This window comes from Lissotriton helveticus, chromosome 2_1 (assembly GCF_964261635.1).
Source record: "Lissotriton helveticus chromosome 2_1, aLisHel1.1, whole genome shotgun sequence".
NCBI lineage: Eukaryota > Metazoa > Chordata > Amphibia > Caudata > Salamandridae > Lissotriton > Lissotriton helveticus.
In genome coordinates, this window is record NC_136059.1 from 1,252,443,923 (window position 1) to 1,252,516,011 (window position 72,089).

Here is a 72,089-nt window from a genome sequence, read left to right on the forward strand (position 1 = left end):
CTTCAGGACAAAAGATAATAAGTTAAAGAATATATTACAATTTACATTGTCTTTCTCAGGGCTATCAGGGTCTTCAAAAATGATGCCACTGCTTTAATATCAAAAACAATCTCCAGGAGTTTCAACTTGCAGTAGGCGGCTGTACATTCCCTGATACCCCATTTAATAAATATTGGCTTTAAAAACTGTTTCCTTGGTGCCAAATAAAATCTGCAAAAAAGAATAGAGTGGATATTTGGTTGGTCTGAAGACCCGTTACAGGGACATTTTACCAGCTGTTTGGACCAATTGTTACAGTTAGGGAACGTTATCATATGAAAAAATATATCAGCCCGAAATCGAGTCAATAACAGTCTAGCAAAGGGACTACACTCAAAGATTAAGTATGGTTTTATGCCACTCTGCAGAAGAAGTGCCTCGTTTGTCCTATAAGTGAATTTCTCTTTTTCGACCATCCACCTTTTATTGTCCAAATATTCTAATATAGTCTTCTTAAGAGTGCGCTTTGAGATGGATTCCAGACATACGGGATTTTCTAAATATTCTTCGTGACCGATGTCAATGGCCATCTTTCTAACGTGACGTAGCCAATTAATGTTTTGTGCCCCATCTAGCTTCAGGCAATCTAAAATCATCTCCCTATTAAGTAATGTTTCCGGGGTTGTCCAAATCTTATGCCATAGACGAAGGGGGCTTGATTTAATCGTGTCCTCTATATAGGGGATCCCCAGTTCTCTGTGGCTGAAAAAGATAGACAGGGATTTGGGTGTGGCGAGGAGATAGCGTATGAAGTTGTTTTCAGTCAATTGTAGTTGGTCAGTTTTGATAAAACCCCAAATCCCTGCACCGTAGGTGCCGGTGGAGACGCATTTTGCCTTATATACTTGTATAAGTTCCTTTACGGGGCGGCCCCCTAATTTTCTTGAAAATTTTTTCACTGCTCCACTGGCTCTGGTGAATGCCAGATTTCTTGCATGGGCCGCCTTTACCCAGTTTCCCTTATTGTCAAAGTTTACTCCCAGATAACAGAAGTTATTTGTGTTTTCTATCTTTTTCTGATTCAGAAAAATTGCCTTACAGGATTTCCGGGTGGCACCACATCTGATGGAATATGTCTTTGAGACATTGATGGTAAGTCCACGTGTATTCATGTATTCTGAGAATTCCACCAGGGCCCTCTGCATGCCGATAGAAGTGCGAGATAATATTGCAGCATCATCTGCATACAGGAGGATTGGGGTGGCAGACCCCCCCACTGCTGGTTAATCATTTTGAAAATTACTCAGGTGCTCCGCCACACTATTTATATATATTATGAAAAGAAAGGGTGCAAGGATGCACCCTTGTCTAACTCCCCTATTAATACTGAACCTATCTGAACATACCCCATCGCTCCCATACCTTACTCTCGCCCCCGCATTTCGGTAGAGCTCCTTGATAAACTGTATAATCTGGTTATCTATTCCTATACTCTGCAGTGTATCCCATAGCATGATGTGATCGACACAATCGAAAGCAGAGCTCAGGTCTACGAATGTTACGTGTAGACTTTCATTCTTTGCCTGTGTGTACTTGGCAATTAAGAATGACAAGTTAAGGCTCTGCTCTATTGTGCCCTTCCCTGGACGGAAACCATACTGAAGAGGGGTTATAACATTGTTATCCTCTGCCCAGTCCTGAATCCTATTTAATATGATCCTGCCTGCTACCTTCATCAGGGTGTCTATAAGTGATATTGGGCGGTAGCAGGCAGGATCATTCCTATTTCCTTTTTTAGAAATTGGCACTACTATTGCCTCTGGCCATGTAGAAATAAAACCTACAACATTAATACTATTTAAAACATTGGTTAAAAGGGGTGACCACAAATTTATCGCACTTTTATAAATATCAATGGGAACAACCTCCGGTCCAGGTGCCTTCCCTGATGCACTATCATTGATGGCCCTTAGTACCTCTTTGTGATCAAAATAAATACCCAACCGAAACCGGTCGGAAGGCTCCTGAAGTGTGTTAGACTCAGTACCCTCCCCCACAGTATGTTTATTATAAAGATTTGAGAAATGTTCCACCCATGTGTCTCCTGGTACTGCTATATCTATTATATCGGTATCTCTGTCCTGAAAGAAAGGGGCATTGACTGCCTTCCAAAAGGCGATATTATCATTTTTCAGGCAGGCTACGTGTAGACTCTCCAAAGATCTCGCTTCAATTCTTGCCTCCTAGCTACTAGGGTGGTTCGGTAGAGCTTCCGCTCCTCTCTAACCCGATCCAAAGATCTTGGGGTATCGTGCAGGGCGGATATTAAGTTGGCATGTGTTCTAGAACATTCTTTATTAAACCGGTATCGGTTTTGTGCAGGGCGGATATTAAGTTGGCATGTGTTCTAGAACATTCTTTATTAAACCAGCCCTTTCCTTTACGAGAATATTTTTTTTATGGTCTTAATAATAAATTCTTATCTCCCTAGTGATTACAGTAAAGGAAGCTAAGATTTGTTGTGGATCATCAGGGTCAGACAGACAGATAAACAAGTCGTCTGAAACTCTAGAAACCAAATTATTTAAGAATCTTTCGGGCTCTACCCTCTCCCATTTGATGGTATATCCATTTCTACTCCCCATAGCTATTGGTGTTAGATACTCCTCTTTATTACTTAGGGACTTTCCTATTACTTGCAATTCAAAGGAGATGGGGTAATGGTCCCCAAAAGCGAGTTTTAGTGTTTCAAAAGACAGGGCTAGCCATCGGTATCTGAGAGATAGGAGAGTGAAATCTATTATCGAATTTACACCCCTTCCATTGAATGTTGGTTCAAAGGCCTTCCTTGCCAAACAGATTTCATTTAAAAAGCCCAGATCAAACTCGAAGATTATAGCATTTAATTGGTCTCCTATACCAGAGTGGGCAAAATGGCTTGATTCTTCTATGCAGTCTCCCTTTAAGGGACAAATGCCCGAATCAATTAAAATCCCATATCCAGTGGAGTGCCGAATCTCCTGTTCCAATTTTTTCTAGGTCCCCTAAGTGCTTCCTGAGACTGGAAAAAATACTCTCCCAGGATGTAAAATTGGCATTATTATAAAAATTAATTATAGCGAGCTTTTTTACTCCCGGCCAGCTAACCAATAATACTTGGAAAAATTCAGCTGCAATCGATCTAATGATTTTAATGCCAGACGTATTTGAGACGTAAATACATAGGCTGCCCTTGTTTCTGCCTCTAGTACTTGGCGTCACCGGGGTATTAAAAGTTTGGTAGCCTATTAAATGTATTTCGCAGGTCAACCATGTCTCCTGGAAACATAAAATACTATATTTGTCTATGATTTTTAACCATTCAGGGTCATTCACTTTACTCTTCAATCCTGCCAGGTTCCATGACAACACAAGTTGGCCCTTTTGGGGTTTCTTTCCATAATCATTATTCACCTCACCTCCTACCCCATGTGTTACTATCTGAGCTTCCTCATCCTTACTTAATCCCTCTTCTTGTATGGTCCTAGGGGTATCATAAACAATGTTCTGGTTAACCTCTCTGACATGTGGAAGTCAACCGACCCCCTCCATTCCCATAAGTGGGGTAAATCGATTCATGATTGTTAAGTTAAAAGCAGAGAACATCCCTGATCTACCCATTTGATTATCTCTCCTTGGCGGGTTTCCTACTAAGGCTCTCGGATAGAAATAGCTTAGTTCTCTAACAGTTATGCTTCCCTCATACCCTCCTGAGTACCAATCTTTTATAAAAGTCACTGCCCTATGGTCCCTAAAGTTTATGATGACTACATCTCCTGGGACCGTTTTAGGTCTTCTTCCCAGCCATCCCAACCGTCTAACATGCAGGATTTCTCCATTTAGGTTGGCGGGCAATGGTCTATTCTCTCTTAACCAATGGGCAATCTTATTCTTCAGTGTCTGATAGCTTTCAAACCTCCCTTCAGGTAGTTCTTAGACCCCTGTTAACACGATGACTTATGGTTCAGCCTCCGGTGGCAGATCTACTTGCCGATTACGACCCGTTGTCAATTTTGTATCAGGGCGGGAAGTACTGACCTTATTAGCGGGCTCTGGTTGGCCTTTCATAACTTTTTGTCCTGTTCTACTGTTAACAGAAATAGGCATTTCTATAGTTTTTCCTTGGGCTATTTCCCTGGGCTGTATGGCAATTGAATCTGTGCACCCTGTCATATACGTTTTGTCCCCCTCAGACAAATTAGTCATTGTTACTGGTTTTATAATTTTGGCTGCTGGGTTAGGAACAATGAGAGGATCTACCTTAGTCGCCAGCTCTTTGATTAGCTTAGAGTGAGAGCTCCCCATGCCTGTGAGAGTGCTCAGCTGTTCTCCTATACGCTTAAGTCTTTCAATTACTGGTAACATTAGGGATCTAACTATTTTCTCTATATCACTTAGTTGGATATGTTGTGATATTATTCTCAATTGGTGTTGGTCAACATTAGGCGTATTGGGGCTATCGGGTTTCGCCGGACTTGTGATAATCTTTTGTGTCTTGGCTCGATTTCCCTTTTGCTTGTTTGGTCCCCTTTTTCTTTTTGTAACAATGTTCCGCCCTGACGTGTTTGTATTAGTAGTCCTGTCGTTGGGCAGATTACCTGTTGTTATTCGCGGTGATTCTACTTGGGCTGGTTGTAGATCTACATCCCTAATGTTATCACGGCTAAAGTCAGTATGCTGGGAGCCCTCTTGGCTAATTAACCAGACTGGTAAGTCTTGTAGCTGTGGTGGTATACCAATTTCTTCAATGTGCCCTGTTGTCCTATCCACCTGTGTTGGAGTCGGAGACAACTGTATGGCCCCTAATGAAGAGCGTTTAGTCAACCATTCAGCGGATATACGCCGCTCCGTCAATTCGATTTCCTTTTCTATGGCAGAAGCTGCCCTGGTAATAAAGGCATCCAAAGGCCCTATCAGTGAGGGTCCAACCAATGATTTTCTTCCTGCACTGGAAGCGGAAGACATTCTCGACTTTTCTTAAGCTTTAGATAAAACAACAATGGTAATAGAGCAAAAGAAGGTCTGACGCTATAAGAGTCTTACTTCATAAGTCCTGATGGAGGCAACCAAGAGGGGTGGCCCAGCCCAGCCTTGGTCGGCCCTGGATGGCCGTAGACGGCCTGCCCTTTGCCCGGGCTTCGCCCGGCGTCCCACTCGCGTCCCGCGTTGCGAGGGTCCCGGCTGATTTTATAACGCCTCCGGGCGTGGGCAGGGGTCGGCGGCTTCCTGCCCTAGGGCTGCTGGGACCTGTAGTCCCCCACACAGCGGCTGCGCCAGATGTCAGGAGGCTTACGGCGGCGGGGGGAGACCGGCCCCAGTGCACGGAGCGAGGAAATTGGGCAAAGTGTCCCCGTGCACCTCCGATGTCAGGCAGGTAGGTTTCACAGCAAGACCGGCCTGGGAAGGTGCAAGCAGCAGCAAAAGGTCGCAGGTTCTGGCAGCAGTGTAAAGGAGACCTTGGTGTATTTCTTCATTTTTATCCATTGAAAGTGTTATAAGGTTTTGCAGCGTGAATCTTTCTGGATTGCAGTGCATTATTCCGCTGTCTAGTGGTTGGGTCTGGAATCGTATCCTTTTTTTCTCTCTTTTTTTTTTTTTTTTTTCGTGGTCCAGGTGGGGGCTGACGTCCCACCATTTGGTGTCCTCCTGTGACGTCGGCTCGCTTCTTCCCGAAGCTCCCACCTCTGGGCGCCATCTTCAGAATCTTTTTTCCGCCGTTGGGTCTGGATCGTCAACGAGGAGTTCCAGAGTTTTTGGAAAAGAGAATGTAGGAGAGTAGGCTCTGCTTACTATGGTTACCCCCACTTTTTACTGTGTTTCACTGATTTATCGACTTTAGTCTGGCTGGGGCTCTGCTAACCAGGACCCCAGCCTAGCTGCTTCCTCTGTAAACTGATTGCATGTACATTAGGTACACTCCAGATTGGTTACTGGGTTACCCTTGTGAGTCCATAGTATATGGTACCTTAGGTACCAAGGGCATAGGTACCCCAGAGGCCTACCAGGGGCTGAAGCATGTATTATACCACCCCTAGGAAGCCTTCCAAAATGGCTCCAAAGGTCTGCTCTTGCAGCCTGGGTAAGGTGGTGTAAGCTCCCCTTACTAAGATATAGTATACCTATATCTACCTATATATACAGACACATATAAACCTATAAGTCACTCCTATGGCAGACCTTGACAATCCTGAAGGCAGAGTGCTTGGTTTTGTGTGAGAGGGTGCCCAAGCATGAGCTGAGCCCCTCTGCAGCTTTCAGAATCCCTTCCTTATAGCTTTTATGTGATACAGTGCATTATAACCTTGCGGTAAATTCTAACTTTGGATTGGCTGCATCAAAACATGTCGTGTTTGGTGTCAAACACTTTGGAATCCCACCTCCCCCCCCCCCCCCACCAGTTCTGGCGGCGGAGTAGAATTCCACCCTTCTAGATGGAGAAGACATGTACACACTTACCTGACCGGTAATAGTTTAAAAGAGCCCCAGCATCACAAAATGGATGCTGCTGCCACAGACACGAGTCTGACCTCCTTCTTCTGGATGAAACTCTGGCATGGGAGGCCTGGACAATAGGTTTCATGTCCAGGGAGGTGTAACCACCTCCTCAGCCAGGCTTTAGTATATTGGGGCAGGGTGGATGCATTCAGTGAATGCTTTTCAGACACTGCCTGGGGCACACAATGTATCCCTGTGCATACCCCAGTTCAAACCGTTTGCTGGGGCACTCAGCACCAGCTCTGGCGCAAAACTGGACAAAGGGGGAGGGGTGTAACCACCTCCTCCCCAGGTCCTCCCATAGGTCGGACCTTAGAGTTAGTCCAGCCCCTAAACTTAGTATTAGTATAGGAACCCAGTCCCTAGGACTTTTGATTACACTGGACAAAACTCTGCAACATATATTCTGGAACTTTGACATTCTATTTCGACTAGAAGAAGGTAGAAATCTCCCTTGGGGTCAAGAAGTGACTCCCCTGTTGAAACCGGCACCAAAGAAGCATCTTGCTGTCTGCATTTCCAAGGCTCCCGCCATATCCCGAAGGATTTGCGACACAGGACATGGACTTCCAGACATCTCTGAGGCCGACACGAGATCACAGAAAAGCAGAGACCCGCTGCCGTCACTAGAGACGTAGGACCGGAACTCCTGGACACCGTGCATATTTGCAAGTGCACCTACTTCCTGAGCTTTCCTGAAGTTGTGCATTGGGCTAAGCCCTGAGCACCATCTGCACTGAAGATTGTGGGCCTACACTCTACGAGTGTTCCGTGGGCCCGCTTATAGCATTTCTGCTCGAGGCCCCTTTATGATCCCCGGTCCGTCGACTGATGGGTCCCCACAAAGGTAACTCTTTTGTTTCTTGGGCCTCCCTAGTTGCTCCATAGATGTGCCCTGACTCCCCTCCAAAGGGTGAGTCCCTCAGACCTTCCTGGTCTGCTCCAAAGCCAATCTTTTCATTCTGCGTGGTTTGCTGTTGCCAAGGCTTGTTGGGTCCAATCCGGATACTGACTCTGCAGCACTCGACATCCGATGTGGGACAGCTCAAATGCAGCTCCTGGTTGTTGTCGACACCTCCTGGTCCTCGTCGCTGAAGAGTCAAGCTTCAGCAGAATTCACCCGACATCGGCTGGTACCTTCCTGTTGCCTCCCTGGTCACTGTCAAGTGACGCAGACTCTGTCCCCTCTGCTTTCAGGTTCTTCAGAATTCTGTTCCACCCTTGGATCCATCCGGACACTTTTCATCTGGTCGCCTGCAGCACTTCTTTGCAGCTCTCCATAGGAAATGACGACGAAACCAGACACGAAAAGACACCTATGCACCTGGCTTCCCTGGGGGATGTAACACGAGTACTTTGGTGCTCCCATGGGTCTTGACTCTCGAACTAACCAGTACTGAAGGGGTTTATCTTTAAAAATCTAACTGCAACTTTCTCCGAGGAAGTCCATGGTTATTCGTGGCTGTGTTCAGACACTGCATGGGTCCCTCGTGGGTCTCCTGCGTCCCTACCTTGGGTGGTTCCTGTTTTCCCCAGCGGTTCTACAGGCCCTAGGCCTTGTCTCTATGATTGTAGTGGTACTTATACCACTTTTTTAGTATATGGTTTGTGAAGCTCCTAGGGCAAAAGTATACTGTGCTAATTTACTGTGTGCTAATTAAATACTCTGTAAGTACTTTTGCCTCTAGCCTCATAAAGAGACTAGAGGGGTGTGTTTAGAATACATACATATATGTTATATATATACCTGGTGTGGTTCTCCTTTCATTTGGTCATTCATGAGATTATAGACTGGTAAAAGAAGCTACTTAACATTCCTTCAAGATTTAGCCTGAAGGCTGCTCTCGACAGCCCCCACTAGGATAGCTTTCTATATAGGTTGTCGTTGAACCTACCATTAATATGGGTCGGTTGGACTGGTGCAAGGTGCCCACTAGAATAGTCACCATCATATGCCAGGCCAACTTCTCACAAAATCGTGCTAAAACACCAAAGGTTGGAGTTATCAGCACACCGATAAAAAACACAGAGCCGGGACGAGAAAGATGGTGAGGAAGATTAGGAACTTCGATGTCCAACGGAGAATGCGCATACAGGGGGCCCCCTGAGCGCAGGAATGGACTAAACCCCTTTCAAATTTTTCCGTATCTGCCACCACAAGTACACGCAGAAGGACCAGCACCCGTTCTGCAACCTTTGCTTGCCTCTCTACCATCAAAGCAAGGATTACATCGCCTGCTCGGCATTCGCACCCAAGACACTCAGAGTGAGGGAGAGACAGAGGATTGCAAGCCACAACATTCAGGGGCAAGGGCAACCTCCGTCGCTCCGGGACTTGGGCCTCTCCAGCGGAGAAGAGGACAACATCGCCGAGGGACCAGAGGATTACACGGTCGCAGAGACCGATAAGAAGTCGACAAAGGAGGTAAGAGACGTCCACCCCAAAAGCCCCGACGGACTCTTGAAAAAGTCAAAGTCCTCGAAAGGAGCACTGGCGTCAAAACCTTTGACGATCACAGCTGCGTCCACGGACAAACAGTCCAGCGGATCCTTCGAAAAGGACTCCCAGATGGCAAAAGCTCTAGAAAAACCAAGGTTGTTGAAGCCCAGCCACGAAAAGGCACGCTCGACGCCGAAGAAAAAGGAGCTAAAGGCGACTTTGACATCGAAGAGAAAAGAAGCGCCAAAACTCTTGATGCCGAACAAGCGGCCTAAATGGAGAGAAAGAGAAGGCTTAAGGCTGAAATGAACAGCATCCTCCTGAGGAAAAAAGATTTTGAGGAACGGATGAGCAGATAGACCATCCCTTCGAAGCCCGCAACTGTAGCCGAAACAGAAGTCGAAGAGGAGTTCGTCGCCAGAGAGCAGCTGAAAACTCCTGAACCGGCAGAGCAACAGGACGAAGAAGGCCTGTACTATGACGAAGGGGAAGGCGAGGACGATCAGTGGACATACTTGGGCTCGACATCCTCGGAGGCGCAGGACCTGGAATGGCAAGACTTCGACGCCGAAAGCCCGGAGGAGGGCGTAGAGTCATATCAGTCGAGGTCTTCACCGCCGGATGACATTGGCATCTACAATATGGTTATTAAAAACACTGCAGTAACATATGGGGTAAAGTTAGAGGAAGAGAAACCAAAAGCCTGCTTTCTCTTGGAGACTCTGCTTCCCGCTCAAACTAGGAGCCAGTTCCTACCCTTGTCTCAAGTGTGGTGGAGCAGGGCAGCCTTCATGAAACCAGCAGCCTGCAGATCTGTCGCCCCAAGAACAGTGGGAAAAAACAAGCATTCCTCGAAGGATCCAGCATATATCCAGGGATCCGTACCAGCTGACTCAATTATAATGTCAACACCCAGGAAGAGGGCCAACATCCTTTCAAATTCAGGTCCACCTCCAGACAAGGAAAGTAAGAGGATAGACCTCAAGGGGAGGAAAGGAGAGAGGAATGCGGCGATTCACTGTCGCATTGCAAACTCCAGTGCCCTAATAAACAGGCATGCCTATCAGCACTGGGAGGCAATTGGGCAGCTGCTCAAGCATCTCCCTTAACAATACCAACAAAGGGCTACACACCTGGTGGAGGAAGGAAAAAACATGGCCAACACCTGCCTAAAGTCGGCCCTGGATGCAGCAGACACATGCAGCAGGCTTATGATGATTGGAGTGACGGAGAGACGGCACGCCTGGCTCAGGATCTCCGGTTTCAAACCAGAGGTACAGAACAATATTCTCAACACGCCCTTCAACGGGGAACAATTGTTTGGGATCCCAGTTGACGAGAAACTGTCACAACTCAAAAAGGATAATGAAACTGCAAGATCCATGGGAGGACTGCAGTTCAGAGGGATGAGGAGGGGCACACCCTCAAAGAGACCGGGCGGCAGAGGAGGAAGCCAACCCGGGAACATCGCACCAAGCCTTCTAGCGGACATATCAAGGAAGCAATCAGGTGCAACAGCAGGGTCAGCAGCAGCAAACCTGGCAGTACCAACCATGAGGCGAGTCCTTTCAGGGGCATCTGAACAGACAGGGACAGACAAGCAGGGGGGGCAGCAACCCACCTCAAAGTGACCCCACTGTACCAAATATAGCCCCCCCAAACAACATCTGTAAAGGGGGGGCACAGCAAAAAACTAAAAAAAACAATTTAACAAAGAAAGGATCCTCGACCATGTAACACCAGTAGAAGGCAGACTAAAGCATTTCTTCCAGGAATGCAAGAAGATGACAACGGACAAATGGATACTCAACATCATACAGTTTGGGTACTGTATAGAGCTGGAAAAAACACCACCAAACAGGAGGCCAACCAACAAAACACCCACACAAAGAGCTTGTGCTCCTTCTCCACAAGGAGGCTATAGAAAGTGCCATACAAAGAAAGAAACAAGGGAGTGTACTCCAATTACTTCCTAGTACCAAAAGTGGACGAAACGTTAAGACCCATCTTAGATCTACGGGTCTCAAACCAATACCTAAAAATTCAAAATGACGTCCCTACAGGAGGTTATCCCACAAATAAGAGACAGGGATTTCATGTCCACAATAGACCTCGAAGATGCCTACCTACACATTCCCATGAACCGAAAGCCCAAACATCTACTGAGATTTGCCATCAACAAAGTGCTTTACCAGTTCACAGCCCTAGCCTTTGGACTAAAATCTGCACCAAGGGTCTTCACAAAATGCCTAGCAGCAGTAGCAGCACACGTACGAAGGCAAGGAATACATGTATATCCCTTCCTAGACGACTGGCTGGTACAGGCGTATTTCTACACCCAATGCAAACTACATGCTCAGCGGGTCATGCACACGCAATCAGAGCTAGGGTTTTCAGTACATTGGGGAAAGTCCTCCATAGAACCAGAACAGGTAAAGATCTTTCTGGGCGCACAGATCAATACCATCCAAGGCAAAGTGTTCACCAGCGAGAAGAGAACCTCCGCCATACTGAAGGAGACACGTCAATACTGGAAGGGGCAAGCTCTGACAGTGAGGACAGTGAGCAAGTTCAATGGTATGATGGCATCCTGAGAACACCTGGTCCCCAATATTCGACTCCACATAAGACCATTCCAGGAATGGCTCAAAAAGCAATGGTCACAGGCAACTGGGAGTTGGGAGGATCTAGTGGTTTTTACACACGCAGTGCAAGAGGAGATGACATGGTGGACCAAGGAGAACATAACAAAGGGGAGGCAATTTACACCACCAACTCCAACAGTGACCATCACAACAGACGCATCCCAGATGGGGTGGGGAGCTCAAATGAACCAGCTGAAGGTGAGGGGTTTGTGGACACAAACAGATGCAGTCCAACACATCAACAACCTGGAACTGAAGACTGTATTCCTAGCCTTAAAAGCCTTCCAGAAGCAGCTGAACAGGCACAGGGTGTTGATACAAACAGACAACACCACAACGATGTTCTACACCACTCAAGCAGGGAGGAACCCAATCAGTGGCGCTATCAGAACTAGCGCAGGAGATATGGAGATGGGCCATCCCACTACAAGTAGACCTGGCAATACATCTCCCAGGAAAGGACAACGTGAAAGCGGACAGACTCAGCATACAGACATCAGCATCCCACGAGTGGGAACTCCATCCACAGGAAATGTAAAAGCTGTTCAAGAAGTGGGGGAGCCCACAAACAGACCTGTTTGCAACACACCAGAATGCAAAATGCCAATACTTTGCATCCAGACAACCAGGTCACCAATCCCAAGGGAATGCCCTGTGGATCAACTGGTCGAAGACATTTGCCTACGCTTTCCCCCCAATACCACTGATGCACAGGGTGCTCAGCAAGGGCAAAACCAACAACATGACGCTAATACTGGTAGCACCACAGTGGGCCAGGCAGTCCTGGTTCTCATAATAGTGGATATGGCACAGGGGCCACCACGCAAGTTCCCAAAAAGAAGAGAACTACACTCTATGAAAAACGGAAGGGTGCTCCATCCAGAACCAAGAGAGCCTCAGCCTCGCAGCCTGGCTCCTGAAGACTTGGAGGTTGCGCACTTAAAACTCCCAGAAAGCACACTGGTGGTGCTGCGGGAAACAAGAAGGCCCACCACATGTAAGTGTTATGTGGCGAAATGGAAAAGATTCACACAATGGTGCATCAGAGAAAAGCTCCAAAAGAAAACCACCAGGGAATCAACAGTGCTAAAATACTTAACACACTTGCTACAGAGTAACATCAGCTACTCTTCGCTAAGAGTACATCTGGCAGCAATAGTAGCCTATACTAGAGGAGAAAAAGGGAAAACTTTCATTACATCCCAGGTGGTGAATAGATTTCTGGAAGGGGCCAAATGTATCACCCCTCCAAAAAGGATGCCACCGCCGCCATGGATCCTCAATGTAGTTTACACACAACTCATGAAGGCTTCGTTCGAACCCATTCACAAGGCTTCTCTACATATGCTTACCATAAAGACGGCTTTCCTGGTGGCAATCACCTCACTACGAGTGAGCGAGTTGCAAGCGCTAACATACAAGAAGCCTACATTCAAATTCACAACGACAGGGTGGTCCTGAGAACAGACCCACAATTCATGCCAAAGGTGGTGTCAAAGTTCCACATCAGCCAAGCAATACAGATACCAAGTTTCTTCCAAAGACCATCCACAAGCGCAAAAAGAGCACTGCACACAACGCTGGAAGAGCAGTGATGCATTACATTGAAAGGACCAAAGATTACAGGAAAACAAAACAATTCTTTGTGTCTTTCGCCAGCAGTTTCATGGTAAGACCAGTAACTAAAAAAACCATTGTGCTATGGTTCGCACAAACAATCCAATTCTGCCACAAGCAGGCAGGTCAAGAACTAAAAGGAGCAGCACAAGCTTACTCTACACTCTACAAGACAGAAGGGAGCAACGATAGCGTTGCATGGCAGCAACATGGGCTTCAGTGCACATGTTCCCTAAACACTACTGCATGGATATACAGATGAACAGGGAGGCACAAGTAGGACAAAAAGTGCTTCAACATATATTCAACAACCAACGCTCATCTTCCACCCAGCCTCCGCAAAAATAGCAAACCGCTACAAAGTCTATGCACAGCATAGTTAATCCAGAAAGATTCACGCTGCAAATGAATAGTTTCTTACCTGTCGGTGTAGTTTTTCAGCTTGAAGACTTTCTGGATTCACTTGCGAAACCAACCACCTCTGACAGAAAGATGAGGCAGGAGGAAAGGATAAATGGAAAAAGGATGAATAATAATACAATCCAAACAAACAGAAAGAGAAAAAAAAGAATCCAAAGATGGCGCCCAGACGTGGGAGCTTCCGGAGGAAGCGAGCCGACGTCACAGGAGGACACCAAATGGTAGAACGTCGACGCCCAGCTGGACCACTAAAAAAGAGAAAAAAAAGACTACAATTCTGGACCCAACCCCTAGACTGTGAAGTAATGCACAGCATAGTGAATCCAGAAAGTCTTTAAGCTGCAAAACTACACCGACAGGTAAGAAACTATTCAATACTTTCCAATAGCAAAGTCCTGTGTGTGGATTGACGGGAAATCAAAGGTGTTGCTGTAGTATTTTGAGTCATTGGGGTGCAGGTGGTAAATGGAACTATGATGACACTGACTGAAGGATATGCTCATGACAGAAATCAGTTGACTGGACTGTTCTCACCTGTTAATATATTTTTAATATAACCACTTTTATATTTATTCTACAGAATTATTTTGGGCTCTTTGCAAGCAGCACCACTGGAAAGTCCCAAATAGTGACCAACGGATCTTTAACAAGTGCACTAATGCAAGACAGATATTTTCAGGCAGGTCAAGAACTAAAAGGAGCAGCACAAGCTTACTCTACACTCTACAAGACAGAAGGGAGCAACAATAGCGTTGCATGGCAGCAACATGGGCTTCAGTGCACATGTTCCCTAAACACTACTGCATGGATATACAGATGAACAGGGAGGCACAAGTAGGACAAAAAGTGCTTCAACATATATTCAACAACCAACGCTCATCTTCCACCCAGCCTCCGCAAAAATAGCAAACCGCTACAAAGTCTATGCACAGCATAGTTAATCCAGAAAGATTCACGCTGCAAATGAATAGTTTCTTACCTGTCGGTGTAGTTTTTCAGCTTGAAGACTTTCTGGATTCACTTGCGAAACCAACCACCTCTGACAGAAAGATGAGGCAAGAGGAAAGGATAAATGGAAAAAGGATGAATAATAATACAATCCAAACAAACAGAAAGAGAAAAAAAAGAATCCAAAGATGGCGCCCAGACGTGGGAGCTTCCGGAGGAAGCGAGCCGACGTCACAGGAGGACACCAAATGGTAGAACGTCAACGCCCAGCTGGACCACGAAAAAAGAGAAAAAAAAGACTACAATTCTGGACCCAACCCCTAGACTGTGAAGTAATGCACAGCATAGTGAATCCAGAAAGTCTTTAAGCTGCAAAACTACACCAACAGGTAAGAAACTATTCAATACTTTCCAATAGCAAAGTCCTGTGTGTGGATTGACGGGAAATCAAAGGTGTTGCTGTAGTATTTTGAGTCATTGGGGTGCAGGTGGTAAATGGAACTATGATGACACTGACTGAAGGATATGCTCATGACAGAAATCAGTTGACTGGACTGTTCTCACCTGTTAATATATTTTTAATATAACCACTTTTATATTTATTCTACAGAATTATTTTGGGCTCTTTGCAAGCAGCACCACTGGAAAGTCCCAAATAGTGACCAACGGATCTTTAACAAGTGCACTAATGCAAGACAGAAATTTTCACCACATCAAACTTTAGAAGCTTTGTTGATTTTGATAGCAATTGCAGATTCAGATGCATTAGATGGACTGGTAATATTTGTCACTTTTTTCTAAATCAATTCTAATTATTTGATAGACAATTACTCTACTCAAATGTGTGATGCAGGCACTTTTACTACTAATGTGCTTATAAGCTTTGATTTAGATAGCAGTATATCTAAAAGTGCAGATGCCAAGAGATGGACTGGTTATATTTGTCATATTTTTTCAAATCTGTTCTGATAATTTGATAGACTGTATTCAAACATCTGATGTAGACATTTTTACTAATAATGTGGTTTACAATTGTTACATAAGTTCAACCAATCGGCAAGTTTCTTCGATCAATAAAATGTCATCTCACAGTCCACCTGCATCTCGTTAAGAACATTTTACAAGTTAATGCCATAAAAGCCTTGTACAATGTGTTTAGCAAATTGTTTTTCTAAATTCTAACATTCATAGTCTGGTGGAAAATCAACACAGGAGGAAAGCTTTTATCTGGTGACTAATTCAATTTTGCACAATTGTTCCTTCTGGGTAATCTGAAAACAAACACATGTTCCAGGTACACATCATAAAATGTTTGCTGAATGCATCACTAATGAGTTTGTAACAGACAGATTATAATCATTTACTCATAAGCATGTAAAAAATAAAATTTTGTCTGAAAGGTCCATAAGGCAACATTAAGAGAAGCCCTGTGCAAGCAATCAAACCAATCACTATAAATTAATCTGAGTGAATGTGACTAGTGTTCAATTAACATTCACTTTAAATTCTGCTAGTCTTACTTGAGCCTTCACAATCATTGCCGTTACTATTCAGATATTGCTCACAAAAAATACCACTAGTCTTCAAACAGTCGTCACAGTCAATGAGGCATGCCTTAATTTTTTTCTTGAAATGGACAAGAGCTGCAAATAAACCCTAGAAGAATACCACTAAGCTTCAAATACTATTCTTGTGGAATACGACTAGTCTTCTTTTAGCAATCAATTGAAGTGTTCATTATGTATTTGAAGGGTAGTTGAATAGAACTAGTATTCTCTCATTTGCATATTTCGGCTTGTGGGCATATTACAGTCTTCATGCATACTAAATAAATAATATATTTTAATAGTAAATGAATACCGCTATCAACACTGGAATCACATTAAGTGAAGATCTTCTATACTTGCCAAATATTCCACCTTATGATACACACTTTGCAGTTTTCCACAAATAAATGTTTTGCTAGTTTAGAAGGATCAAAAATCACACATGGTGCTGCGCCATGGCAAACGCTAATTACTCACCTGATTGTTTCACCCAAGTGTTATATTGGTACTAGAGAGGCAGAGCGGCTTGCGAGAACAGCATTAATGTTTGATGAAACAGCAAAATAGTATTGTCACAGAATGCACTACATTTACTACATCACTTTCACTGTGTTCCATAATTTGGCCTTCCAAATGTGTCTCTGAATCAATCAATCAATCAATCATTTGTAAAGCGTACTACGTACCCGCAAAGGTCTCAAGGCGCTGGGGTGGGCACGCTACTGATCAAACAGCGAGGTCTTGAGTATCCTCCTGAGGGTCAGCAGGTCCTGGATCTGTTGTAGGCTCAGTGGGAGAGTATTCCATGTCTTGGCGGTGAGGTGGGAGAAGGATCTGCCACTGGTGGTTGTTCTTCGGATGCGCGGGATGGTGGCGAGTGAGAGGTCGGCGGAGCATAGCTGGCAGTTGGGGATGTAGAAGGAGAGCGTCTGTTGAGATAGGCTGGGCCAGTCTTGTGGAGTGGTTTGTGTGCGTGGGTGAGGAGCTTGAAGAATATCCTCGTGTTGACTGGGAGCCAGTGCAGGTTTCTCAGGTGGGGGGTGATATGGTTGTGGCATGGTACGTAGAGGATCAGTTGTGCCGAGGAGTTTTGGTTGCGTTGTAGTCGTTTGATGAGCTTGGTCGGGGCTCCGGTGTAGAGGTCATTTCCGTAGTCGAGTCTACTGCTGACTAGGGCCTGGGTGACTGTCTTTCTTGTATACGTCGAGATCCATCTGTATATCTTGCGGAGCATGCGGAGGGTGTTGAAGCAGGATGATGAGACATTGTTGACTTGCTTGGTCATTGAGAGCGTTGAGTTGAGGATGATTCCCAGGTTGCGTGCGTGGTCGGTGGGTGTCGGGGCTGCCCCCTGTGCCGTTGGTCACCAGGAGTCATCCCAGGCTGAAGGGTTGGAGCCGAGGATGAGGACCTCCGTCTTGTCCGAGTTCAGCTTCAGATGGCTGGTCTTCATCCAATCAGCGACGGCCTTCATTCTTTCGTGGAGGTTGGCTTTGGCGGTGATGGGGTCCTTGGTGAGGGAGATGATCAGCTGAGTGTCGTCGGCGTAGGAGATTATGTTGAGGTCGTGCTGTCGGGCTACGTGTGTGAGCGGGACCATGTAAATGTTGAACAGCGTCGGGCTGAGGGAGGATCCCTGGAGTACGCCGCAGATAATCTCGTAGGCTATGGAACGGACTGGGGGGAGGAGGACGCTCTGGGTTCTGCTGGAGAGGAAGGAGTTGGTCCAATCCAGAGGCTTGTCTCGTAACCCTGCGGCGTGGAGGCATGCACGTAGTGTGCAGTGGTAGACAGTGTCGAAGGCGGCAGAGAGGTCTAGGAGGATGAGTGCTGCGGTCTCATCATTGTCCAGCAGGGTCCTGATGTCGTCGGTGGTGGCGATGAAGGCAGGCTCAGTGCTGTGGTTGCTGAATATCAATATTGTGACGCACTAATATCATTGACAAAAAATGAAGAGACAAAATATCAAAAGGTATGTGTATAGATTTTCTGTACCTAATTCCACATCTGTGTACCAAAAAAACATACACATATATCTTCATTTATGTGGAGTTAAGAATGGCAAATATATACGTCCCTCTGTGCATTTACCATTCGATATTTTGTCCACTGTTTTACAGTGCCACAATGTTCTTGTCCTAGATATTCAAGAATACTATCGGCTCTTCATAGTTTCAGAATTCCAGAGCCACTTCTGATAGAAGACCGTTGATTCATGTTTTAAATTACATTACAGTTGGATGTGTAGAAAAAGAATGAAATACATAGGTTTTCAAGAGTCATGGGGAAAAATTACATATACGACATGGAGAGACTGAGGCTCACATCCCATTGGTGCTGGAGGAGGTGCGATTCTGGGGTAGGGTCATTCAAAGCAGTCCTCATCAAAGAAACACTCTTATGTTTTATGTTTTATGTTGATTACGATAGGGTGCAAAACCTTTTAAAAGAGTTACTCCAGCATTGGAGCTTTCATAGATTCACATGCCTGAGTCACCCATCATCGAGACGGAAGTCTCCGGTACATAATAAAGAAATGCTTAGTAGTATAGCAAACTAAAAAGAGGCTTAGGCCTATTTCCCTGTTGCAACCCATAACCTTTGTTAAGTAAAAGAGACCAAACTTTTCCCTGAACCAAACAGAGCTCCTCACCCTCTAGAACCCTCCTGAGAGAAACTTTTGCCCCTTAGATTTTCTACCACATGTTGTGCTATGTGGTCTCCTTTGAGCTCTTCTCACATTCTACTGTCTCTACTCAATCTGGATTGGATTTGAGAGTTTTCTTCTTCTCAATTAATAATTTGGGTCACTACCTACTAATTCTACATCTTCTGAGAATGGCTGACAAGGAAAAAAGGGATTTATTTAGAGCCTGTGCCACCTGTTGGATGAAAAAGCTATTTACAGATGACGAGTTTAATATCAGGAGGGGGGGAGAAGGAAAAGTAAGTGATCCTTTCAGCTTCCTTAGTTGCAATGTACAAAAAATAAATGGGGGAAAGATCACTTGTCCTGAGTAACCATGTTTTTTTTTCTCTCATTCGGTTCTGGGCCTGAATAAAAAGCCCTAATTCACATACAAAGGCTCGGCAGTCGGTATATCTTGGTTCTCCGACTTGTTGTTAGCAACGTGACAGCATCATCATAGGGTTTGATTGTATGCTTCCTCCACCTGGAGGTGAACCACTGGATAGTACAGTAGTGAATCAGTAATCAAAAAAAGAAAAATGAAGGGTGCATAATTAAAAAGGCTTCAAAACCAGTGTTGGTAGTTTAATTGATATTGGTAGAGAATGCCTAATTAAAATAGTTAATATAAACATAAAGCAAAACCCAGGATCCTATTTTTTAATAAAGCAATCACACTATGTACTATTTGTGATTGGGGTTATTTATTTACCCGCTCTTTTTTTCCGTTATTTTAGATACTTATTTAAGGAAATTCTCTCCTTTCTAGAAAAACACAAAACTTATAATACATTCAACATTAATAACAGTGACATGTTTAGACGACGTTTAACAAAAACTTTTTTTTAAACAAACATCATATAGTACACAATATGTCAAATACTCCACAACATTTAAACCAATATATATCACGTATATCTCTGGATTTAAACAAACACCATATATTACTTAGGCATATATGTGAATATGTCAGGCTAATTTTGCGCTCTTAATTAAATCAATTCACTTTGCCAAATCCACTATTAAATATCATAGAATGATTATGCCGACGTATTTCTAGCCTCGTTGTTTTATTTACGGGCTTTCATCAGGGCTCCTTATTGTGAGCATATTGGACGTTTCTAAAAAACAAGAAGTGAACAATCAACGATCACTTATGCTACCTCCACCTTCCAAAACAACCTGTGGAATATCCACCTCTATGGTAACTCATACCTCGTGTTTATATCATGTGAATCAAATCTGTAGGCCTCCCAAGTATCCAAACATAGGCAGCAAGATGGTCTGTATATGCCCTATAGAAACAAACCAATTCATTGGCTATTCATATTTCCTTCCGGTCAATCTACGGAAAAACCAAACACCATTAATTGACGCTATCTATTACCTTATACCATCAGCATTTCACTCAATGAGTTCCTCGCCATGTGTCTCACCTATGTTCTCTCTGCCTTCGCCTCCACTTGATCTCTTGATGTACTTGTGGCCAAAACGGGGATAATATCTTTCAACCTCGCGGCCCCGAAGCGCCAGTCTGTAGACTTATTTTTTGCACGCATAAGGTAATAGATAGCGGCAATTAATGGGGTTTGGTCTTTCTGTAGATTGACCGGAAGGAAATATGAATAGCCGTAGTTGAAAGCAGTAACATCTCAGAACCACCGAAGAGTAACACAGGTACGGGGGGACATAAAATAGGGGTCACATAAGAGTCTGTTGAAACATCTATTGTGGGAAGCTTTCAAAACGCACATGCTCCCCCATACAGATTCGAATTTGACAGAGATCACCCGCGCCAGGGACACGAAAAACCATCCCCTCCCATACCGCATACATAAGAGGTATGTGAGAATGCGTAATGTTGCATAGATGCGTAACGTTCGAGCTACAAAATATGTATGGTAAAACCAATGAATTGGTTTGTTTCTATAGGGCATATACAGACCATCTTGCTGCCTATGTTTGGATACTTGGGAGGCCTACAGATTTGATTCATATGATATAAACACGTGGTATGAGTTACCATAGAGGTGGATATTTCACAGGTTGTTTTGGAAGGTGTAGGTAGCATAAGTGATCGTTGATTGTTCACTTCTTGTTTTTTAGTTATGTCCAATATGTTCACAATAAGGAGCCCTGATGAAAGCCCGTAAAGAAAACAACGAGGTTAGAAACGTGTCGGCGTAATCATTCTATGATAATTAATAGTGGATTTGGCGAAGTGAATTGATTTAATTAAGAGCGCAAAATTAGCCTGATATATTCACATATATGCCTAAGTAATATATGGTGTTTGTTTAAATCCAGAGATATACGTGATGTATATTGGTTTAAATGTTGTGGATTCTTTGACATATTGTGTACTATATGATGTTTGTTTTAAAAAAATGTTTTTGTTAAACGTCGTCTAAACATGTCACTGTTATTATGTTGAATGTATTATAAGTTTTGTGTTTTTCTAGAAAGTAGAGAATTTCCTTAAAAAAGTATCTAAAATACCGGAAAAAAGAGCAGGTAAATAAATAACCCCAATCACAAAAAGTACATAGTGTGATTGCTTTATTAAAAAATAGGATCCTGGGTTTTGCTTTGTGTTTATATTGATAAATGGCCCTACCTGGGTCTTCTCTATTGGGCCTGACCGCCTTCTTGGTTTAATTAAAATAGTTGGCGTGCGTAGGAAGCTGGATTATGGGGCTTCCACACGGAGTTATGTACATAAAAAGGTCGACATGTTTCAGCCACAGGTTGCCCACATGGGTCAAGTTGGCCTTCTTCAGGACCTAATATCTCTATGAGAATAGAGAGGAAAGAAAAAGTGGTGTATTGACCTTGAGTGTCAGGTCGGATACATAGAATAATTATTCTAGAATAGAGAAAAGGCCTTAAAAGTACCTGTGGAAATGGAGAAAGAAGGGGGGGAGACAATACAAACACATGTAGATCGCGTTAGTGCGCAATTTTCTAGATGCTGGTGTGCTCTTGTACACGAAATAGGAAGTAAGAAACTTAAAAATGGCAAATCTTTGTTTTCACAAGGCAAACAATTCCCTTGTTCCTGTTGGAGGTAAAACTTTCTCTCATTGTTCAGATTGTGTGGTACAAGTATAAATAATATATTTACAATATATTAACAAGCTGGGGTCGAGTCGTGATATTCGTATGCTAAGGAACTAACGTTCTGAATATGTGCAGATATTCTAGTGAATATACGGTGAGTTTACGTGTAAAGAGTAGCAACATGATAATGAGCCCTGGCGGTTATGCTGAGAATCGCACCTTGCATTGTCCAAGTTATTAAAGCAAAGAGCTCGTAGTGGTGTGGTATGAACGCACCGTGGTATTATGAAAAACACGGAGTCTGTCATGACGATTGATTCAGTAGCTGTCCATACTGGGAGGATAACCGTGCGGCGTGTTCGATATTATTTGAATAAAGCCTCTCTCACCCGTTATGAGAGTGTCACGTTATATTTGGCGTGTGTGGTTGCCTATGAAAAACTACAGTGTATGTCGAAAAAGGTTTAACCAACATATGTCCCATGGTAATATTTATGCCTCTTCGTCCCGCTGAAGGTGTGCCACGTGTACGCGGCAACTGGTTGTGTGGAAATAAGCAGCGGGGTGCGTGTGCTTTCAAAAGTAGGTAGAGAGACTGTGAGACCACTCATACCTTTTTAGGGATCAGTGATCACCTCTTCGGGCTTGCTGAGAGTTGCTGTATCTGCTGTAAGAAAGAGACACATGTACATGCTGTATTATACACAGTTTCCCAGATATACGTTACGGTTTTAGTTGCTGAGAGATGTCCTTCTCGGCGTGCATGCTACCTCCTTGGCAGTTTCTTGTGCTGTCTCTGCCTCTCAGGCCCCGGAAACAGAGTGAGCCTTGTTTCCTGTCTAAAATGGATCCATACTTAATAGACATAGTGGACAGACTTCGTGCTGACTCTGAAAGTTACTCGAACTACGTGTGAAATTATTAACAAATTGGTGGGAGATTAATGGTAAATTTCACTAACAGAATTGGATGTTATCCTGGATATTTGTAATTTGATTTGATGTTTCCGATGGAGACTATCTTAATATTAGTGATTAATTGTATGTTTTGTAAGGCTCAGTCCTGCAGACCTCATGGGATAAAGGGTGGAGACCTGTTCTCTCAATCAACCACAATAAGTTACTCCTGGACTCAGTTGTACCGATGTTTTGGTGTCTGGAGTACGTACTCTAGGCTAATATGGGTCCAGGGATTCAGATTCTTGAATATTGGGAGTGTCTGTTGTGGATTCTGTCTATCCACTTTTGTCTAGGCAAATCAGCTGTTGAGGCTGAGCCATGGAATATTGTCATTGAGTCCTGTGACATTAGTTTTTAGACGGTGGACCCATCTTTGTTCCTTTTCAAAGAGGATCTTTTCTGCGTTGTGGTTCTTGATAGGTAGGGTTTCTAAGATAACCTACTTCAGATCCTTGACTGTGTGTTTTTTCTCAATGAAATGATTGCTCATTTTGGTTGTATTGCGTTGACATTTGACATTGCTTCGATGTTCTACAATCCTTTGTTTAGCCTTGCGAGAGGTCATGCCGATGTAATGCAACTGGCAGGGACAGGTAATCGTGTGGATTACATGCGTGGTGTTACAGTTAGTGTGATTCCTAATAGTCTATTTGAGATCCGGAAGAAGTTGTAGTGACTTGGTTGCTGTTGTTAACTCACAAATGGAAAATGCGCCACAAGGGTAGTGGCCCATCACTGGTGGAGTGTTCCATAACTGGGCGGTAGGTTTGTTTCTCCTGATTGGGGCCGGTCTCGTGTGGAGCAATATGTCTTTAAGGTTGCGCGTTCTTTTGTTGCCGAACCTGGGTTTGGGCCAGCTAATGGATCCTGATGTGATGATCCTCCAGTTTCTGTTGACAATTTTCTTTATCTTTTTTGATGCCGCATTATAATTAGTCACACAGGTTACCACATCACTCTCTGCAGTTCTTTGGGTAGTGTCAAGGAGGCATTCTCTTGGTTGGTTGATTGCTCCTGTTTTGCATTTTTTAATCACTCTCTCTGGGTGGTCTCTGACACTCAGTTTTGTGCAGAGGTCCTCATCTTGGGTCTTATAGTCTCTTGTGTTGCTACAGTTGCATCTTAAGTGCAAAAATTGGCTGTAAGGTAGATTTTCCCTCAGTGGACAGGGGTGAAAGCTTTTATATGAAAGCAAACTGTTCTTTGCAGTCGGTTTGAAATAGGTCCTTTTCTGTAGGGTGCCGTGGTGAGCATATATTGTAAGATCCAAAAAATCCAGGCTTTTGTTGTCAGCTGTGTAGGCGAATTTGAGCCATTTGTCTTTTGTATTCAACCAGTTATGGAATCCTGCTAGGTTCTCTTTACCATCCCATATTACGATGATATCGTCTATATAGCGTTTCCAAAAGAGGATCTGCTGTAAGTAGGGGTTGGTGTCTTCAAAATCGCTCACGTAGAGCCCTGCCACGCTTGGGGCAAATGTGCTGCCCATTGAAGTACCATGGCACTATTGGTACAAGGTGTTATTGTACTCGAAATAATTTTCTGTAAGTGCTAGTCTGCTGCACTCTTGGATGAAATGTCTTGGTGTCTTGTGGGTCCACTGCGTGTTAAAGAGTACTTTCTCCAGGGTTTCTAAGGTCTTCTCTTGGGAGAGGCTGGTGTAAAGGCTCTCTACGTCAAATCCGACTAGTAGCATTGTGTCTTCCGAATAAGTTTTGTCTGTGAGGAGGTTCAATAAATCCCTGGTGTCTTTAGGTATGTTGGGGTTTTCTGGACTAGCGATTTGAGATATTGGTTCGCAAACTGGGATAGAGGTTCCAGGACCGACCCAATCCCGGAGACAATTGGTCTCCCAGGAGGTGGTATACGGGTTTTGTGAGTCTTAGGGAGGGAATAGAAATATGGTGTCCTAGGTGTTGGAGTTTGGAGGAAATCCGCCTCATTTTTTGAGATCCAGTTATTAGTTTCGGCCTCATCTACCATGAGTGTGATGGTCCTTTGGAGGCGTTCTGTTGGATCTATTGTTATCTTTTTGTAGAATTTCTGGTCAGAGAGCAGTTCTCTGCATTGTAGGTCGTAACCTTCTTTTGTAAATAGGACAATCCCTCCCCCTTAGTCCGCGGGCTTGATGATGAGGTTGGCATCCTGTCGGAGTTCGTCTAGTGCCTGTCTCTCGGCATTAGTGATGTTCTGAAAAGGTTGTGTGGTGTGCGTCTTTAGGTTGTCTATTTCCTTCATCACCGCCTGTTGGAAAGTCAGTATTTCAATTGGAATCTGACTGTTAAGAGGGCAGAATTTGGATTTGCGTCGCAGGTTGGGGTCTCCATCCGTGATGTATTCCTCTTGGTGATTGAAGAAGGCTTTTAACTTAAATTTGCGGCAAAATTCTGCCATTTCACACTGAATTTTGAAAGTGTCTAGTGGTGGTGTCGGGACAAAGCCTAGTCCTTTGTTTAGAATTCTTGTTTGTTCCTCTGTCAGTAGCTGGTCTGTTAGGTGGACAATGAGGGTGTTGCGCATGTGCTGGGTTTGTTCCCCATCATGCTCCTCATATGGACTTGTCGTTCCTGGTCTGTCCACACACGCCAAATATTACGTGGCACACCCATAACGGGTGAGAGTGGCTTTATTTAAATAATATCGAACGCGCCGCACGGTTATCCTCCCAGTATGGACAGCTACTGAATCAATCGTCATGACAGACTCCGTGTTTTTCATAATACCACAGTGGGTTCATACCACACCGCTACAAGCTCTTTGCTTTAATAACTTGGACAATGCAAGGCGCGTTTCTCAGCATAACCGCCAGGGCTCATTATCATGTGGCTACTCTTTACATGTAAACTCACCGTATATTCATTAGAATATCTGCACATATTCAAGACTGTAGTTCCTTAGCATACCAATTATCACGACTCGACCCCAGCTTGTTAATATATTGTGAATATATTATTTATACTTGTACCACACAATCTGAACAATGAAAGGAAGTTTTGCCTCCAACAGGAACGAGGGAATTTTTTGCCTTGTGAAAACAAAGATTTGCCATTTTTAAGTTTCTTATTTCCTATGTCGTGTACAAGAGCACACCAGCATCCAGAATATTGCGCACTAACGCGATCTACATGTGTTTGTATTGTCTCCCCCCCTTCTTTCTCCATTTCCACAGGTACTTCTAAGGCCTTTTCTCTATTCTAGAATAAGTATTCTATGAATCCGACCTGACACTCAAGGTCAATACACCACTTTTTCTTTCCTCTCTATTCTCATAGAGATATTAGGTCCTGAAGAAAGCCAACTTGACCCATGTGGGCAACCTGTGGCTGAAACATGTCGACCTTTTTATGGACATATCTCAGTGCGGAAGCCCCATAATCCAGCTTTCTATGCACGCCAACTATTTTAATTAGGCATTCTCTACCAATATCAATTAAACTACCAACACTGGTTTTGAAGCCTTCTTAATTATGCGCCCTTCAATTTTCATTTTTTGATTACTCATTCACTACTGTACTAACCAGTGGTTCACCTCCGGGTGGAGGAAGCATACAATCAAAACCCATGATGATGCTGTCACGTTGCTAACAACAAGGCGGAGAACCGAGATATATCGCCTGTCGAGCCTTTGTAAGTGAATGAGGGTTTTTTATTCAGCACCAGAACCAAATAAGAGAATAAAATCCTGGTTACTCAGGACAAGTTATCTTTCCCTCATTGATTTTTTGTATATACAGATGACCCTCATAAGGATTGCATCTACTGCCTTTATCCAGACCATCAGGCAAAGAATTGTAAGGTATGTCGTACCTTTTCAAATAAAACTTTGAGGGATCGTGAAGGAAGGCTTTTACTATGGCTTTAAAAGCTAAAAGCCTGGAAAGTCATGTCTAGTGACAGTGATGAGAAATCTTCTACTTCTAGGAGATCTCAGAAAAGAAGCAGATCTCCTCAGGCTCATACCTCAAGGGAAAGACCTGAGAGGCCCTTAAAAAGACAACCAAAGGTTCTTTTGGGCACAGTCCCTCAAAATCTCCTCCAAGCAAGGCAAAGGAGAGAAAGGATCATGCATCAGGGGTTAAAAATGCTAAGAGGACAAGCTCAGAGCCCTCAAAATCATCCCCTAAAGTCAAGCATTCAGCCAAGAAGCCGGCTTCTACACCTCCTGAGGGAAGATTGGAAAAAACTAAATTGTCGACGAAAAGTGAGATAAAACTTGCTTCTAAGAAATTATCCCCGTCGACGGTGGCGCTGTCGGTGACAGTGTCGATGCCGAGATTAGTGACAACGACGATGACTATGGCGATCTCGGCGATGAGAGAAACCCCCCCAGAAAAATGAGCATTTGCCAGGAAAATGACAATTACCCCAGAACTTTCCTCTCCAAGTAAGGTGACACCTCTGGTACCATCTCACCTTTTGGAGGAAGAGGAGTCAGACGAGGAGGAGGAGGATGGTGGTCCTTTTGGCTACGCGGGTATCCTGTTGCAGTTGCACGTGAATGGCAGGGAGATGTCTCGGAGGACGAATATGAGGTCTATCATGAACGTCCCCAGCAACATTATCGCCAGATGGTGAGAGTTCCATCTTTATTACGAAAAGATCTGCAATTTATGCTGAAAGATTATAAGAAAAGACATCCTGTACCTCATACCTCTCAAGAGTTACAGGTGGATATGCCTGAACCACGACCTAGGCCAAGTATACCGGTGAGAAGGCGAGAGATTTTACTAGAGCCCTTGCCTAGATCTCCACTACCAAGGTCTCAACAAGAACCAGTGACCACGGATGATGATCAGGAGGAGGGACAGATAACGGACCCTAGCAGAGAGTGGGACGATTATCTCATTCCGTCACCTTTTTCTCCTTCACCGAAGCCTGTCGACTCACCACTGGAAGACATCAGTGGGTTTAAAAATGTAATGGAGAGAACAACAGATTTGCACTCACCATGTCATCTGACAAGGTAGAAGCTGCTTGTACGACTTCAGTAAGCCATATCGTAAAGCAGTTTGGTCTCTCCCGATTGTCAATCATCTATGGGAGGAAGGCCTGAAGGTCATGGAGACACCGGCATTTGTGACTCCAGGACACGCAAGACTGGACAAAAAATATAAAGCGCCTTCGGATGCTCCAGCTTGTCTTCTAAGACACCCCAAGCCGGATTCAGTTACAACCCAGGTGGCTCAGCAGAAATTACAAAATCCATCAGCTCCTATTATGACACCTCCTGATAGAGAGGGTAGGCGTTTGGACAATGCGGGGAAAAGGTTTTCCTCCATGTCTGCCCTCCTGGTTAGAGCGGCGAATGGCCTGGCCATTCTGGGCAGGTACGATAGGCAGATGTGGTGTGACCTCTTCCAGAAGCTGATAGACAGGAGGCCAAGAAGATTCTCCAAGAAGGGGAAAGGACTTTGGCTGGTCATTGATTGCATGATGGACATCGCGACAACGGCCTTCAGATCTTTGGGTGGAGCAGCAGTCCTATGTCGGCAAGGATGGCTAAGAGCAACAGCGTTTAGGCCTGAAGTCCAAAATAAATTCTTGGACCTTCCTTTCAATGGAGAAGATTTATTCAGAAAACAGATAGACGAGGCACTGCAAAGTATCAAAAAGGATACTGAAACCACAAAATCATTAGGAACACTGCAATATCGGAAAGTTCCTTTTCGAGGCTCTAAAGGTAGCGGCCAATCATCTTATAGAGGAGTGTCCTCGCAAGGAAGATACTCTTCTTACTCCACCTCGTCTCAGCCCTACCGTCAGCAGTATACGCAACGTCAGTCAGGAGGGTACACAAAATTTACTCCTAAAGGTAGAAGAGGTCGACAGGGGAAGGACAACACCCGACGACAAAGACAACCTACAGGATCCGGCTACACTTATCCCTCTTACGTCACATGTTCCCCTGGGTAGAAAAATTGCTTATTATCTCCAATATTGGCAGCAAATAACAACAAACCAATAGGTCCTCAACATAATATGATTCAGACACACTCTAGAACTTTTACAAACATCCCCCTGTACACCGCCAACGCATCAAGGGGTCAAGCAATTACATCAGACTCGTTAGAAAATTCGGACAATGCTCCGAAAGGGAGCAATAGAACCGGTACCGAATTCCCAGAAGGGAAGAGGATTTTATTCCTGGTTTTTCTAGTCAAGAAAAACTTTCTCCAATGGTGTCCTATTCTAGACCTCAGATCCCTAAACACCTATCTCAAAAACAATCTTTCAGGATGGTTTACCTTCAAAACATCCTTCTGCTTTTAAATCCAGAAGATCATATGACCACATTAGACCTACAGGATGCGTACTTTCACATCCCCATCCATCCTTCCCACAGGCAGTACCTTCGGTTCGTGGTAGCCGGAGAACATTGTGTATAACAGAAAGGAGAGTAAGGGAAGTTTGCACAGTATTATGTGTGGTGGGAACTCCTGGTCCCCTAAACTAGAATTCAACAAACAGTGGAGGAGTACCCCCTCTGGGTCAAAAAGATTTTATACTTTGAAGAGATTCCTTCAGTATCGGGAGCTTAAGGCTCTGGTTTTAGCAAAAGATTGCCCCAACCTTTTTTTTAAAGGGACAGTCATAGTCCTTATAGAAGACCCCTCACTCACCAACCTAGTTGGTGACATGCTTCATCATTGGGGTCCCACCCCATAGGCCGAGTGCCTATAGGGTGTGCTGATTACAGTGGAGCGGGTTTTTTTGATTTTTATATGTGCAAATGGTAATTGTGACAAGTGTGTTAAAAAGGGTTCAAGACTACTCACACCAAGAATTTATTCTGGAGTGCTTGGACCCTATTAAAATTATATGTTGCACCAGTGCCTAATTAGGTAGGGTTAGGTGCTACGAGACGTGTGAAAAAAAGAATAAAAATAGCGTAGTGTGCTATGTGAATTATTTACAAGTTAAAATAGGTCTACATGTTTCAACCATTGATAGTATTATGTGGTTTTCGTCAGGACCGTGTTGTTTGAATGGGGTGGTCTACACACGCTAAGGAGTGTCCAGTCCTCATCCAAAAACAGACCATAAATAGTGGTCTGATGTTAAAAAAGTGCTTTTTCCTGAATTCAGGAGAAAAACCTGTGGAAATAAAAACATATAAAAGGTTGGGTAAACGTACTGGGGATCACAATACAAGGGTACATCTTATCGTGGTTATTGTGCTAGGTGAGTACTCATGTGATAGTAAAACACCTCGCATTACACGTCGTACCCGTGGTCTGTCTGTGGTGGTTGACAGAAGTGCTCAGGCGGAGTTTACCGGAGCATATATGTGTTGACGATAAATCCAACAGCTAGTTGAATACTCTCGTCATAGGTACACGTGACTGGGGAAAGGGAGTGGGAGAGCAATCGCTATCTATAGTGCGGCGTCACAACACGCCCAAACAATTCTGACCGGTATCTAAGTTTTGCATCAATTCACAACATCACTCATTAAGGGGTTGTTTGGCTTACACTCGAAGCTGCAATTTGCGCTTCATGGGCATCGAGTTGGCCAAGACTGCAGGTATCCGTTACCTAAAGAATTGCGGCAAAACGGAAGGTTTGTATCCCATGATACTGTAGTAGCAAAAGGGCGTGTACTGATTCGAGACGCGGTATTCACGTCTCGATTCTGTGAGGCAGGGCACTTACTTGCGGCTTCTGCTCGTCAGGCTTCTCAACCTACTTGGTTCCGCACTCGGAAATGCCCCGTGGAGTAACCCGTAGCGGCAACGGTGTCTAGAAGTAGACTGGTCTTCTATAAGGACTATGACTGTCCCTTTAAAAAAAAGGTTGGGGCAATCTTTTGCTAAAACCAGAGCCTTAAGCTCCCGATACTGAAGGAATCTCTTCAAAGTATAAAATCTTTTTGACCCAGAGGGGGTACTCCTCCACTGTTTGTTGGAGCCGGAGAACATTACCAATTCAAGGTACTGCCATTCGGCCTGAAATCAGCCCCAAGAATATTTACAAAATGCCTAGCTCCAATTCTATTTACACAAGACTAAACCCTTTCGCAAGTCTTCTCGCTTTTTTGTCAACTTTAGCGCACAAAGGTAGGGTTTCCCTTTGTCAAAACGTAGAATTCGCAGATGGATTTCCAGTGCGATAGAATATTGTCAACAAGCAGCTGGAACCCCCTTGAGTGCACGAGTTTGTGCCCATTCGACAAGAGCAGTGTCCACCTCCACTGCTTTGTTTGTGGGAGTGCCAATCCAGGATATCTGCAGGGCAGCGACCTGAAGAAATACGCACACCTTCACCAGGCATTACTGCTTGGATACAGCCGTAGAGAGAGAGAGAGACGTGGAGGTGGGAGAAGAGGTGCTGAGAATTATTATCCAAAAACAGTGAGCCATATTTACCATCCCTCCGTCCTTTCTTATTAGTTACAAATGCACATTTTTTATTATTATGTTTGGTAAGAGTTGTTGCAATACTAATATGCAGAATTCTAAGTTCAATATGTAAAAAAGATGATGTCTTAAGTAACTATACTGGATCTGCATTTAAATTTTTTTTTTTTTAAATGTGCTTTATACTACTGACCGCTATTCTGATTCAGGCATGTGAATCTATGAAAGTTCCAATACTGGAGTAAGAAAACCAGTTACTTACCTGTAACAGTAGTTCTCCAGTATTGGAAGAATTCATAGATTCGCATGGGACCCACCCTCCTCCCCTGAAAGGCTCACCTCGGATTTAGCACAGAAGGTGTTTATGGCACAAGTGCGTGAAAATCTGAGGGGCAAAAGGTTCTCTCAGGAGGGTTCTATAGGGTTAGGAGCTCTGATTGGTTCAAGGAAAAGTTTGGTCTCTTTTACATAACGAAGGTTATGGGTTGAAAAAGGGAAATAGGCCTAAGCCTCTTTTTAGTTTGCTATACTACTAAGCATTGCTTTTTTATGTACCGGAGACTCCCGTCTTGACGACAGGGAATGATTCAGGCATGTGAATCTATGAAAGCTTCCAATACTGGAGAACTACAGTTACAGGTAAGTAACTTGTCTTCACTTTGTTTATATGAATTCATTATGTGCATCATGTGGGAATAGAGCCCCCAAGAGCTTGGCTGTCCTCTCACTATGGATGCTTTGGGATTGCCACAGAAGAGCAAAATAATTCTGCAAATCTAATTCATTTGCAATGGGGGCCCAATGGGTAAGTGACATTATGTGCCCCCTAGAGTGTAAGACTGGTGTTTATCAGTTCGCGGTCACATTGTTATAAATCTATATGATTACAAAACACCTACTGACTGAGACTTTGAAGAGTGCTAGAATTCTGTGGTGTAGCTCCTGTGTGTGAGAGGTTGTGACACTTTAGAAGACACAAGGCAGCTACTGGAGTACAATAGAGGCAGCTACTGGAGTACAATATTGTATGGCAGCACATTTTTATGAACTGCCTTACCTCTTGTTGTATTTAAAGAGGCACACTCTCTTCCCAGATAACTCCCCCTTTACCTTGGTTAAAGTTATTCAAATTCTTTGCAAGCCAACATTTTAAAACAAGGCAAAATATACTTTATGAGCTCATGGTGCCTCCACGTTGCTTGCTAGACTGTGAGGATGGGCAATTGCCTACTTGACCAATCTGACCTTGTACCTTTCAACTTTCAGGTTCTAGCCTAAATGCCATCTCTTTGGCTTTTGATTCTGACCACTGTGACTGATATCACTGACAACATTTATGGAGGATCCCTCACCATTTATTTTCTGAGAAACATTCAGTGCTGAAACGCCATATCCCACCAGATGACATGCAGAGAACCATTAGAAATCATTGAATAGTAGAGCTTCACCAGCCATAGAGAAACATGAAGATTCGACTTTTGTGATTTGGCGAAGATTGACAACAGCATCTCAGGAGTACGGCTTAGGATAACCTCCAATGACTCCAAGGAAGTACTGCTTTCTCTAGTATGGGGCTCCTACATCAAATCATTCCCCAATATCAGCCATGACATGTTGGTTCATCACAACTTGAGCAATATTAAGCAGTTGTTAAATAGTTATTGTACAGCTATGATGAATTTGAAATTGCTTACTATTTGTAAAGTAAATCTGACTCTTTAAAATATGTGTAATGTGAATGTTCTTACCCAGACTTTACTGAATGTAAACATTGTACATTTGTTGTTTGTTATGCATTTTAAGGGTCCTTGGCACTAAATAAAGTAAAAAGAAGAAAATAAATACTCTTGCCTTTAATGAGAGCTCTCATATATTCTTGGCCTCATGACTGGCATAATCCTTCAAGATAGAGTTTCAAAACTAAGTAGGTGTGGGGCATATCGCAACACAATGCATCACTCGTGAAAAATCACACTCAGCAAGATATTTTTATGCAGAATTTAAGATTTGAATGGAACATGTTTCTTAAATCACATTCACAAATTTGAAACACAGGAACACACTGGTCTTTGTCTATGAATTTGCTTGCCGCAGACATGTGCAAGAGAAGCAACATGAAGACAAGAATTCTGTTTATTAGCTGGGCAGTAAACTCTGCTGCACTTGCAGAGTTTTTCCCACTCTGCGCTTTACATACAGAGCACGGAGATCCGAAAAACTCTGCATAGTGGCATGGAAAGGAGGATTTCCTCTCTCCCGGCTCATCAAGGCTAGACTATCTCCCTGCGAGAATCCTCAACATGGGCTGTCACAGCAGTTCGTGACCGCTCACATTGAGAAACCGGCCACTTGCATTGAGGAAGCTGCTAATCAAGTTAAACATCTGCTCAATCGGCAGAAAGAAGCTTGCTCCTCCTGCGTTGCTTATGGTGCTGTTCACCCTGTTTTACTACTGGTGCTAAAAATCAGCAGTGTGACTTATCTCACTCTGCTGCTTGTGGACCTCTGCGGAGCGCTGTGGAGTTTTTTGTCACGCAGGCCTACTAATTTGTCCCTTGTTTACGGAACCGCTTATGCCAGCCATTAAAAAGCCATGAAGAATCTAGGAAACTACATTTACACAAATCACCATAAAAAACAAATCCATGCTGATCAAATTTATGAATCTTGTTCAACTATTCTTAACCGTCTTCGTTATTTGGGATGTTTCAATGGACAAAAAGAATCTCACTGTTTCAATTATATTGTAGTGTCCTTGAGCAGGGTAACAGGCACATACATTTTTCTTGAGGAAGTAAATAACAAAGTTTAAAAAAAGTGAGAGTATCTAAGCCCCTAACTCGCAGGAGAACTTTCGATTTTTACCCCAAATTATTTTTTCGACTCCTGACTCATTCCAAGAAGGAAGAGACGCAACTGAGGATCACATGGCTTCTCTGGCACAAGCCAGAGACAATGGCTGTGTGTCTCAAAAAGTACTTTGTTATAGAGAATTTTCTTGTTTTTTTTTTATAAAAGTGGGAGGGATGGGAACAGATGAGCAAGATGAGGGTTTGGTCATTTTTATGGCAGGCTTATTCATCACTCTCGGGAAATATTTCTATCCTAATGATGCACTTTATTACTTTGTCTTTACTTGATATATGACAAATCATGTTATAGAGTATAGTGCCTCACTAAAGGCCCAAACTTACTACCTCTTGTGGTACCAATTTTAAGGCCTAAGGAGATTTGATTGTGTGCAGTTTGTAGAACAATATGATAGTGCTACGTTTTTTTACAGAGGACTGTATACACAACCTATGGTCTGTTCACAAACAGTCTTAATGATCTGCTAAAGGCTGTTGCCCTGGGTCCCCATATGAACTCGCCGTAAAATGATGGTTGTAATGCCACCTTGCCCAGCATGAGATTGCTAAAAGACTGGACCTCGTAATAGATAACTAGGGTGTGGCTTAACGGCTTGGGCGGCTGACTTTTAAACTGGGAAACCATGTTCGAGTCTATTGGGAGGCTCAAACGTCCTGTGAATCTGGGCAAATCGCTTAATCCCCCTGTGCCCAAAAGCATATCATGGGGAATATTTACAAGCCCCTTTCGCCACAGGATGTAACCTTTTACGACGTTCCTGTGGCCATAGGGGCTTCCACTTATTTACAAGGCAGCGTCAAGCCACTTAGCGTGGCTTAACGCTGCCTTGTAAATAAGGCCCCATTTCACCCTATGCTTAGCGTGAAAGGGGAGGGCAATGGGTGTTGCTGTGGGAATTCCACTGCAACACCCATTGATTCTGAGGCTGGCCCCTATTTACAAGGGAGACGTAAATAGGAGGCAGCGCCAGAATGAAAGCCAAGGAAAACCTGGTCTTACCCTGCAGCAATGAGTTTAGTTTCTCCTCGATTTTGCTGTTTTCATGTGTGCTGCGTTGTACAGCACACATGAAAACAGCAAAAGGCCAATGATAGTTTATGGTCAGGAGGATCCTCCTTCCTGCACATTATCAATATTTTTTTTAAATACAGTTTTGCAACTTCTATGTGTGCTGCATTAAGCAGCACACATAGAAGTCACAAAATGACATTTCAAGATTGTTTATGTGCAGGAAGGGGGAGCTTCCTGCACTCAAATAATTTTCCCCTGCACGCAGACACCCGTTCACTATGGTGCAAGGGTGCCTCCATTGGCGCTAGGCTGCTAAGTTTAGTGCCAGCGCAGGGGAAAACGCAGGACTGCACCATATTTTGTAAATATGGTGCAGCCCTGCGTTTTTGGAGTGACAGAGTGATGTTAAGCCAGGAACTCGCTGTAATATGTTGGTTGTAATGCCACCTTGCCCAGCATAAAATCGCTAAAAGACTAACTAGGGTGTGGCTTAACGGCTAGGGCGGCCAACTTTGAAACTGGGAAACCATGTTCAGGTCTATTGGGAGGCTCAAACATCCTGTGAATTTGGGCAAGTCACTTTATCCCCCTGTGCCTATAAACAAATAATGGGGCTTATTTACAAGCCCCTTTTGCCACGGGAATGTCACTTTTTTACGATGTTCGTGTGGCGATAGGGGCTTGCCCTGATTCTCAAGGTAGCATTGAGCCACTTAACATGGCTTAACGCTGCTTTGTAATTAAGGCCCCATTTCACTCTATGCTTAGCTTGAAATGGGAAGGCAATGGGTGTTGCTGTGGGCATTCCACCGCAACACACATTGTTTCTGACCCTGCCCCCTATTTACAAGAGAAACATAAATAGGAGCCAGCACTAGAACCAAGGCAAGGGGAAACCTGGGCTTACCCTGACGCACCGAGGAGAAATGTTTAATTTCTCCTAATTTTTGCTATTTTGATGTGTGCTGCGTTGTGCAGCACACATGAAAACAGAAAAAGGCCAATGATTGTTTATGTACAGGAAGATCCCCTTTCCTGCACATAAACAATCGTTTTTTAAAATGCTGTTTTGCAACTCCTATGTGTGCTGCATTAAGCAGCACACATAGAAGCCACTAAATGACATTTCAAGATTGTTTATGTGCAGGAAGGGGGGAGCTGCACCATATTCTTGTAAATATGGTGTAGACCTGCGTTTTCGAAGTGGCAGAGTGTGGCATTAAGCCAGGAAGGCTTGCACCTCACTCCGCTATTTGTACATATGACCCTGTGGGTCCATCTGTACTGCAACTGGTACTCATGCAAAGCGCTTTGATACTTCGGGTCGAATTTGCACTATATAAAACTGCAAAGAAAGTGTTTCACTGAACAACACATTGCCAGGCACACTCACTAACCAATGAGTTTTCATGCCACTCGAAATAGGAAACCGTCATAACCAGGCGACAATACAATATAACCCTGCCTCTACTAAGGAGAGGAAGAAAGACGTTCCAGCAGGAAGGTAGAGGCCAGTCACGTGGGTCGTAGAAAGATGTGCAGGTGGTTTTACATAGCTTTGCAGATCTGTCAACAATGGTAGGCTTGCATTTCCACTAACACAGTATAACATTTTTATTTGAATTCTTTCAGCCCTAATTTATTGTGCCTGTGTAATGAATTGAGTAGACACAATTGTGGTAGGCTCATCATGGTCCCTCCCAACTACTTTGGTAGGTTTGCTCACAAAAGGGCTTTCTGTTCTCCCTTAACCTGCAGAAACACATACATATTCCTACAGCTCTGGAAGCTAGCAAAACCTAGCCAGGCGTACTTTTAGAAAGGAGTGGTATAAAACAGTGGTGCCCAATATTTTGCCAGTTCTCTGGTTACTCCAAATTTTGCATTTGAGTGACATAATGATATTGTTTGGGAGACCCATATGAACTTATAAATCTTCCATAGAATCAGAAAACAAGTCCCCTTATCCCGTAGGACTTGCTAAGTATAATAGAGACAAAAGAAACTATAGATAGGAACCAGTACCTTAATATTACTAAATTGTAGCTGATGAAGTAAGTATTCCACAGAAAATGTATTCTGTGGTTACAACCTACTTGGCAGGGAATAAAGTTCCTGCTGACAGAAGGAGAGGTCACATTCATTATAGGGACATGTTCATGTGTTAAATCTATTATCCATGGGTACCCGTAGCTGCAGCAGATGGAAACCAATGATGGAAAAAAAATCACTTGCTATTACACCTGCCCAAAATCACCCTTACTAATGCAAAGAGCTTCTCTTAACATATTCAGAGCACATGAAGTGATATCAGGGAGGGTTACCACACATCATGGAGCCAGGGTGGGTGAGTCCATTAATGTTACCAGTCAGTAATGGCTACCATTAGGGGAATACACCTCTCAGATAGCAAGAGACGAACAGTAATTAGCTGTCAGCAAAAATATTGTACAAGAGGTTCTAAAGGTTTGCTGACAACTGAGACAATAAGAATTACGCAAACTGAGAATGCAGCAGGCCTACTTCACTTGTTACTCCTACCCCAACTAATGCACCGACTATAACATTAACAGGGCACAATGAGATTTCTATTATGTGTGGGTGTACTTGTAAAGCGCACTGCGACTCCATGGAGTATCCTGGCGCTGAAGACCGCTGGGGAACCCGTCCTGGTTTTCCCTGTGAGATGGTCCCTTTCTGGGTATCTCCAAGGTGAAACCAGGCATCCCCAGCATCTGTGGGGGGCCGTTGTAGAGATGAGGCAAGCTTAATGCCCACAGTTGCCGAGTGTGTTCCCTGGTTAGAGTAGGCACCGAGGCGAGAATTATCGAGTCCGTTTTGACCCTGGTCCACGACCCTGCCGTGTCGGGAATTGAACCCTGGTCCCGGGCCGTTCTCTGCTTACGGGTCTGCCGCCTCTAACCAGTGAGCCACACCTCTCCACTATGTAGCCATGAAGACGTGGTATCCTTTTCAGGATGGCCGAGACTGTGCCTGCTGGGCCTAATTTATAGCAATGAGAGTCTTTTACGAATGACGTCCTGGGTCTAAGCTTAGAGATGTACCAAAAACTGAGCAGCTAGTACACTCTTTTAACACTTGGCCCTCAGGAGAGAGATGTTCAGCAGAACAAGGCTTTCTCAAGGAAATGGTCAATCAATCGATCGATCAATCAGGATTTATTAAGCGCCACTAATCACCCAACAGCGTCTTCAGGCACTTGCAGGTCCCAGAGGCTTATTCCAACAGCCAGGTCTTGAGGGCAATCGGAATTCTGAAAGTGAGGTCATGGTTCAGAGGTGTGTGTGTTTGGGGGGGTGAGGGGTCCAGGCCTCTGCAGCAATGCCACAGAAGGAGCGTCCTCTACTTCTGCTTTGGTAGATGTGGGAAGTATCTGCACGTAAAAGGGAGGCAGAAAATAGCCTTCTTGATGGTTGGTCAAAGTTAAGGTGGTGGTTAATTTAGGCAGGTCTTTGGTTGTGTAGAGCCTTGTGTGCATGGATCAGCAGCTTGAATTGGCATATCTTCTGTATTGGGAGTCAGTGGAGTTTCCTGAGGGGGGGTGCGATGTAGGTTAATGGGGGAAGGCCAAGGATGAGTCTTCATGTTGCATTCTATATGGTATAAAGTCTCTGTAGGTGGTGTGTGGCAATTACTACATAGAAGGTATTGGCGTAGTCCAGTCGGCTAGTGATGAGGGCTTGTATCATGGTGCTTTTCATGTGTAGCGGCAGCCACTTAAGGATCTTACGTAGTGTAGTGTAGTTCCTATATTCCCAATAGGCTCTGAGCATTGGAATAATATATTCAGCAGTGTAGACGTAGGACTGAGGTTATCTAGGTCTCTACTGACTATATTAGACTTAAGGTTTGCCAGCTAGCTCAGAGGTCACTAGAAACTTTCTAGAATAAACGAGGAGGAGTTTAACCTCCCTGGATAGACAAGAAGGGATTAGCTTCTGACAACCATAAAACATGACAACTTTGCTCTCCCTGAATAAGAGTGTATCTCTAGAGTCGTGTGAAAACAATAGACAGCTATTTCACTCAGTCAAATGTGCGTACTTAGTTTCACCAGAATGCAGAGAAAAGAGAGACGGGCGTTTTCAATAAAAGGTGTTATTTATTGAGCAGTCTTCTTCCTCATGCAAGAGAAATGAATTGCCACGATTGTAATACTCATGATAAAGTAAAGTGCGTACAGTAAAAGGAGGATTATAAAATAATACTGTAAAAGCATTGATATGGTTTCTTAGCCATATGATACTTTAAAATAGATAAAATATATACATACATATATACATTGACTAATCGTACTCAACTGGTGCTTCTAAATACGCCTACCCCGGTGTACCTGACCTAAGCCTAATACGTGGTAAGGAGTAAGTAAGTAGCAGTTTAAGTTAAGTTTGTTTTGCCAAGAATCTGACTCAAGAATTCTCTGTAAGGGTTTAGTCAGTTCCGTACCTGAGTAATAGAAAGCAGGAGGTCTTGTATCTCTTTCTCAGGATTCAAAATCCCAGTAACCCGCGAAGGTATCTGGAAACACCGGAGCTGGATTTCTCGGCAGGAGAAAAGACAGCGTCTCTCTCAGTGCGTCAAAGAGGAGGGGCAGCGTCCGTGGGCTCTCGCATCAGCTGGGCTCTCGGGCAAGTAGATAGCTGCTCTGCTCCAGAATCACGACCGTGTGTTTGCTTAAGGCAAGGTTGGTATATTTATACCTGAAAGGTGCCTGGGTTTGACGTAAGGTTGGACATAAGACGTCAATAAAGATGTCACTAAGAACTGGCCGTTCTTACAGTGCTTTACAGGAGTTCTAGGACGAAATCAAAACAAAAGCAAGGGGGATTTCCCAGGTTGCTGGAGGCTTGGTTTTGTTTAGAGAACTCGGTGTGCTTACTAGGGGGCCGGAGAAGTAGCCTTGCTTAATGTGACAGCATGTGCTACGACTGAATTATGGATATGATTATTATGCTGTTGTATGGACATTATTGATTATAACCGGACAAGGGCATAAAATAGGAATATCGATTCAGGTTCCTAGATAAAACACTACAGTAGCATGCGCAGAGTGAGGCTGCAGGCTGAGGAGATGGCACTGATCTTGGATTTCATGGTAAGCTTGTTGTCAATGATGATTCTGAGATTTCTGGTGTGGTTGGAGGGAGTGGGTGCGGGTCCTAGATCTGAAGGGCAACAGGAGTCGTTCCATGTTTTGCTGCTGTTGCCAAAATTCAGTACTTCTATCTTGTCTGTATTCAGCTGCAGGCAGTTGTTCTTCATCCAGACAGTGACGTGTGTCATGCATCTGTGGAAGTTGGTTCTGGTGGTGGTGAGGTTGTTGGTAAGTGAGAGGAAATGTTGAGACCGTGGGTTCTGACAATGTTAGCCAGTGGGGCATATATGCATTGTAGAGTATGGGGCTAAGGGATGAGCCCTGGGGGACACCGCAGGTGATCACCTTGGGTACAGAGGTGAAAGGTGGATTTTCTGGGTTAATTCCAGTGAGGAAGGAGGTTATCCATCTGAGCGTGTCACCTAGGATGCAGATATGGTGGAGTCTTTTGAACTGTGTGTGGTGGGATATGGTGTAGAAGGCTGGCGAGAGGTCGAGGAGGATCAACGCTGCTGTTTCTCCTCCCTCGAGGAGGTTTTGTATACCATCAGTGGCTACAATAAGGTCAGTTTTGGTGTTGTGATTGCTGCAGAAGCCCGATTGGGAGGCGTCAAGTAGCTGGTTCTAATCCAGATGTGTCACGAATTGATAAATGGTGATCCTTTCAAGAACCTTTGCTGGGAATGGGAGCAGGGAGATTGGCTGTAGGTTTTTGAGTTCAGTGGGATCGGTGAAGGGCTTTTTGAGTAGTGGTCTGACTTAGGCGTGTTTTCAGGTGTCGGAAAATGTTGCGGAGGTGATAGAGGTGTTGAGTTCCTGGCTGATACTTGGCTTTCCAAAGTTGAAGATGTGGTGCGGGTATTGGTCTGTGAGCTCCTCAGTGGATGGATTTCATGGTGTAGGTGGTGTCCTGGGTAAAGAGGATATTCCAGGTGGTCAATGTGTTGTTTATCAGTTACTGTGGTGTTGTATCTGTCGAGGAAGTCCATAGGTGTGGGTTGAGGTTCGAGGCTCCTGTATATGATTGCGATCTTGTCGATGAGGAAGTGGTAGGGTTGTCGCACAGCTCCTGAGAGGATGTGATGTTGTTTTTGCTGGCTGCCATGTTGGTGAATTCCTTTTTTTTTTAAAAACATATTTTATTAGTATTTTATCGGCATACCGATTGAAATATTTATCACATCATCCATATCCATCAAATATGTCTCCATGTTTAGCTCCCAACTCGCCCCTTGGACCCCCACGCCCCCATTCTCTCGTTGGTGTGGGCACATTTCAGAATCCCATATCACATCACAATACCAGCTGTACAGATAGTTATTCACAACACTATTCACTTATTGTCGATCACATGCACATTTATTATTCATTTTTAAAAAAAATTCTTTTTATTATTGAAAAATAAAACAAAACAAAAGATACAGTGGCAGACGCCTTACATCATGGAATGAGTAATTCTCAAACAAATAAATGGTAAGCAATGAACGGAGAGTCCAGACGGTGAAGCTAGAGCTCGGGCTAAAATGGCGTGCGATTTTACAATACACAATATTCATCAATTCAATTTATCGACATTATTGACTCTTCCATCACTCATTGAAAACAGGATATTAAATACAAGATAATCGAGTGAGTGTTGAAGGCAACACGATAAAAACAATAAGCGAAACTACGATCGTTATCCAATTGCAGCAATTAAGGAGAAAACATTGTGAAAAGTCTAAAGCAACACCAGCACTAGGACCCATCTGCCCACCGATCCAGATAACCCCCAGGAAGGCATCTACCACCAGGATTTGAAGAGGATTTTGAAACATAAAAACACACACAAATACAAACAACAGACACCCCCCCTCCCTGCACCCCTGCATATGGCTTCCGCCCGACCCCAACTAGCAGTGTGCCTGTCGCCCCATCTAACTAAGTACCAAACATGGAAAAATGGAGGAGGAATTTGTCATACATGCTCCCGGTCTCCCCTCCCTCCCGCCAAAAGTGAACGACCCCTACGATTAAAATTATTAAAAGAAATCGATTAGCAAAACTATATAGGGGAAGTTATAACAACCGCCCGACCTCCCGCATCGGCAAAGGTAGCAGAATCCCATGTCCATTAAAGTCTCAATATCGAACCCAGACAGTCAAGCTCATCCCTGGCCCTTGCGATCCTTCATGCGAGCTCCCACCATTAGAACCACCATGGAGACAGGAGAGTCAAGGTGTCCAAGGAAGTTCAAACGATTACAGCAGAAACAAGTTAAAGATATTAGGTCTTGAGATGAATCAATCACGCTGAAGTATTCCCCCACCGACAGAAAATCTCGATAGCACTTCCTCGATGAATGTAGTAAAGTCAAATGGGGGAAGAGGGATGTAAAGTCAATCCAGAAGGTAACAAAGGTGTCCTCCAGCCGTGAACGATCAAGTGGTTCCATCTCAAGCGGCAATATCGTTGGAAGCAAGAAATTTTCCGAGATCTCGAGCTCGCAAGCTGTTACTCGAGCGTTGATCAGGGGCATCGGATCCATTGTCAGCACGGGGCCCTCTTCCTCGGTCAAAATCAGCTCCGCAGGGAACTCAACTTGTGTCGATGCTGGTAAAGGGTCAGAATCCGGTCTCAAACAGATAGTCTCAACTACATCGGTCATTTTGTGGATGATGGTGTCAACTTGATAGTGAAGTGCCCCGATGGCGGCCATTATGGTACTGAGTGACAAAGCACACTCCGTCCGATCCATCTCCTCACGCTCGATATCAACCAAAATCGTTTATCCCAGAGGGGCCGGACTGCTCCGGGGAAACAGACAAGAGCGGGGCGGACGGTAACGGAGGGCGACCTATCGGTTAGGCGATTTTACTCCGCCGCGGCAAGCAGGGACCCCAGCCCGCCAAACCCGGGAGGTGGTGCGAGGTCTCCGGGGAGGGACCCCCGCTCACGGCCACAGATCTTTGGTGTCACCGGTCCTGTATCATCAAACATACCACTCAACCGTCATCCGAATTGGGCAAGGATGACCTCCACTTCGAAAGACCGGACCCTGCCCACGTCCTGCGGCCGATGTTATTCATCTGAAACCCGGCTGGGTCAGTACTCGAGGACCCGGCTCCCAGGCTGGGTTAGACCGAAAAATGAAGCACGGTGTAGCTCCATCATTCGAGCCAGCAAAAGTCTCGGAAATGCACCATTGGGATCCGCAACTCCTCAGCCACACGGAGGTCCGGCGCAAAATCAGGAAAATTAACAGGATTGTGAAGTCAGTGGCGGAGGTCGACGGAGCCGGGAGCTTACGCGGCCATCTTGGTTGCTGTCGTAGCTCCTCCCTCCACGTTTATTACTCATTAATCCCCCTCTCCCTTTTGTGATTCCAGCAAAGCCTGGACCAGTGCTTCCCAAGCTCTTGCCAACTCCAGAATCTTTTCATTATCTGCTCGTTTAGCTTGTTGAAATCTAATGATACTCTCACTACTAGCCCACTTACCGAACTATTTTCGCCATCGCTTGCTTGATGGTCCTTCCCTTGATTTCCAGTGCCAAGTTATTTCTCGCTTAGCCAACAATAGCCCTTGATCGATAAACTTGCTAGTTATTTTGGTTTTAGCCGTATTCTAGTTGTCTATCCGTTATAGCATTCAGGAGTTCCCCAACTTCTGCCCAATATCGCCCCATATTCGGGCAGTTCCATAGCATATGCTCCAGTTCCACATCTTGTTCCAAACATCTAGGGCACGCTGCATCTTGGACCTGGAAATATTTCCTAATCTTCCCTGGGGTCAGATAGGCTCGGTGTGGTTTAAAGAATTGTACCTGCTGGAACCGTGCATTTCTGCTTCCTTTCCATGTTCTCTTAAGAATGTGGCCCCATGTTGCATCTGGTATTCGTCGGCCTATACTCATCTCCCATTTTAATTTCAGGTCTTCTAACGGTCGCAGTCCTTCATGCAACTTCCTAGATTGAAGGCATGTGACTGCTTTAATAGTTCCTGCTGCCATTACGACATATTGGCAGGCTATTGTGGTCACTGGCTCCACCTGCCCACCTTTCCAGTGCCTCCGAATCGCCGCTGTTACCGCTGCATGAATCAGGAAGCCACCCTCAGGGAGACCATACATTTCCTGTATCGCCTGAAAGGGCCTCAACCCCCCATCAATGTATAAGTCCCCTACCATTTGGATTCCTAGCTGTTCCCATTCCAGTAGGGGGTTCCAGTCCCCTCCATGTGGCAGTGCTGTTAGCATTCCCAATGGGATCTCCGGTGCATATGGGTGGGCTACCCCCGCCCTACGTTGGCTCCTATTCCAGCATAGTCTCAGTGTCCTCTCTTCCATTGTTAGGTCCCGCAAGTCAAGTTTCTGTTGTAGGACTATATAGGAGAGGACATGTTGTTGTATCCCCTTTCCTCGCATATTTTCAGGGACCCGAAATTCCACCGCAATGCCTTGTGTTAGAACCTGCAGCTGCGCTGCTAAGTAGTAAAGCTCAAAATCAGGTACAGCCATTCCGCCCTCCGGTTTAGGTCTCGTCAATGTAGTCAACGCTACTCGCCTCCTCCCGTTACCCCACAGAAAGCCTATGGTCAAGGACCTTAGTTCTGTAAATATGCGCGGTGGTATCCAAATTGGCAAGGCAGGAAATAGTAAAGCAATCTAGGCAAAGCTACCATTTTGAGCAAGGCCACCCTTCCTACCACCGAGAGGGGGGGTGTTGAATGAATGAATGAAACGGTTCTTGTCACGCGCAAACTAAGCCCAATGGGCGTCAAGGCGCCTAAACCAAATATAGAGGCCAAGACCTCCTCTCTGCAGCATTCTCTCATTAGTAGGCACTCCTAAAAAAGTAAGTTTTAAGAGCCTTTTTAAATAGCTCTAGTGTAGGAAGAGTTTTTATATCAATACGAATAGAATTCCAGAGCTGAGGGGCACCCACGGAGAAAGCCTTGGCTCCCCATTTAGCAAGCTTAACACGGGGCACAACAAGTTGACAAAGTCCCGCGGAGCGAAGACCTCTTGTGGGAACATGTGTTGACCCGAACGCCATACACCCCTTCAGAGCTCTTATACAGCACCCCACATTCCCCTCCAGCAAATCTGTGTGTCATGATAGATTCGAACCCTCAGGTAGGTGAGGCACGTCGGTTCCCATGTGATCTCTTTAGCTAGCATCGGTGGATTCGTACATGGCCGGACCGGGAAGAGACACGTCTTAAGCCAATTTACCTTGAGGCCCGAGAGTTCTCCATACCGCGAGAGCAAAGATATTGCGCCTCGCAATGCTTCCTCTGTGTTCTCCAAGAAAAGGAGCAAGTCATCCACGTACAATGATATCTACTGTGGTATGCCATTGAACCTCAATCCCTGAAAAATTTGTCCCGATCGAGCTCGGACCGCGAGGGGCTCTATTGCTAGAGCAAATAGTAGCGGCGATAACGAACACCCCTGCCTTGTCCGACTCAGAACTGGATACTGGGTAGATATCACCTCCCCCAATCGCACTCTGACCTTCGCCGAGGAGTATAATACTCTCGTCCAAGTTTCAAATGATTCACCCAGCCCGAACCGTTCCAGCACCCTGTGGAGAAATGCCCACTACAGGCTGTCAAAAGCCTTCTCTATGTCTACGGAAAGGACCGCTGGCAATCGTAAATCATGGTGGCCTTCACCTATAACCCGTAATAACCTTCGTATGTTCGATGCTGTATTCCTAGTTGGGATGAACCCCGCTTGGTCTGCATGCACCAACTTCGTCATATGTGGCAGCAGTCGGGTCGCCAGTATCTGGCTCAAGATCTTACAGTCCGCGGTCAGCATGGACAATGGCCTATAAGAGGTCACATCTGCATCCTCTCGCCCCGGTTTTAGTAGGGGGAAAACTAGCGCTTCTCGCATCGACATAGGCAGTTGGCCTAGTTCCCCGGCCTCTGTGATGACCACCAACAAGCGGGGTGACAAAATGTCTATGTATTGGGCATAAAATTCTATGGGCAGACCATCCACTCCCGGCGTTTTGTTCCGGGCCATGTGTTTAATTGCACTCCGAATCTCAGCCAGTGTTATGCCCTGCCCCAATAGCTTTGCTTGTTCATCATCCAATTGCGGGAGCAGAACCTCTGCTAAATACTCCTCTATATCCGTTTCCTCTGCTTCCATAGTGCTCGTATACAGAGACTCATAATAGTTTAGAAATCGCGAAAGCACCTCTGCTTGTGAGTGAACCATGTCTCCTGCATCTGTTTCGATCCTCATGATCGGGCCTCCTCTCGGTACCGGGTTCGCTAGCCGCGCCAGCAGCGTTCCTACTTTGTCCCCTTCTGCATGAACCCTCGCTGTATAGCCCTTGTAATCAAAGCTTCGCAGGCGCTCAACTTCAACTGCTACCATTTCCTTTGCCTCTATTAGCTTCGCTTGTAGTGTCGGCTGTTCTGGTCTTTGCTTCTCTAGTTCCCTCAGTTTATCCTCTGCCTTTGCCTCATCATTGAGCACCACTTTCCTGGTTCTTGAATATTTACTGATTCATAGCCCCCTTATTACCACTTTAAAAGCGTCCCTTTCAACTGCTCTGGTAGAGGCTGTCCCCTGATTTTCCTCAAAATAACGTTCAATGCCCTCTTTTATTTCTGTACAAAAAACTTTGTCCTCCAGTGTTTCCGGGCGGAGCCGCCACGTAGGGATCGTTGACCGCGCCCGCAGCCAATTAATTGACATTAACTGTGGATTGTGATCAGATATAGTTCCTGCTAGGTACTCAGAGTGTGCTGCCGTGTGGGCTATCGAGTGAGAGCATAACATTGTATATATCCTGAAATGGAGCTCATGTATGGCCGAAAAGAAGGAATAATCCCTATCTCAAGGGTGTTGCCTGCGCCATATATCAACCAACCCCCATCTGTCCTGCCAGTCTGATCTACTCTTGGCTAGCCTACGAACTGGAGAGTCGACTAGCGGAGGGTGTGACCTGTCCAGATCTATGTCCGTTATTGAGTTGAAATCCCCTCCCACTATTGCTGGGCCGGCCAAATAATGCGCAAGTGCTCCCGAGATTCGATCCAGAAAGCGTACCTGATCCACATTTGGAGCATAAATACTACAGAGTACTATATCCCTACCGTATAGCCTTCCTTCCACCGCTACATATCTGCCCTCTGGGTCTAAAATGTGTCTCGTGGCCTGGAAAGGGGCAACCGCTCTCACCCAGACTAGCACTCCCCTGGCGAATGCCGAGTATGCTGTTCTGAAGACTTGTCCCCTCCGACTACGCTGCAGCGCCTGACCCTCCGCTCTAGTAAGATGGGTTTCTTGTAGTAGGGCTATTTGGATTCCCCTTCTCACAAGATACGCGTGTACCTTGTGGCGCCTTGTCATTGTATTCAGACCCCTTACGTTCCATGTGATGCATCTCAAATCAGGTAATGTTCCCATTGTGTCTATCTCTCAGCTTCCTGCTTCTCATGTTATGCTTGCCCACATCACTTTGCACCCCCATGCATCAACACCCCATTCAACACCCCCTTCCCTCCCCCCAGAACAGGACCTAATATCAAACTATCAGCCCCCATCCAAACCTTACAACAACTCACACAACTATATCCTGTAGTAGCCACTACAGGTTTGCCTTATGGGCAATTGAGGGGTTACTCGGTTCCGACAGGCGGCGACACTTGCCCCAGGCCCGGCTGCCCTTGATCCCATATTGTAACTTGTTGCGTTTGCCTCCTCCCCTGCCACCCTCAGGTGCTATGACATGCTCAACCCGTTAATATTAACGTGCTAATTGCTAGTGTCCACTTAGGCAGGTTATTCATCTAGCATGCCTTCCGCTGTTCTAGGCGTGACCACCGGACCCTTGCCGCTGTCCGTTTCCGATACTTCAGTATCCGACCTCGTCTTGTCTTCTTCTGATTCCGTTCCTACCACCGAATCAGTCCTCTGTGAGCCAGTTATCTCCGCCGTCGCTGCCAGCGCCCCTTGTCTATCCGCAGCTATTTAAGACATCTGTTGTTTCCGCAGGCTCCTGTTTCTTTTCCTTAGCCTTTGGGATTTACGCATCTGGGATGTTTTAGGCGGTTCGGATTGTCGATGGCCTTTACGATCTGTGCCCGCTCTATACGTTACAAGCCATGTCCACGCTTCTTCAGGTGCCAAAAAGAACTGCGTTGTACCATCTACAATAACTCTTAACTTTGCTGGGAAGATTAATGAATACTGGATCCCTTCCTCCCTGAGCTCTTTCTTAACTGCCAGGTAGGAGGCCCTGCGTCTTTGAATCTCCTGCGTGTAATCTGGAAATATTGTGACTTTACTATTTCTTACGGTGAAGGACCCAGCTGTGCATGCTTTTTGGATCAGCATATCTCTGTCTTTGTAGTGGAGTAACCTGGCCACCACGGGTCTGGGCGGGCGGCCAGGTAACGGCTGCCGAGCTGGGACCCTATGCGCTCTCTCAAGTGTGAAATAGGGAGACAGTCCCTCTGGTGCAACCACTGTCTTGAGCCAGTTCTCTAAGTAAGCAATCATGCCGGCCCCCTCTGTTTTCTCCGGTAGGCCCACGACCCGTATGTTATTGCGTCAATTTCTACTTTTGGAGTCCAGATTGGTGAATTCCTTAACGATGTTGGAAATTTCCTTGGTGGTGTTGGTGCTGGTTTTGATGTATGGAAAAAGGACTGTCTTCATTGTTGCCCCCAGCAGGCAGTAGTAGAAGTTGAGGGAGGTCTTGAAGGCTGCCTTGTCCTGTTGTCCTTGTGCCATCTCCTCTCCAATTGTTTGCTGTCGTTACATTGTTCTGAATCCTTGGGCATACCAGATGGCCTTTTTTGAGGATTTTCTATAGCTTTTGCTCATGATGAGAATGATGCTGTCTGCGCAATTGGTGATCCTGGCATTGAAGTTTTTCACTCACGGTTCTAGTTTGGTGGTAGTATTAGGGTTGGAGGTGTTTAGTGAGTTCTCTCAACTGGTCTCTGTGACTTTGTTCCACCTCCAGTGGGAGGTGTTGGTCATCTTGGGGATGGTGGCACGGGGGCTGGAGATGCTGAAGTGGGCAATGGAGAGATCAGTCCATGCGAGTTCTGTGACATGGCTGTATTTGACGCAGTTGCTAAAGGTGAAAATTGGGTCTCCAGTGTTTCCTGAGGTGTGTGTAGGGTTGTGGATGATCTTGGTCAATCCAAGGCTGCTTATAGTGACCAGGAGGTGTGCAGTGTTTTTGGCGTTGTGGTCATCGATATGAAAATTTAAGTCGCTGAGGAAGATGTAGTCCTTGGAGTCTAAGGCTAGGGGAGCAATGAAGTCTGCGATGGTGTTGCAGAAGCTGGAGGGTAGGCTTGTGGGTCGGTATGTGAAGTTCCCTCTGATGGTTGTATTGTCATCCATGTGGAGCTTGAATTTGAGATGTTCCATGGAGGTGGAGGTGTTGTTGGTGATGGATGGCTCCTCCCGGCTTGTTGGTGCATTCATGGTGAGTGATTGCTGTGGCAATGTCTGGGGTGGATGTGGGGTTGAGCGAGGTCTCTGTGAGGAAGACAATGTTGGGTGTGAGGGTGTCAATAAGCTCCCATAATTCAGTGGAATGCTTACATAGTGAGAGTGTGTTTAGAAGGGCGCATTCAAGTTGATATTTTGTTCAGGTCGTTTCTATGGTGTGTTCTGGGTGTGGCTGGTTGGTGGGCTTTTGTGTGTACAGTGGCAGGTGAAGTGGCAGTGGGTGCAAGTGAAAGGTCCTCCATGGAGTGTGGATCGGTGCAATGGCAGTCTTTGCTGCTGCATCTGGGGTCGAGGGTGTAGAGCTCGTCAATTATATATCTTTGGGGGGTGGGAAAGCCAGGGTACATGGTGCTGGGTGTGGTCCATGAGCAGATGGGCTTGCCTTTGGCACACGTTCACCACATTAAGTAGGTCCTGTGGTGGGTGAGGCTTCTGTTGGTGGGAAGAACGGTGAGTGGGAACACTCCTGCAGTGCCAATGGATCAGTATAGCATAAGCAGGAACTGGAGACCACAGGCAAAGGTTAACCAGGTGTACAGGTACCTACTAAATGGTGTAAGGTAAAGGAAATTAGACATCCAGTGTCAGCAAAAAAAGCACGTCTAGCCATTGTTTTCACTCAAAAAGAAAAAGTGATTCACTTCCAATATACAAATCTATACAGTTCATACATTTTAGAGAGCAAGCAAGTAATACCCAGTTATAAAAGCAATATTAGCTATGAGCTGAGACTCATAGAACTAATCTAGGTTGCCCCTCTGAGAAAGGTATAACATAGTTTTTCATTGAAAGCTAGGACACTAGCCCTCATTGAGTAAGTGGTGAGTAACATTCTTATTTGTACTCTTTTAAGTCTGTCTATTCCTCCCCAAGTAATTGTGGTAATGTGGATCATGGATAGTACCCAATGACTCTTTCCCCAACCCTCTTCAATCTCTACCTTGAACCGTTAGCTGAATTACTACATACCGCCAACATCTCCTTCCACATGTATGCCAATGATACCCAGATCTACATCAAAATCTAATCTCTAGAGATCTACTCTTTGAATGAGGCCCTAAAGCTGACTGCTCAATGGCTCACCTGCAACCAGCTCAAACTAAATGCAGAAAAAAACAGAGTTCCTTCTAATCTCCCCCTAAAAGTAACACTGACATCCGGGAATGGACCAAGTCGATCATAGCACTAAACTGCACACCGACCATAGTGGAATCTGCTAATTCTCTTGGCATACCCCTGGACAGCAACCTGAACATGCGAGACCACATAAACTTGATGGCTAAAACTGCCAGGTTTCACCTGAGCTACCTGCAGTGCTTAGTTTGTAAAATATTAAGTGCCAGGGATCTGACCAGGAGGCCACTGTAGTTTGCACCACTCATCGCCCTTGTCATCACTACCAAAACAACTACTAACCATCTCTCTTGCATGTAAATGTGATAGTTCAAATTACTCCAGGTACCCAAAGCTAAAGGAATGACTGGGTAGGCAGGGACTAGTAATTTATTTAATGTTTATGGTTTTCCTAAACAACTGTTATACTGCTCATCTCTAAATTACATGAGCAGTGTCACCTTGTGGCAGACTGCCCTAAGTGTGGTGTTGACAAGTAGGTGCCGAGCACTGGAAACCAATTAAGTGCCAGTGCTGAGCACCGGAGAGCTCTGGCTCAAATTAAGCACTTGCTACCTGAGGAAACTAAAACCTTTCTTTGATGCCTCAGACCTAAAAATGGCAGTCCAGGCATTCCCTATCTCCAGAATTGAATACGGATGCTCAACCCTTTTGAGCCTGCCCAAGATCTCCATGGCCCCTCTAAAAGCTTGCCTCAACGCCACCGTCAGAGTCTTAACAGGCTCCAAACAATTTGAACACATCTCATTGCATCTGAAGGTACTGAACTGACATCCTCTTAAAGCCAGAATCCAACTCAAACTGGCATGTATCACCCACAAAGCACTACACACAAAATCCCCAGCATATCTCGCCCAGAAAATCATGGTTTCTGGAGGAGCCCGAAACTCTAGGTCCGCCAGAGACTTTGTGCTACAGCCACCCCGCTGCTGTCTTTATTCAGAAAAATTCCCTTTCTGTCAATATTTGAAAAGGAAGTAAAAATCTTCCTATTGGGCAAGTTTCTGCCATAAATCATGCTTTGCTCACACCTACTCAGTGGCTTCGCTTATTTTTGTTGCCGCTAGAGTTTGGACTGACTGGCTGATATCCATCTTGTACTGACCTTGTACTCAGACAAATGTATTTGCTGGATTACTCTGCATTATGATCTGAACATTGTATACACCCTGTTATTCCCCAAATGTTTCGCCTCCTTCTACTCATGTTTCTTTTTTTTTCTTCGACTATTTCATACTTGTTTACAATGTGTTATCTCTGTAAAACGCTCTGATACCCTAGCGGGTCATGTTCGTGCTCTATGAAACACTAAATAAATAAATAAATAATGACAATTCTTCCTGGGTGACATTACTTTTCTATCTTTGTTGTTCCTCAGGCAGACCAAGTCTGTGAGCACCAGTGGAATGTGAGGCCTCACTGAATGCTGTGTTTCCTATCGACCCAACAAGTGGGATCACAGTGGCTCTGCCTCCGCCCAGCTGATGTTGCCTCAGACCATGCCTTCTGCATGTGGTGCACCTGCCCCTGTCTGATGAAGACAGGCAGCACCAGCATCAAGGATGAGGAGACTACACCCCACTCTTTGGTTGTGTTCCATTGAATGTTCACTAGAGGAATCTTCCTCTGACCCAAACACAACTCAGTCACCCAAACAACCAGCCCACTATATGCCACATCAGTGATCAGGAGATAGAGACCGAGGCCACCACTGATTCTGGAGAGTGGTCTGACCAAGTGCTAAGCTGCTTAAGGCACTTTCAGATAAGGCTGTCCAGTGTGATCACGATTTTCTCAGTTCCAAGTAATCACAGGCTCTTTGTCTTCAGGGCGGGAATACCACATAATGCATTTGTGGTATCCCTAAGCATTCCTCAGCTACAGGAGATAATTTCCTGGACACACAGCAGTGTCAATAGGGTCTCAAGGCCACTCCACACAGTCTGAGGTGCAGATACGTCCCTGTTTAGCAGCTCACTGTTTTCAGTTCTTCCTCTCTCAAAGCCTCACAGTTCCCTCCTTATAGGTATGATCTTCTTCATGCAAGAGCACCTCTAGCAAACTTCTACAGTGGTCTTCAGCTTCTTTCTTCAAGGCAGACTCCAGGCATCCATGTCCTAGCAGACTGCAGTCAATCTTCATATTTCCACACATGACAAAGGGTAGCTGGCATTCAGCAGCCCCAGCCCTCTTGTAAAGATTAACTTCTCAGTCTCCATTGATGTGGAACCCTGGATTCTGCAAGACAAACCATGACACACCTATAGGCCTGGAGGCCTATAGGAATGAATGGGAATTACTGATTCAGTAAATACCGAATCGGTAATAGGAGGAAGACTTACAATGGTGGCAGGGTGTCACATTGATACCCTGTTGCACTACTGAATAGTGCATGGGTGCACATGTGGCACACATACATTCCCTAGGGGCATGTATGTCTGCCCCATGGCACTTTTGGAAAAGCACAAATTTGCTTTTTCAAAGGTTTTCGATATTTACCACCAACTTTTAGTTGTTGTTAAATACCGAATCCTTAACTCAGAAATGCACTCACTTGAGTGCTCCCTACATTACCGATTACCAAATTGGTATTTTAAGGATTCAGTAATTTACCGAATCCTTCAATTTGGCCTCCTACATCTAAAAAGCCTAATACCGGTCAGTAACGGACGAAATTCGGTAATTTCGGCCGTTACCAACCAGTATTAGGCTACCTGCATCTGGCCCTAAGTGCTAACACAGACACCCTTGCACCAGAGTGCAAGGGTGTCTGTGTACAGGGGAGAATTTTTTTATGTGTAGGAAGGTGTCCATTCCTACACATAAACTATCCTAGAAATGCCATTCTATCACTTTCTTGCGTGCTGCATAATGCAGCACACATGAAAGTGACAAAATGGCATTTTTTTTAAAGTTTGGTTATGTGCAGGAAAGGACACCTTCCTACACATAAACAAACAATGGCATTTTGCTTTTTCCATGTGTGCTGCACAAGGCAGCACACATGGAAATAGCAAAAATGAGGAGAAATAATGCATTTCTTCTAGTTTCGCCATCTTAACACCATTTGTTACCTGGTCTTAATTTTGGCGCTGCCTCCTGTGTACTCCACCCTTGTACATATGGGGTAGCGTCAAAATGAATAGATGTTGTGGTGGAACGCCCACTGCAACACCCACTGCCAACCCCTATCACGCTAACCATAGCGTAAAAGGGGGCCTTATGTACAAGGCAGCGTTAAGCCACGTTAAGTGGCTTAGTGCTGCCTTGTACATTAGGCCCAGCCCCTATCGCCACCACAACTTCATTATAGGTGATGTTGTGGTGGCAAGAGGGGCTTGTACACATGCCCCTGAGAGTTCTCCTACTCTCCTGTTATAGTAGTGGCCGAAAAAACCCTTGACATGTCCCTTACCTATATTCTATATATCATTGGAAATTCCTGGTTGGCTACATTATTTTATGCTCTTAACCCCTTGTGTGCTCATGACGAGCTGAGCTCGTCACGGCACACAGTGTACGGGTGCTCATGACGAGCTGAGCTCATCATGGCACCCAGCACAGGAAATCCCTCTGGTGCGGGCACCCCCTGGGGGGCAGATGGGGCAGTAGCCCAATCTTTCCCCCCTGGAAGGGCAAAAAGGCCACTAGACGCAAGGGATTTTTTTGGGCAAATTTAATTAGGGTGGGGGCATTGGCATGCCCGTTTTGGGCAGCCCCACCCTAATTAAAATTTGCCCAAAAAACTCCCTTACATCTAGTGGAATTTCTGCCACCCCTGTGGGGCAGACAGGGGCATTAGCCCACAATCTGCCCCACTGGGAGGGCAAAAAGCCCACTAGACGCCAGGGATTTATTTTGGGCAAATTTGAATTAGGTTGGGGGTTCCCAAAATGGGCATGCCCATGCCCCCACCCCTCCCCCGCAAACATGAAAGCCTTGATTCCCCCCTGGGGGGCAGATGGGGCAGTAGCCCCCAATCTACCCCCCACTGGGGGGCAAAAAGACCACTAGATGCCAGGGTTTTTTTGGCCACATTTTAATTAGGGTGGGGCATTGGCATGCCTGTTTTGGGCAGCCCCACCCCAATTAAAATTTGCCCCAAAAACTCCCTGGCGTCTAGTGGACCTTCTGCCGCCCCTAGGGGGCATTCAGGGGCATTAGCCCACAATCTGCCCCACCGGGGGAGGGGCAAAAAGCCCACAAGACGCCAGGGATTGTTTTGGGGCAAATTTAAATTAGGGCGGGGCTCCCAAAATGGGCATGCTCATGCCCCCACCCCCTCCCCACAAAAATAAAAACCTTCCTGCCCCCCCTGGGGGGCAGATGGGCAGTAGCCCCAAATTTGCCCCCCTCGGGGGGCAAAAAGGCCACTAGACGCCAGGGATTTTTAGGGGCAAATTTTAATTAGGGTGGGGGCATAGGCATGCCCGTTTTGGGGTTCCTCTCGCAGGCACTAGGCCAATCCACACAAGTGGGGAACCATTTTTCTCTAAAGACTTTGGGGAACGCGGGGTGGAAGGAAATTTGTGGATACACACAGATTCCAGACCTTTCCGCCACAGAAATGTTTGACAATTTGTTAGGTTTGCAAGGGATTCTGGGTAACAGAACCTGGTGGGAGGAAGTCAAGTCACCCCATCCTGGATTCCCCTGGGTGTCTACTTTTAAAAAATGTATAGGTTTTCTAGGTTATCCTTGGTGCCGGCAGAGCTAGGGTCCAAAAACTACAGCTAGGCACTTTGCCAAAAAAGGGTCATTTTTCACTGCGAAATTGAGGTGCGACCATGTTGCCTTTTGCGCAGTTTCCTGTCGCAGGCACTAGGCCGACCCACACAAGTGAGGTACCATTTTTCTCAGAAGACATTGGGAAACGTGGGATGGGTGTAAATAAGTTGATCAATGCAGATTCCAGAACTTTCAACCACAGAATTTTGAGGAAAATGTGTTTTTTTTGTCTATTTTTAAGGTTTGCAAGGGTGTCTGGGTAACAGAACCTGGTGGGAGGCAGACAAGTCACCCCATCCTAAATTTCCCTGGGTTTCTAGTTTTCAAAAATGTATAGGTTTGCTAGGTTTCCCTAGTTGCCGGCAGAGCTAGGGTTAAAAAACTACAGCTAGGCACTTTGCCAAAAAAAGGTAATTTTTCACTGCGAAATTGAGGTGCAACGACGTTGCGTTTTGCGCCATTTACTGTCGCAGGCACTAGGCCGACCCACACAAGTGAGGTACCATTTTTCTCATACGACTATGGGGAATGCGGGATATGTGGAAATGTGTTGATCCACGCAGATTCCAGAACTTTCCACCACAGAAATGTGAGGAAAATGGGTTTTTTTTGTCAGTTTTTAAGGTTTGCAAGTGATTCTGGGTAACAGAACCTGGTGGGATGCAGTCAAGTCTCCACATCCTGAATGCCCCTATAGGTTTGCTAGGTTTCCCTAGGTGCCGGCAGAGCTAGGATTCAAAAACTACAGCTAGGCACTTTGCCAAAAAAGGGTCATTTTTCATTGCGAAATTGAGGTGCAACAACGTTGCGTTTTGCTCCGTTTCCTATCACAGGCACTAGGTCGACCCACACAAGTGAGGTACCATTTTTCTCAGAAGCCTTTGAGGAATGTGGGGTGGGTGGAAATTCATGGATCCACACAGATTCCAGAACTTTCCACCACAGAAATGTGTGGAAAATTTGTTTTTTTGTCAATTTTTTAGGTTTGCACGGGATTCTGAGTAACAGAACCTGGTGCGAGGCAGTCAAATCATCCGATCCTGGATTCCCCTGGGTGTCTAGTTTAAAAAAATGTATAGGTTTGAAGGTTTCCCTAGGTGCCGGCAGAGCTAGGGTTCAAAAACTACAGCTAGGCACTTTGCCAAAAAAGGGTAATTTTTCACTGCGAAATTGAGATGCAATGACATTGCCTTTTGCGCCATTTCCTGTCGCAGGCAGTAGGCCTACCCACACAAGTGAGGTACCATTTTTCTCAGAAGAATTTGGGGAACGCGGGATGGGTGGAAATTTGTGGATCCACATAGATTCCAGAACTTTCCACCACAGAAATAAGGAGAAAATGGGTTTTGTTTGTCAATTTTTTAGGTTTGCTAGGGATTCTGGGTAACAGAACCTGGTGGCAGGCTGTCAAGTCACCCCATCCCGGATTCCGCTCGGTGTTTAGTTTAAAAAAATATATAGGTTTGTTAGGTTTCCCTAAGTGCCGGCAGAGCTAGGGTTAAAAAACTACAGCTAGGCACTTTGCCAAAAAAGGGTTATTTTTCAATGCGAAATTGAGGTGTGACCACGTTGCGTTTTGCGCCGTTTCTGGTCGCAGGCACTAGGCCGACCCACACAAGTGGGGTACCATTTTTCTTGGAAGAATATGGGGAACGCTGGGTGGAAGGAAATTTGTGGATACAGGCAGATTCCAGAACTTTCCACCACAGAAATGTGGAGAATATATTTCTTGGGACAATTTGTTAGGTTTGCAAGGGTTTCTGGGTAACAGAACCTGGTGGGAAGCAGTCAAGTTACCCCATCCTGGATTCCCCTGGGTGTCTAGCTTTAAAAAATGTATAGGTTTGCTGGGTTTCCCTAGGTGCCGGCAGAGCTAGGGTTCAAAAACTACAGCTAAGCACTTTACTAAAAAGGGTCATTTTTCACTGCGAAATTGAGGTGCGACCACGTTGCGTTGTGCGCCATTTTCTGTCGCAGTACAAAAGGGGGGGTGATGGACGGAGCATCTGAACCAATCAAACACTCACACCCAGTCAAAAGATCTGGGTTTGATCCATCACCGTTCTTTAGCCCACTCTGCCACACCATCACCACCCCCTTTTGTACCGCTTTTGGCCGCCATAAGTGTGGCAGGGTATGCTCAGACGTGAGTTCCTTGCTCATTTTGCCACTGGATTCAAGCAAGCCGGGCTGAAGACGGCTGTAATGCCAGAAACCGGTCCTCGGAAGCTTGTTTCCGGTCCAGGGAAGGCATGGCTTGGCAGTTCGGGCCGGACTGTTCCTATGAGGCACAGGGTCAGACTGATTTGCATATAGCCATGTCTGAACTGGGGTGGCTTAGTGGGATAAAGAACGGTGATGGATTCAACCCTGATCTTTTGACTGGGTGTGAGTGTTTGATTGGTTCGGATGCTCCGTCCATCACCACCCCTTTTTGTACCATTTTCTGTCGCAGGCACTTAGCTGACCCATACAAGTGGGGTACCATTTTTCTCGGAAGACTTTGGGGAACGCAGGGTGGTAGGAAGTTTGTGGATCCACGCAGATTCCAGAACTTTCCACCACAGAAATAAGGAGAAAATGTGTTTTGTCTGTAATTTTTTTAGGTTTGCAAGGGATTCTGGGTAACAGAACCTGGTGGCAGGCTGTCAAGTCACCCCATCCCGGATTCCGCTTGGTGTTAAGTTTTAAAAACTATATAGGTTTGCTAGGTTTCCCTAAGTGCCGGCAGAGCTAGGATTAAAAAACTACAGCTCGGCACTTTGCCAAAAAAGGGTCATTTTTCAATGCGAAATTGAGGTGCAACAACGTTGCGTTTTGCTCCGTTTCCTGTCACAGGCACTAGGTCGACCCACACAAGTGAGGTACCATTTTTCTCAGAAGCCTTTGAGGAACGTGGGGTGGGTGGAAATTCATGGATCCACACAGATTCCAGAACTTTCCACCACAGAAATGTGTGGAAAATGTGTTTTTTTGTCAATTTTTTAGGTTTGCACGGGATTCTGAGTAACAGAACCTGGTGCGAGGCAGTCAAATCATCCGATCCTGGATTCCCCTGGGTGTCTAGTTTAAAAAAATGTATAGGTTTGCTAGGTTTCCCTAAGTGCCGGCAGAGCTAGGATTAAAAAACTACAGCTAGGCATTTTGCCAAAAAAGGGTCATTTTTCAATGCGAAATTGAGGTGTGACCACGTTGCATTTTGCGCCGTTTCTGGTCGCAGGCACTAGGCCGACCCACACAAGTGGGGTACCATTTTTCTTGGAAGAATATGGGGAACGCTGGGTGGAAGGAAATTTGTGGATACAGGTAGATTCCAGAACTTTCCACCACAGAAATGTGGAGAATATATTTTTGGGGACAATTTGTTAGGTATGCAAGGGTTTCTGGGTAACAGAACCTGATGGGAAGCAGTCAAGTTACCCCATCCTGGATTCCCCCGGGTGTCTAGTTTTCAAAAATGTATAGGTTTGCTAGGTTTCCCAAAGGTGCAGGTAGAGCTAAGGTTCAAAAACAACAGCTAGGCACTTTGCAAAACAAGGGTCATTTTTCACTGCCAAATTGAGGTAAGACCACTTTGCCTTTTGCGCCGTTTTCTGTCGCAGGTAGTAGGCCAACCCACATAAGTGAGGTACCATTTTTCTTAGAAGACTTTGGGGAACGCGGGGTGCATGGAAATTTGTGGATCCATGCAGATTCCAGAACTTTCCACCACATAAATATAGGAAAATGTGTTTTTTGGACAATTTGTTAGGTTTGCAAGGGATTCTGGGTAACAGAACCTGGTGTGAGGCAGTCAAGTCACCCCATCCTGGATTTCCCTGGGTGTCTACTTTTTAAAAATGTATAGGTTTGCTAGGTTCCCTAGGTGCCGGCAGAGCTCGGGTACAAAAACTACAGCTAGGCACTCTGCCAAAAAAGGGTCATTTTCACTGTGAAATAGAGGTATGACCACGTTGTGTTTTGCGCCGTTTTCTGTCGTGGGCACAAGCCCGACCCACACAAGTGAGGTACCATTTTTATTGGAAGACTTAGGGTAATTCAGGTTTGTAAATCAACTGTTATTACCTATTGAGCTTTCATGCATTTCTCCCTTCCAAATGTAAGACATTGTGTAAAAAAGAAGTCATTTTGAAAAATGACCAATAATTCTCATGCTAGTATGAGTATTCCCAATTTTGAAAATGTGCAAATATGTACTCTTTATAAACTTTATAATTTGTACCCATTTCAGAAATACATAGGTGTCTTTCATACCGATTTTTCCATGTATACATTTTCCCAGAATAATTGCTCTAAACCCGGTACATAATAAAATACCATTGCAAGTTGCTGCGCAGTTTTTGGCTCTGGGTTCGTTGGGTTCTTGGTGAACCTACAAGTCCTGTATATCCCCACAACCACGAAGGTCCAGTGGATGTAACAGTATATTGCTTTCAAAGAGTTGTCATAATTACTAGAAGTTACAGGTGAAAACGTTGACACAAAAGGCTGTTTTTTTAAACCAATTTTCAATTTTTCCAATATTTAACTGTTAATTTCTATAAAGAAACCCTCATGGATTTAGACAAATGACCCCTTTATGAATTTAGAATTTTGTCTCCTTTTCTAAACTGTATAGCTGTCCAGGATCCATTATTGCTTTCATACTCATTTTTACCATTGACTGGAAGGAGGTTGAAAGCACTAAAAATAGCAAAAATAGGCTATTTCCCAGAAAACTGCCAACACTGTGTGAAAAATGGTGGTTCTCTGACAAAAGACTGTCATTCCCTAAAAGCTGGGATAATTGTAATTTCAGCCTCACAAACCCTTTTTTGATAACATTTGCTGGGAAAAACCCAGAGGCTTTCATTTGCAGCCCGTTTTTCCCATTTTTCTGAAAAAAACAAAAATGTTACAGTATTTTGCTTAATTTCTGGAACCCCTCCAAGGGAATCCACAAACCCTGGGTACCTTTAGAATTCCCATGATGTTGGAAGAAAAGGACGCAAAATTGGCGTGGATACCTTATGTGGTCAAAAAGTTACAGGGGCCTAAGTGCGCACTACCCCAAATAGCCGAAAAAAGGCTTAGCACTGGAGGGGAAAAGGCCTAGTAGCAAAGGGGTTAAAAGTTAGAAAAGCAGATAATTATAAAAGGTCCGATAAGAAAAGGAAGAAAGGGAATAAGAATATTAAAACAAATTAATTCAGCATCGTTCTATTATTCCTGTCATCAGATACAGATATTTCCCTCTGGTTTACACTAGAACCTATAGGGGCATATTATCAAGTCCAGGCGATAACTAACGCCAGCGCCATTTAGCGGGAGTATTTTTTATCGCCTTCTTTCCCTGATAAGTATCACCTTGTTATAAATGTATTATCAACATGTCGGTAATAGGCGATAGTGTCAGGGAACGGCGTAGAAAACTCCTGCTAACTTCTTATCGATGGCGATTGGGAATCCGGCATTAGCGGCTGGAATCTAGCGATAAGGTCATTAGCGGCAGAAAAGTCACTTCTACCCTCCCAGCGATAAGTCTGTTATAATATGCCCCAGAGAGTGAGAAATGCAGACATCGGTGCTGACAGGCAGGTGATGCAGACAGATGGGCTGACAGGTAGGTGATGCATGTATTCATATATATTTGTAGGTATTCAATTTAGCGTGAGCCAAGCTTTCAGGGGCATCAGGGTGCTTTACAGAGAGCAAGAGGGTCTCTGCACAGAGCAGTGCTGGGTGTGGGCTTTGTGGAAGCCTGACACATTTCGGACAAACTCTGCTGCGATTCATGGAAATGTAATGTATCATTGGAGGCATGAGGGTTTAAAGTAGTTTGTGTAGAATCACAAGATTGTACGTCAAGTCTTGAAGCTGGGATTAGAACCCTGGTCAGCAGGATTCATCTTCAACAACTTGTTCATGGAGAAATGAAGAGGTAAATAAATTTAGAGCATTGCCCCAGAGGATAGAGAGAGCTGGAGGGACAAGGATTGAAAGGATACAGGGAGAGGAAAAGGGAGAGACAGTCAGGTAGACCTTAAATAGACAGAATAGATAGAGGGCGACGTGATCCAAAGAAAGAGTGAGAGAGATTAAGCAGGTAGAAGACAGGACGACACATAGGAACATGAAACAATTAGGAATGTGGTTGACTGGCTGAGAGAACTGACTGGATGGACAGACATAAGCATGTTGGATTTGTTAGCTGGCTAGGTCTGTGTATGACTGCATGGTTGAATGGTTGATGGAGGGACAGTCAGATGGATGTTGGCTGGGTGGATAGCGAGTGGATGGGAGCACCGATGGATGATCGGATCAATAAGGTAGAGGGAAAATGATGGACGGACTGAAAGAAACTAAGAGATTGACAGGGTGAATGAAGGGTGTAAAGGTGGATGAATTGGTGGGTGAACAGAGGGTCCTAGAGACAGAGAATGAGACAGGGTGGATGGATGCATTGATAGAAAAGTAGAGAGAAAGGCGGGTAGACCAACTGGGTGGATAGTTGGAAGGCTGGGCCAGGGGACAGAGATGAACTGGATAGATGGATGGATGGATGGACGGCTGAAATGCAGACCTACAGGATGGATAGCTGGGTGGATGAGCCAGGAGACTGGCAGACTAGGGCAGCCCTGCACAGGCCTGCCTGCTGTCAGTGTTAGGATGCATGCTTCAGATGCACTGCCTCTCAGAGCTGCTCGCGGCATGGTTGTGTGCTAAGCAGGGCTTTAGGGGGATGAAAAATCCTATGGGGGTGGGTCTCTCGAAGGGACATGCCAGCTGTAATTAAGGGCGTGGTTTCAAGACACAATAGCAAAAAATCTGTTCTTAGCATTGCATAGTGTGCCGACCCACTAGTATTTTGCTGCTCCTGTCATTGAATACAGATGTATAATACAATACACCTACAACAAGCCAATGGTTGTTAGTTGCGTAAGATAAATAAGCTATAACTGTAAATTTGTTGTATATAATATTGAAAATGATTCCGTCCTTAAATGATGAGACTGAAAGAAGTATAACGAGTCTCGTTGATGTTTTTTATTTATTTATTTATTTATTTATTTATTTATTTATTTATAGAGTTTTGTATAGCGCGGACAAGACCCGTGGGTATCAGAGCGCTTGACAAGGAAAGAGATACACATATAGACATTATAATAGCATTAATAATAACAAATTGATCTGAGGTAGCAGGTACTATACTCAAAGCTGTGATTAGATATGAGTATTCCTATTGTCTGTGCAATTAGCAGTAGGTGCTTACCACAGAAAGAAATTACATATAGACATTATATTAACATTAATAATAACAAATAGATATGAGGTAGAAGGCAGTGTACTGTAAGGACGTGATTAGATATATATACTCCTATTAACTGCCCAATTAGCAATAGATGTCGAGCAGGCTAAGCTCGGGTCAGAATATCACACCTAGCTCGGTGAGGTAGGGTTATAAGGCATTCCAGTGCATCACAAGGATGAAATGGGTAGATAAATACAGTGAGGTAGCGGTTATAAAGTTTGTCTGTGAGATATAGTTATAGGTGTCTAGCTTCAGCTTGAACACGGCAGCAGTCATGTTTCATGACGAGGAACAACCCTCTATTCTTGTAAGTGATCGTCCCAGTCATCTTAATTTTCTATGTCGGGTATTTACTCATCAAGTGGCTCTTCAGTTCTCGTTTGAATGTCATTGTATTTTGAATCGTCCTGATGTTTGGAGGGAGGGAGTTCCATATTCTGGGGGCAGCTCCGGAGAATGCTCGGTTGTAGGTCTTTTTCTTGTGGAAAAAGGCTGGTCGTAGTAGTAGTTCTTTTGCGCTTCTGGTTGTTCTGTTACCCCCTGATAGCTTAAGTTTCTTGGCTAGGTATCTAGGCGTGTTGTAGTGGACCGCTTTGTGTGTAATGCAGGCCATCTTCATTTGGATTCTGGCCTCGTAAGGTAGCCAGTTTAGTGCTTTCAGGTGCGGGGAAATATGATCGAATTTTCTCGTTCCCGTAATGAGTCTAGCCGCTGCGTTGAGGCAGGCTTTTAGTGGTGCAGTGGATGTTTTCGGTAGGCCCGCTAATGTGGTGCAGCCGTATTCGATCCTCGAGATGACTAGTGATTGGATAGCCAGTTTTAGATCCGGCTCTGAGATAAAGGGTTTCACTTTCCTTAAGTAATTCAAATGGAAGCGGGCGCTCTTGGCCATTGAGTTAATATGATCTTTCATGTCGAGGTTTTCGTCTAGTGTAATTCCAAGTGATTTGACTGAATTAACTAGGGTTGGGGTACAATTTAGCGCCGTCACCAGTTTAGTCAAGTTTAGTTAAGGTAAATGCAGTGAAAATGGGTCGGGCGTACTGCAGTATTTGAAGGGGCCATTGCGCCCAATTGGTGACTGATTTTACTACTGGCTTTGGGAGCAGAGGGGCCTATTTTCCTTCTATCAATTACTGGAGACATTCTTGCTACAGTGGCCATGATAACAGGATTCTGAAATATTAAAGTGACAAAGTCCAAAAATGAAGACAATGAGCAAGCAAACCACAGTTAAATACTTACACTACATAGAAATATATTCATAGGTGCTCTCCTGGTCTGGTATTATCATTTAACCCCTTCGCTGCTAGGCCTTTTCCCCTCCTGTTCTAAGCCATTTTTTGGCGATTTGGGTCAGTGTGCGCTTAGGCACCTGTAACTTTTTGACCACATAAGGTATCCACGCCAAATTTGCGTCCTTTTCTTCCAACATCATGAGGATTCTAAAGATGCCCAGGGTTTGTGGATTCCCTTGGAGGGGTCCCAGAAATTAAGCAAAATACAGTAACATTTTTGTTTTTTTCAGAAAATGGGGAAAACTGGTTGCAAATGCAAGCCTCTGGGTTTTTCCCTGCAAATGTTATCAAAAAAGGGTTTCTGGAGCTGAAATCAGCATTTTCTCAGATTTTAGGAAATGACAGTCTTTTGTCAGAGAACCAACATTTTTTACACAGTTTTGGCATTTTTCTGGGACATAGCCTATTTTTGCTATTTTTAGTGCTTTCAACCTCCTTCCAGTTAATGGTAGAAATGAGTTCGAAAGCAATAATGTTTCCTGGAAAGCTATACATTTTAGAAAAGTAGACATTTTCTAATGAATTTAGAAAGGGGTCATTTGTCTAAATCTATGAAGGTTTCTTTATAGAAATTAACAGTTAAATATTGGAAAAATTGAAAATTAGTTGAAAAAAACAGCCTTTTGTCTCAACGTTTTCACCTGTAACTTCTTGTTATTTTGTCAGCTCTTTGAAAACAATATACCGTTACATTCGTTAGACCTTCTTGATTGTGGGGATATACAGGACTTGTAGTTTTGCCAAGAACCCGACGAGCCCAGAGCCAAAAACTGAGCAGCAACTTGCAATGGTTTTTTATTATGTACCGGGTATAGAGCAATTATTCTGGGAAAATGTATACATGGAAAAATTGGTATGAAAGACACCTATGTATTTCTGAATTGGGTACAAATTATAGAGTTTAGAAACAGTATATATTTCCACATTTTCAAAATTGGGAATACTCATACTAGCATGAGAATTATTGGTCATTTTTCAAAATGATTTTTTTTTTACACAATGTCTTTCATTTTGAAGGGAGAAATGCATGAAAACTCAATAGGTAATAACAGTTGATTTACCAATCTGAATTACCCTAAGTCTCCCGATAAAAACGGTACCTCACTTGTGTGAGTCGGCATTGTGCCTGCGACAGGAAACGGGGCAAAATGCAACGTGGTCATACCTCAATTTCGCAGTTAAAAATTGACCCTTTTTTGGCAAAGTGCCTACCTGTAGTTTTTGCACACTAGCTCTGCCGGCACCTAGGGAAACCTAGCAAATCTATACATTTTTGAAAAATAGACACCCTGGGGAATCCATGATGGGGTGACTTGATTACTTCCCACCAGGTTCTGTACCCAGAATTCATTGCAAACTTAAAAAAGTGTAAAAAAAAACACATTTTCCCCACATTTCTGTGGTGGAAAGTTAAGGAATCTGCGTGGATCCACAAATTTCCTTCCATCCTACGTTCCCCACAGTCTCCCGAGTAAAATGGTACCCCACTTGTGTGGGTCGGCATAGTACAGGAAACGGCGCAAAACGCAATGTGGTCACACCTCAATTTTGCAGGGACAAATGACCATGTTTTGGTAAAGTGCCTACCTGTAGTTTTTTAACCCTAGCTCTACCGGTACCTAGGGAAACCTAGCAAACCTATACATTTTTGAAAAGTAGACACCCAGGGGAATTCAGGATGGGGTGACTCCACTGCCTCCCACCAGGTTCCGTTACCCAGAATCCCTTGCAAACCTAAAAAATTGGGAAAAAAATGCTATTTCCTCACATTTCTGTGGTGGAAAGTTCTGGAATCTGCGTGGATCAACAAATTTCCACCCACCCCGCGTTCCCCAAAGTCTTATGAGAAAAATGGTACCTCACTTGCCTGGGTCTGCCTAGTGCCTGAGACAGGAAACGGCGCAAAACGCAACGTGGTCCTGAGGCGGAAGCCGGGAGAATCGCGCTACTGCTTTTTAACTTGTTGTGTAATACTGTGTGTTTTTAAATTCACCTTTCCACCGGGAACTTGATTCTGGGCAGGGCACCATCTGGGCTTCCCCGAACAGCGTATTTTAGCGCTGATGCGGGGCCTAGTTCTTTCTGTCGCCGTCTCCCCTGGCCACGCCCAAGCCACGCCCACTATCGCCAGGTCACGCCCCCTTTCTCTGATGTAATAAAGCCGCGCTGATTGCGAGCACGCGCAGAGATTACCTACACTCCTGAGGTGGAAGCCGGGAGAATCGCGCTACTGCTTTTTAACTTGTTGTGTAATACTGTGTGTTTTTAAATTCACCTTTCCATCGGGAACTTGATTCTGGGCAGGGCACCATCTGGGCTTCCCCGTACAGCGGATTTAAGCGCTGACGAGGGGCTTAGTTCTTTCTGCCGCCATCTCCCCTGGCCACGCCCAAGCCACGCCCACTATCGCCAGGCCACGCCCCCTTTGTCTGATGTAATAAAGCCGCGCTGATTGCGAGCGCGCACAGAGATTACCTACACTCCTGAGGCGGAAGCTGGGAGAATCGCGCTACTGCTTTTTAACTTGTTGTGTAATACTGTGTGTTTTTAAATTCACCTTTCCACCGGGAACTTGATTCTGGGCAGAGCACCATCTGGGCTTCCCCGTACAGCGGATTTTAGCGCTGACGCCGGGCATAGTTCTTTCTGCCGCCATCTCGCCACGCCCAAGCCACGCCAACTATCGCCAGGCCACGCCCCCTTTCTCTGATGTAATAAAGCCGCGCTGATTGCGAGCGCGCGCAGAGATTACCTACACTCCTGAGGCGGAAGCCGGGAGAATCGCGCTACTGCTTTTTAACTTGTTGTATAATACTGTGTGTTTTTAAATTCACCTTTCCACTGTTGAAAAGTAAATTTTGCCATGTTCTGTGTCCCTACGTGTTCCCCATCTTATGTTGTATGTGCATGATTAATATGCATATGTATTCCCCATGTTTGATTAAAGACGCAATTACAGTTGTGTCCGTCTCTAGTATGCCAGTCTCCAGTTCTCGTGAAAGCTACGAGTATTAGGCCTATGTAAAGTTACGTTGCCACGTTTCTCAGTGTGCACGTTATTTCATTGAAAAGTCCCCGTTTCTAGGCCTCAAAAGGGCCCGGACACCAGATTCAGCTCCTGTCTCCTGAGCCCTCGCTGAGGAGCGATACAGCCCCCACCTGTATTCCTGACCCTTCACTTACTTCCTGCCTTACAGTGCCCGGCTTGGCCTGGCTCTGCCTGCTAGTCTGCCAAAAGTATGTTATGATTCTAGTTATCAGTCCAGCCCTACTTCTCTGCATTCCTAAGCTACTGAATCGCATCAATAGTTTCAGTCATCGTCTAGCCTTTACGTCTCCATGTAAGAGAAATACTGTATTTATGGTCATTTAATATTCTTCAACACGCACTACATGTAGAGTAATGCATGCACCAGTCTTAGAATCCGTTAGCCTTTACCCCGATAACTTTTGGATTCTATCAACATGTTCTCTAAACATCAGATACTAGATAGTGTTTAGGTACATGTCGCCCTGACTCTCCAGGCTTCAGTCTCTGCTCCTAGCGCAGAAGTCATAGCCCCCAGCTTCTCCTAGTAATACGTCATTGTCAGTTTGCGCGCACCATTAGGTTAGAGGTCCCGGCTCCTTAGGTAGCCCCCTCCATGTTTCCGCCCCATTTATGACATATTCTGTTACGTTTACATCACATGTCTATGTTCACGCCTCTTGTTACACCTACTTTCACCCTTATCTTTCGCGACTGCTATTGACCACACCCACTGCTCCGCCTATTGTATGTATTATAATGCAACTGTTTTAGTATATATGCTTGTGCACTGTTATTAAATGTTACGCCGATCCGCCGATTCCGATCCTGCCCCCGGCAGCGCTGCCATCCTAGTCCTGTGCAGGTTGTCCTGTTCCTGTCCTTATGCTGTATTAAACCTGCAAACTCCTACTACCTCGAATCTTGACTCTTATTTATTGAGCTATCTGTTATTACTATGTCCAGTCAAAAATAGATCCGGTATTATTTATTTATATACCACACCACCGGGAACTTGATTCTGGGCAGGGCACCATCTGGGCTTCCCCGTACAGCGGATTTTAGCGCTGACGCGGGGCTTAGTTCTTTCTGCCGCCATCTCCCCTGGCCACGCCCAAGCCACGCCCACTATCGCCAGGCCACGCCCCCTTTTCTCCTTATAATCATGTGTATTTCAAGGACGCGCAGCGGACGAGCGCAGCGGGCGCGCCGTTTGAGCGCCGAAGCCGCGCCTAAGGCAATCCCGTCTGCGCCCGTCCGCGCCGGGTCGGGCCTAGGGACTAGGCAGAATGGCAAAATGTACAGTTATACCTCCGCTGAACTTTGTTCTTTACAATACTCTTGCCCCCCTCACATTGACCCCGCCACATGCGCCTGCTTAAAGGTTAATAACATCTACCTCCCTCATTTAATTCAGGACTCCTCTGCAACTATGCCTCATGGCTTTTATTCCACTAGCCCTACTCCAAAGCATAAGGCCCTGACACTTCGCTGCCTATACCTTAACACCAGATCTCTGGTTAAACATCAACTAGATATTTTTTTACTGCTTAAATTGGATAGACCAGACATGCTACTTGTCTCTGAAACCTGGCTTACCGAGGACTCCTTACCGGATATCCTTGCAGCTCTTCCGGCAGACTATTATATTTTAGCAGCAAACAGAGTGTCAGGAAGGCCGGGGTGTGTCGTTGCCGCCATCATCTATAAAGACCATATGTTCACCACCCTATCCCCCTTGGATCTACCAGACACTGAAAACCTGGTAATTAAATCTGATACTGACAAGGGAACTATGGTCTTGGTATTAATCTATCGCCTAAAATTACGCCTACATTCCCAGTCTCATCTGTCTGAGCAAATGGCCAGCCTAATCTTTAATTACGATAAGGTAATATTGATTGGGGACTTAAATTATTGGTATAATGACCCGGAAGCAGGCTCTCAGGCCACAGAACTCTTTGAGTCTCTCTCCCATTTGAACTTCTCTCAATCAGTTCTGACCCCCACTCATGAAAAGGGACATATATTGGACCAGATTTGGTCACACAATGTTCCATTGTCCACTCCGACGGCAACGCCCTGCATATGGTCTGATCATCACCTTTTGCAATTTACCATCACCCTTCACGGCCTTACAAAGGCCCCCGTTCTGGCGGGGGGGTTAGCAAGGAAATGGAGCTCATTAAATAGCCAAGCTTTTCTGTCTACCTTGGCTAATTCTATTCCTGCACCTTCCCCAGACATCAACCTTATGAATAAAGATCTCTCTGACTGGCTTATGGCGGCCTGCAACGAGCATGTTCCTCTTACTAAGTTCTCACGGGCCCGCCGCATGGACGCCCATAGGTGGTTTACAGCAGATCTAAAAAAACAAAAATTAGAACTGCGCCAATCAGAGAGAAAATGGAGACATGGGTATTCGGATGAAGATAGATCATCATATACATCCGCCCGCAAGAAGTATAAGAACTCCATCCTATCTGCGAAAGCTTTATTCTTCTCCGAAAAAATTTCTAAGGCCCAAAATAAATCCAGCGAAATCTTCAGGGTCGTGAATGACCTATGTAACGATGTTAGAACCTCCCCCTCTCAACCCCCCACTCAAATGTTGTGCAATCAGCTTAACAATTTTTTTAAGGATAAGATTGCCATCATAAAAGAAAGTATTCAGACCAACTCTATTACGGCGGACAATGCGGATATTTGTAGAAATCCCTCTGAATTGGAGGTCGTTCCTCTCATAGACCAATCCAGGCTAGCAGAATTGATGAATCGGGTGAAGTCCGGGTCTCCCAATGACCCCTGTCCCCCGCATGTACTAAAGGAAGTTTATTCTGGACTTCCACGAGGAATACTCCCCCTCCTGAATGAATCCCTATTGCAGGGAATAGTCCCCAACTCGTTTAAAAACGCCACGCTGGTCCCATTACTCAAAAAAACAGGTGCCGATCCATCTAATCTATCGAACTACCGGCCCATATCCCTTCTCCCTTTTGGTGCAAAGATTCTAGAAGCCCATGTGGCTAGTTGTATCTCTAATTTTATAGAGACAACTGACTACCTGGAATTCAACCAAGCCGGCTTTCGCCAAGCGCACTCTACCGAGGCGGTGATCCTAGCTGTCTTGGACACAATGAGGTCTAATGCCGATAAGGGCATACATCAAGCCTTGGTGCTCCTAGACTTGTCGGCAGCGTTCGACACGGTGGACCACACCATCTTATTACACCGTGTCGAACAAGCCGGCCTTCGAGGCACAGCCCTCGGTTGGGTTAAGTCCTTTCTGAACGACCGATCCCAGGCAGTCACGCTTGACAACTTCTTAGCGCCCAAATTGTCTACCACATGCGGCGTTCCGCAGGGCTCATCATTGTCCCCCCTTTTGTTTAACCTGTACCTTAAACCTTTATTACACTCTTTAAAAAATAGGAAGGTTACAATATACAACTATGCGGACGACCTGCAACTTATTTTTCCTCTAAATTCAACAGATTCTGTTGAGGAATTTCAGGCCACTATGTTGCACATCCAAGGGTGGATGGAGCTGAACCATCTAAATCTCAACCCAGAAAAATACCGAGCTGGTACTCCCGGGTAAAAGCCCTATCAGCTGGGGCCCTCATTTCTGGCCGTCATCAATGGGATCTCCTCCATCCCCTTCTCTTTCGGTGAAAAGCCTCGGAGTCACCATTAACTCCGATCTCTATCTGAAAAGTCAGGTGGGAATGGTGATTTCGTCGGGTTTCTTCCAGTTACGGAAGATTAAGAAAATTTCTCATTTATTCACGCACTCTGCCCTCATCCAGGTGGTCATTGCCTTGGTTCTCTCCCGATTAGATTTTTCCAACTCCATCTATTTAGGCCTACCCCTGGGTCTGTCTAAACGCCTGCAAATCGTACAAAATCAGGCAGCTAGACTAATTTTTAAAAGCAACGGTAGGAGTTCAGCGAAACCTTTGTTGGCCACTCTTCATTGGTTACCTATAGCCCAACGGGTAACTTTCAAGATAGGCTGCTTGGCCTTTAAGGCTCTCCATGGAAAAAGCCCTAAGTTTATCAACAATCTCATAAACAAACATGAACCGACTCGCAATCTTCGCTCTGCCCACCTGTCTCTTCTCACTCTGCCCTCCTTTAAAAAGAAACGCCTTGGCGGATGCCGATTCGCTCATTTAGCCCCGAAGGTTTGGAACTCTTTTTTCCCTTGTCACTCCGGAGATGCACTAATCTTTTGGAATTCAGGGGTGCACTGAAGACCTGGTTATTCAAGCAAGCGCACGGTTAGGTTACTGTAGTCCATCTTTCTCTCCTCCAGCGCCATGAAACCTCTGGGTGCCCATGCGCTTAATAAATCTTGAATAACATAACTTAACATAACCTCAATTTCGCAGTCAAAACTGGCCCTTTTAAGGCAAAGTACCTACCTGTAGTTTTTGAACCCTTGCTCTGCAGGCACCTAGGGAAGCCTAGCAAATCTATACATTTTTTAAAACTAGACACCCAGGGAAATTCAGGATGGGGTGACTCCACTGCCTCCCACCAGGTTATGTTACCCAGAATCCTTTGCAAACGTATAAAATTGGGGAAAAACGCATTTTCCTCACATTTCTGTGGTGGAGAGTTCAGGAATCTGCGTGGATCAACAAATTTCCTCCCACCCCGCGTTCCCCAAAGTCTTATGAGAAAAATGGCACCTCACTTGCCTGGGTCTGCCTAGTGCCTATGACAGGAAACGGCGCAAAACACAACGTGGTCGCACCTCAGTTTCGCAGTGAAAACTGGCCCTTTTTTGGCAAAGTGCCTACCTGTAGTTTTTGAACCCTAGCTCTGCCGGCACCTAGGGAAACCTAGCAAACCCATACATTTTTTAAAACTAGACACCCATGGGAATTCAGGATGGGATGACTCCACTGTCTCCCACCAGGTTCTGTTA